This window comes from Cynara cardunculus (assembly GCF_001531365.2).
Source record: "Cynara cardunculus var. scolymus isolate 2C chromosome LG 8, CcrdV1, whole genome shotgun sequence".
Taxonomy (NCBI): Eukaryota; Viridiplantae; Streptophyta; class Magnoliopsida; order Asterales; family Asteraceae; genus Cynara; species Cynara cardunculus.
The window spans coordinates 18,746,949-18,809,059 of NC_037535.1; the positions used below are offsets into that span (position 1 = coordinate 18,746,949).

Here is a 62,111-nt window from a genome sequence, read left to right on the forward strand (position 1 = left end):
GAAGGGAAATGTAAGGATATATAAGGGTATTTTGGTCATTTAAAATTTTAAGACTTTTAGTAAATCTGCTTAATAAGGTATATATATATATACTAGAAGAGTATTCGCGCAATGCAGCGAGACACATCTCAATTTTAATGTTCTATTTTATTATTTGTATCTGTCGATGCTATGATACGATTTTATGTGTTTTTAAGAAAGCAACAATGATTTTATTTTTGAAAAAAATATAAATGTGAAGATATCATAAAAATTGAAAAAATAATATATCAATGTTAATATTAAAATCAACTATTTAAAAGTTCTATTTTTATGTAATTTTTTTAATTTATTTATTTTATTATAATTTAATTTAAGTTTAATAACGAAATAATTTATTTTTGGTTTAATAATACTAGAATGGTACTCGCACAATGCAACGCGATACATCTTGATTTTATTGTTTCATTTTATTTTTTTTGTCGCAATCGATGTTATAATATGGTTTTATGTGGTTTTGAAAAAGTGATAATGTTTTTATTTTTGAACAAGATATAAATATGAAGATATTATAAAATATTTTAAAAATTACCAAACTAACTATTTAAATTTTTTTCTTGTGTGTATTTCTGTAATGCATTTTTTTGGTTTAATAATATAATTTTCTTATATAAATATAATAATTAATTATTTTGTTAGAACTCAATAATTATCTTAATTATATTTTAGATTTTTTATATTTTAAAATGAGATGTTTATCCTCTATTTGACTATGTCTATCCGCAGTTAATTATACGAATTCAAACACTGAGCTTTAATAAGTTGTACTTATATATAATTTACTTGTAATCTTGAATTTTTAAGTAATATGCATTAATATACAGTACTTCATGTATAAAAAATGGTTTTTAAAAGTTTTTTTGTCAAATACTTTATAATATGGTATATATATATATATATATATATATATATATATATACACACATGCAATATGTCTGTGCAATGCACCAGGCGGGTGAGGGTGAGTAGGGCGAGAAGTTTTACCGCAAATGGAAATGAAAAAAAAATTACAATTCCTAGCTAGAAAAAAGATAAATATCTATGCACATTATTGTGAACCCCTTGATATCACATTGCTTTTTAGCTTTAGATATAAGTAAAAACTATTTGCTACTTGGTTCCAAGAGATTATGCATGGGGCAGAAAGTTCAATTCCCCAGCGCCCACCTTACATTCACATTTTGTTTCAGAATAACAACTATCGGACCTAAAATTTCAATAATAAAAACAACTCAAATGCAAGCAAAATACAATACATTTTGACTTTCCATAACAAATGGCATTAAAGTATTCTAACCGTGGAGCTTTAGTTCAAACGTACGAGTTTTTTTTAAACAAAAGTAGAACTCGACTGCTTCTAAACGTTTCTCTAATTCCTCTTCATCCATCTCCTTTTGTTTAGGAAAACGTGGGAAGGTTAGGAGTCTTTGCTTTGGTCTTGACATCAACATCAAGGATGAAATCATCTTTAACACTACTAGAATACTGGGTATTTCCGGCGGACAACAAAAAAATCAACCTCTGTTGACTTTCGACGGAAATCCGTCGGAAATATTATCCTGGTAATATTTTCGGCGGATTTCTTAATTAATTATTTTAGACTTGTATTTAAATCTAATTACAATAAATTACCGGCGGATTTCCGGTGGGTATTTAATTAATCTTTTAAAATAATATCCGTCGGAAATCCGCCGGAAAGTAATTAAAGATTAAAAATTATTTTTAACATTTTCCGGCGTATTACCGGCGGCATGGATTTCCGGCGGCATCCAAAGGGCCGTTGGTAATCCGTCGGTAATATTTATTCAAGATTTTATAAAAATAATCAAAGATTTTTCGGCGGATATTATTGGCTTAAAGACTTACAGGAATAAAATCAGCGCCAACGGATGGCGGAGGAAGAGCGATGGCGGGCAACGGAGGAGAGACGGCGGACGGAGGAGGAGCGACAACGGCTGGAGGAGGAGCGACAACATCTGGAGGAGGAGCGGGATAAACAACTTGAAGATATGACTGCTTTGGTTAGACAGCTCAGTCAATCTCAACATTTCTCTCCGCCATCGTATTGAATATTGTATGCTTGTTTGAAACAATTTAGTTTTTATTTGGTTGGGATAATTGTCGTCTACTTTAATGTATGATATTTAGTTACATTTCGTTTTTTTTTTAATATTTTACAGATTTACATGTTTTAAATACAGGTTTTGAAAAAATTAATTGTAAAAATAATCTAAAATTAATATTTATATATTTTTATGGTGGATTTTCAGACGGATGTATCCGCCAGTAATTTTTAAAATTTAAAAATATATTTTTTTAAAAGTTAATTTCTTTTTCCGGCGGAAACGTTACCGGCGGCTTTCCATCGGATGTGTCCGTTGGTAAATTAATTCATTGTTAAAAAAAAACTTAAACATTTTCTTAATTTAATCACGAATTTTTAAATAAACCGGCAAGAAGTTTCCGGCGGCCGGTATTCACTGGAAAATGGTAAAATCCGTCGGTGAATCCGCCAGAAAATTAATTACCGGCGCCAATCTTTTCAGGGCCTTGTCTGCCGGAATTTTTGATTTCCGGCGGATTTCTGAATTAATTAAATAACCATATTTCGAAAATTTTAACCACCATTTTTTTTCTTTTTAAAATATAATTTAATCTAACAACAATTTCTATAACTCACCACAAACTTTTTAAAACACTAAAGGGGCCGTTTACTAAACGCTTACTTGGTAAGTGCTTACCAGATAAATTTTTTCATCGGATGAATATGACAAGGGCCAAGAATCTTACCGAGTAAGAGCGATGAGAAGGATGAAAAGTCTTACCCGGTAAGTGAAAATGACAACTCTTACCCAAGTAAGCGCTTACCCGGTAAATTGTTGCATTCGATGCGTTTTGATGTACTAAAATCTCACGTATCAAAATAAATTATAGTGTTGACTCGTATCAGTAAGCACTTATTGGATAAATATTTGGGTAAACATCCCTAATTACTAAAATTGATCAGTAGTCACACATCTACTACGATCATAGTAGATATTGAAATAATCACATACGTTATAAATTAATACAACCTTCATTACATAACGTACATATTATCGTAACAAAATTACACTGATATAACTAATAATAACACACACAAAAAAGTATCGACGATTGTTAAAATATGCTCATAGAATAAAATTTTAGTATTAACCCCAACATTTGTGACACTTTATTTTTATTGGTCAATTAATTATTAAATGCGTTACATACACGTCTAATTTCTCCTCTTTTCGGACCGGTCTCAACTCCAATCCGACCCATTTTCACCATGGACTTGACGAAGTCCGCTTCAAATGATGGCCTAACCGTTTGGTTAGAAAACCTGAAATACGAATCCACTATTTGCTTGGTTGTTGGATCATCCAAGAGCTTTGCATCAGTTTGTAGCACTGCAAAGCCATTTCTAATGTTTTGTAGGATATGATCGTCAAAAGTGTTGCCACTGTCATGATCCATCGGCAACCTAACGTTTATATCTACATTCGGAGGGCAAGTTTCTATCAATTCCGGGAGAAAATTAGGGTTTATGCTCGGATCTGGACCTCCACCGGGCATGAAGTTGTAGAGCCGCTCCATGAGGAAGAAGCATGCGGTTGTACCAATAGTATGTGCACCTAAAATTTGTTACCATGAAATAAAAAAATTAAACATATATCTATACTATATTATAAAGCATTTGACAAAAACTCTTAAAAGTCATTCTTTAAGTATGAAGTATTGTGTATTAGTGCATATCACTTAAAATTTAAGATTACAAATACATTATGCGTAAATATAACTTATTAAAACTCCATTTTTGAATTCGTATAACTAACTGCAGATAACTATAATCAAATACATGATAAACATCTCATTTTTTATATAAAAAATCTAAAATATTATTAGGATAATTATTGAGTTCCAAGAGAATCATTATCTTTATAAAATTTTATTGTTAAGCCAAAAATAAATTACTCCACTAAATCGTAAAAACATTATCATTTTTTGCAAAACCACATAAATCTCATTATATCAACAAAGACAAAAAATAAAACGAAACATTAAAAATGAAGATATATCTCGCTGCATTATGCGAGTACCCTTCTAGTTATCATAAAACATAGATATATTTAAGCGTAAACTGATTAATGTCAATTTCGTTAAGGCCAGTTAATCTAGCCTCCTAATAATGCGAATGTAGCTTTCGGCTCTTAAGATCAACATGATAAAAATTCAAGAAAGAGTTTTATCAAACCAATATTTTCAACAATCCACAATATAACAATTAATAGTCGGCTTTGTTTAGCAGGGACGGACCTAAGAATGTTTGGATACGGTAGCACCATATAAAACGGTTGCACTTTCCAAGACAAAACATTTGCACCTTTCACAAACCTAATTTTTTTTACCTTACCATGAAGGAACAATACGGTGGCACATGCCATCCCAACCACCCCTCTGAGTCCGTCCCTGTTGTTTAGAAATTGCAATTTCAAAATTGTGCTTGAAATGCATCAATAAAACGATTTATAATTCTTACACCAAATTGTTGATGAAAAATGCAATTAGTATATAGCCAACTCCTCCATGTTCATACCTCTCAAAATGTCTACCAACTATACAAGACCATTAAATCTGCATGGGATATAGAGATATATGCATATACATACACAATATATAACATATATATGTATATATATATAGAGAGAGAGAGAGAGAGAGATCTAGAGAGAGAGAGAGTGGTACCACTTAGAAGCACAAGATCTTTGACATTGAGACGTTTCTCAAAGAACTTCTGCTTGAGAAGCTGAATTGAATCTCTGGAATCAGGCATTCTGTTAGCCAATGTGAGATTTGAAACAAACCCATCTCTCCTACCAGTTTCCACCTCATAAACTGGCCCAAAACTCTATCAAAACCAAACACAAGAGTATACAGAGGAATCAAATCACCCACACAAACACACACTAAAGGTGTAACACTGTGTGAGATATATAGAGAGAGAGGTACATACAAAAGCAACAGCATCTCTAGCAGCTATGGCAACAATATCAGCACAAGAAACCACACCAGGGCACACAAACTCCAACTCAGCTTTTGCATTCTCTATCACATCAAACCCCTTCACTCCTTGATGCCCAACTGCTAGCTTTTCCGAAATCGCTCCATTATCTATCAGAATCGAACCATCACAACCCTGTTAAAGAGCCATCAGATGAAACCAACCCACAAATTTATAAAGCATCTGGTTTTTAGAGAGAATTGAAGTCAAAGAACCTGAACAAAGCAGTCATGGAAGTGAAGCCTGAGCAAGAAAGCAGGAACTTGTGGGTTGAAACGAGCCGCATCCCTTACAAAATCACCAACAATGGCTTCTGCATCTGGGCATGTGTTTCTGTAGAACCCTACTTTCAGACGGCCTTCTGAAATCCCCATCACTGATATCATCATAGCAAACATTATGATAACTCCTGATAAGTTGATCTCCATTAATATGTATATATTCTTCCTACACTTTATGTTTCTTCACCTTACAAGTGTGTGTGTGTGTGTGTGTGTGTGTTTTTGAAGAAAATAAGTGATGAGATGGATGAAGGTGGTATTGCTATGGTTTATGGGGAGGTTCATATCGACATTTAAGAAGATGAAGAGAGAGTTGCATGTGTCCCAAGTTCTAAAACTATTTAGAGACAAACTTTTACCACCATTTATTATCAAAATCATACGTTTGATTCATGTGAAATTGAAGTGCTTGTTGTTAAAAGGTGACCGGTAACCATTTATATATACACACACACTTATGTTATATCGTAATCGTAACACGTTATGCCTTTCGACCGTGGATGAGATTTGGTTAAAATTATCGTCTAGTAAAGTGGTGCGTTATTTGGTTAAAATTATCGTAATCGTAACACGTTATTTGTTTTTATATGCCTTTCCATAGATTATTGACGGATTTCCTATGGAAAAATGTCCATCGAAATTTTTTTGGTTGGAATAGTTTTCCGACGAACATTTTTTATGGTCATTCGGTCGGAAAAAGCGCATAGTTGTCAGTAATCTATGGAAACCTTTTACAAATATAACAGGAATTCCATGGAAAATCGTTAGACTACCTTTCAAACGGGTTTTTGCGATGGGTTACCGAGGGATTTTATTACTGATTCTCGATGGTGGTATTTTCGACGGGTTTTCTACAGATTTGTAAAATTGATTAATATTTTTACGGAAATCCTTCAAAAACGCATTTGAAACCCATAAAAGTTTAGTGATGGCTTTGGTTTTCTCACTATAACAAAATTGAGTTTATATGACACTTTCAATTTCTAAGCGTCCCAATAGACCACTTTATAAGACTTAATTTATAGGACCAAAATATAAAGCGTCCTATCTAAAAGTGTTGTAATAAGTTTATATGATGCTTTTGGACATCTTAACATGTTTTTTAGGACATTTTTTATACAAATTGTCGCATAACAACTTTATAGGACACTTTTGAGAAAGTGTCCTATAAACCCAAATTTTTTATACGACATTTGTTTTTATATGACAGTTTTTCAAATAGTGTCCTATAAAGTTGCTAATGGGACGCTTTATATTAAAAGTGTCATACAAAACTTATTACGACGTCAAAAAACATCATATAAACTTATTACAACGCCTTTACATAGGATGTTTTATTTTTTTGGTCCTATAAACTAAGTTTTATAAAGAGGACTATTAAGACGCTTAGAAATTGAAAGTGTCCTATAAACCCGATTTTATTGTAGGATCTTTTGTATACTATTGTTGTTACATTCCAAAGATGATGGGTTAAAATGGTAATTTTACATTTGCATCTCACATTAACTAATGCCTTATTTTTGTTCATATTGATGAATTGAATCATACATTTTTTTATCCCTTCTAACTATTTTTAGTATTTTTTTCTATGATATTTTATTCAATTTAAACATCTAAAGAAGACGCAAACGACTTTTTAAGTAACGTCGGTTTAGTAATTCACAATAAATTCGAAAAAAATTGCAAAATTCCAAGATGGGATACAGGCTTTTTTTGGTTGCGTCGTCAGTATGGTCATCTTCATAACACAGATCATCAAGAAACACGTTTTTTAAAAAGTAAAAACACACGTAATGTCTTCATAAAGAACTTCCCTTTGAAAGTCATTGTGGTTTTTGTTTGTTAGCTCATTGTATACAAAAACATGCACAAGTGAATGGTTGATGACGATGGTACGAGACCATCGGGTTATATTTGATAAACCAGTTGTTAGTAAATAAGATAGTCATGTTTGATAAAAGTTTACTAACAATTTAGATGACAATGTAAAATGATCTAAAATTACATGTTGAAAAATTACCTGAACTTGCTATAAAAAACATGATCGGAACTACCGAAATATGAGTGCCTTTTGAATTATTTTGATACTTTTACGTTCGCATAGATTTATAATCTATCGGGAACATAGCAAAATAGTAAATCTTTAGTAAAATTTGATGTTCGTAACAACATCATCGAGAGATCAAGACAACAAGAAAACAACAATTGCATCGATCTAAACTCACAGTCCGCTAGAGCCAATCAACTTGGTGAGTCCAAACGTAATAGCCATCGCCATCCACCCTCCCACCAGAACTCTAACACAAGACTTCACCACAGGAGTCCTCCCAAGAAAAGCTCCAATCCACCCAAAAAGCACCAGTGCCATCGTCACGGCTGCCACCACCACCACCAACCTCACCCCATGGTTCACTATGAAAGAAGCAGCAAGTAAAGGCACGATAGCCCCAAAGACAAATGCAAGGGCCGATGCTGCAGCCGCCTGCGTGGGATTTGGCAGTGCTTCGTTTTCATTTCTTGATCCGTTTATTTTCATCCGAGATACCTCTATATCAAGCTGAGAGTAAACAGACACAAATTCACCTATTGCCATACTGCAAGCGCCTGCAACTAGACCAGCAAAGCCCGTAAGAATCATGGCTTTCACATCATGTTTAACGGCTCCCACACCCATCATCAGAGATGCAACCGAAACTAAACCATCATTGGCTCCTAGAACAGCTGCCCGAAGCCACTGTCCCCTTTGGGAGTAATCAAAATCATCATCAGATTTCTTTTCAGGAATTCGAATAATGGTGTCATTTTGTGCAGCCATTAACCACAGAAGAAACTAAAGAGAATGTTATGTAACAAATGATCTACTGAAGGAGTAGTTACTAGAAGTCAGCTTTGCTTGTAAAAAATAACCCTCTAGAAGGTGTATGTGTGTGTGTGTGTATATATATATATATATAGAGAGAGAGAGAGAGAGAGAGAGAGAGAGAGAGAGATAGCTTAATTCACTGGCATTCTAGTCACACAAATGTGCAAGAATGACTCATCAATATGAGTCTAGATTTCCTTTCTATCTTTTATTGTTTGTATCTGTGAGGGTGTAGATTGGAAAACAGTTGGGTTAAACACCTTAATCAAGGCTTAATGATGATGGTAATCAAGGCTCAATGATGATGGTAATGAAGGCATAATGTAGTCGAACAGCTACTAGAGAGATTAAAACCAGAAATCACCATGATTCAAGGATGACTTCCAAACTTTATGTTCTTGTTCATCATAAAAAGCATACAGCCAGATTCTAAGTCTAGTGATATGATCAAGTATTATAGATTGAAAGCTAAAATGATTCAAGATTATAATCTTAATAGAATCTTTATTGGAGAACATGGTGCTTCTTAGAAAACTAATTCTGTAATTTTGGCTATACTAAACCAGATAAGGAAACAGTAAATCACTAAAAAGGTGGACTGTGTAGGATAGCACTTGCATAAAAAGGAATGATGGATTTGGGGAATCTATACCATGTTTAATTGAAATGGAAGGACTGTGCACTCCACACTAAAGGTGTAAATTTTAACAATTACTATATTATTTGTATATAATCTTCATTTTTGCAAAAGATCATATTTCTAAGCAGAATGATTGTAAGTTTGTAACCCTTATCCAAAATAATCTTCTAATAACTGTATTCTTGGCTTCTGCTCGTATTATCCATAGGGAACCCGTCGATCTCTACTGGATTCATGTTCATTACGCTGTCAGGGAAAGATCTATTGGAAGGCTGCAAGTTGTGTTGCCACTACACCAAAATCGGCTTTATAGAACGCCAAATATGTTTGAATGTCCTAATAGATTGTTTTATAGAACTTGAGTTTATAGAACCAAACATTTGTTTGTCCTATTGATTATGCCACAAATACTAGCATGCTTTGCAAGACCAACAAATTTGGGTTTATAAGACACCAAAAATGTCCGAATGTTCTAATAGACAACTTTATAGGAGTACGCACTCGTATGTTCTAAAAGTGTTGTAATAAATTTAAAGATGACACTTTTGGACATTTTAACAAGCTTTTTAGGACACGTTCGATAAAATGGCTAATAGGACACTTTGTTTCAAAAGTGTCCTAAAAAGCTTAGTAAGACGTCCAAAATTGGTGTATAAACTTAATACAACACTCTTAGATATGACATACAAGTGTTTGGTCCTATAAAATAATCTATTAGGATACCTAAACACTTTTGATGTCCTATAAACTCAATTTTATTGAAGTGAGATGAGCCTACCTTCACATTATGCCACAAATATTCTCATAAGCTATTGTTTATTTAACATAATACTTGTTAGAGCAACCTTATGTTAGAGCAACCTTTTCACCATTAATATGTTATTCGTTTGAATCATCAAATCGTTACATACAACATATAAATTACATATATACAGATACGAAAGGTTTGCAACCCTTCACCCAAAGGATACAACTATCCTTAATTATAACAGTTATGTAACTGTCAACATATAATTAATAACTAACTGTTACACATTTAACGCTCAAACACCATAACTAGCTTAACCTTTAACACACCCCCCAATTCAATCTTTTTGCTACCCCATTTTGCTGAGGGGTATACCTAGTAGTTGGTTGATGATGGATCCCATTTTCATTTAGAAAATTCTAGAAATAAGTAGAATTATATTCTCCATCACCATCTGATCTAATAGTGTTGATCAGATGTCCATTTTGCCTTTCAACATAAGTCTTGAAGATCTTAGAATAATTGAAGACCTCAGATTTTTCTTTTAAAAAGTAAACCCATAATTTTCAGCTATAATCATCTATAAAAGTGAGCATGTACCTATTTCCACCAATGGAGGGATTCTTCATAGGTCCACACACATCTGTATGGACAAGCTCAAGTGGTTTAGTGGCTCTCCAAGCTCCTTCTTGAGGAAATGATTCTCTTGTTTGTTTCCCAAGCATGTAGCCTTCACATGTCTCTTCTACCTTGCTTATATTGGGCAGTCCCTTTACTCGGTTGTATCTATGCATGTAACTTAGATATCCAAAATTTGTATGACCGAATCTGTAGTGCCATAACAAAGAATTCTGCTTTGTGGATAGATTGAAAGAGAATAAAGTGTTTTCCTTATATCTGAAGGGAAACATTTTATTTTGTCATTCTAGTCTTACGAAGTGTGCTTCCATTTGAATCCTTTATTTCACACGTTTCACCTCTGAAATGCAGATCATATCCTTTCTGTAAGAGTTGTCCAAAACTAAACAAGTTGTGTTTTAATTCTGGCACATAGTAAACACTTGGTATCTTCTTTTGTCCAACTTTTGTGTTGACCAGAATCTCTCCAATTCCGTGTACACTTAATCTTTTGTCATCTCCAGTTCTTACTTCTTTCTTTTGCGTTTCATCAATTTGGGCAAAGATATCTTATTTCCAGTCATGTGATTACTGCAACCACTATTGATATACCATGTATCATCAAAGCATACTTTTTGAGTACTAAGTATCATGAACATGGTATCATCATCATTTTCATCTTCTATTTTGATAAAAGTATTATCTCTTTGGTCTGCTATTCTTTTTCTGACATATTTGGCTGTATGGCCAAACCTTTGGCAGTGATAGCACTGCACTAGTGATGATGGTTTCCCTCTGTCTCTTCCTTTCATTTCTCCTTGTTGTTCTCTGTCAAAAATTGTGTTCCTCTCATGCGTGTTTGAAGACTGTAATTGAAATGCTTGTTCATAAAGTGTGGAATCAAATTATCTCATCCTGAGTTCATGAGATAGGAGGGTTCCAAGTAGACTTTCAAGAGATAGAAAGAAAGGTCTTTTGGACTCCTCAATTGCAACCACGATGTATTCAAATTTCCTCGTTAAACTYCTGAGAATCTTTTCAACTACTCTTCTATCGTCTACATTTTCTCCATTCAACCTCAATTGATTTAGTATCAGAATCACATGATTGCAGAATTCCTCAATTGTTTCAGAATCCTTCATCTTTTAATCTATCGAATTCACATCTTAAGGTTTGTAGCATAACTGTCTTCACTCTGTCTGCTTCACGATACGTTCTGTAGAGCATATTCCATGCCTCTTTAGACGAATTCGTCAAGGAAATTCGTTCAAAACAACCTCATCTACTGCCTGATAAAGTATGTAGAAGCCTTTTTTTATTAACCTGGATATCCAACCCGCTATGCGAGCCGACTAATCCCAGAACGACCACCCGCTTCGCGGGTAGCCCGGAGTCACCGCATTTGAACCTCTATGGCCACAAGGGGATTTTTTTATTCCTCCTTGGATTCAAACCTGAGACCTCCAAACATTTTTGACCTTTGGAGCCCAAGCTCAAACCAATCAGGCACCATCCTTATGGTTTATGTAGAGGGCTTTTCTATCCTTCTTTCTTGAACCTCTGAGTTCTTTTTCTTGTTCTTGCGTTGTTTCTTCATATTGATCAAGTTCGTCAATTCCTTGTTCAGCAATGTCCCATAATTCTTGTAACTCAAATAGAAACTTCATCTGAATGCTCCAATGGTAGTAATTCTTCCCGTTTAATTTCGGTAGTTAGAGATGTAGAATGGTATTCGAATTTGAGGCCATGTATTTTGGCTCTGATACCACAATGTTAGAGCAACCTTTTCACCACTAATATGTTATTCATTTGAATCATCAAATCGTTACATACAATAGATAAGTTACATATGTGTATATATATATATATATATATATAGATAGATAGATATGAAGGGATGCAACCCTTCACCTAAACAACACAACTATCCTATTTATGACAGTTATGTAATTGTCAGCATATCTATATTATATTATAAAGCATTTGACAAAAATTCTTAAAATCACTTTTTATGCGTAAAGTACTGTTTATTAATGCATATTACTTAAAACTCAAGAATGCAAGTAGATTGTGCGTAAGTACAACTTATTAAAGCTCCATAACTGAATTCGTGTAACTAACTGCAGATAAACATAATCAATACAAGATAAATATCTCATTTTAAATATAAAAAATCTAAAATATAATTAGGATAATCATTGAATTTTAACAGAATACTTGATTATTATCTTTATAAAATGTTATATTATTAAACCAAAAATAAATTATTTCATTATTAAACTTTTATTAAATTATAATAAAAAATAAATTAAAAAATTATATAAAAAAATGAGAACTTTTAAATAGTTGATTTGATATTAGCATTGATATATTTTTTTTTTCAAATTTTTATGATATCTTCAAATTTATATTTTATTCAAAAATAAATCATTGTTTTCTTAAAAACACATAAATCGTATTATAACATCGACAGAGACGAATAATAAAATAGAACATTAAAATCGAGATGTGTCTCGCTGTATTGTACGAGTACTATTTTAGTAGTAAATAACTAACCGTTACATATTTAATGGTAAAACATCATAACTAGCTTAACCTTTAACAATACTTTTGTGTACATAATATTTGTGCAAATGAAAAATCAAACCTTCTCTAAAAAGAACTAGTTTTGGTGGGCACCTGGTACTTTGGCTGCTTGTTTCAGCCCAAATCTATCTGCAATTAGAAATAAAAGTGAGAAGAAACAATGGTAGCAGATGACATGTTGTAATGGATGATGGGGTCAACATCCTGCTCCCTGTGTGTAGAACTAGTAGGCCATGGGCCAAGATAGTGGAGGGCTGATACAGATACCATATCCATGAGAACTTATGCTTCTTATAGCTAAAAGCAAAGAGTGTGCAGTCCACAATAAAAGCTGGGAGTAATCAATCTCACAATAAAATCATAAATCATGGAATCCATACGACTGCCACAATCCGTCTGATAGAAAAATGAAATATAAAACAGATGTGGAATCCACACACATGTTTATGTATGTATATATATATATATATATATATATGTACGTATGTACGTATGTACGTATGTATGTATGTATGTATGTATGTATGTATGTATGTATGTATATGTATGTATGATGGAAAAATGATATAAAACCGGTGTGGAATCCACACACATGTTTATATATATACATATATATGTATGCATGTATGTAATGTATATATATATATGTATGTATGTATGTATATGTATATATCACTTCTCATATTCACAGATACAGAAATCACAACACTAAACTAAATACACAATTCTCTACGTGAAATCTGGACAACATAACATGTCAAGAAAAACATCCAAACTCCCAACAGACTTTGAAGCCTCAAAAATGGCCAAAAAGTCAAGTAAGCAGCATCTTTCAACTGTCGATCAGATGTAAGTATATATAACTACAAAGGGTCAAACCAAATTCAACAAAAGTAACAACAAACGCAAAAGGAGATCATGTATGACAGTATGAGTCACCAAACTATTAGATAACTGTCCCATTGACTCAACCATCATCGTCATTTAACCAGGTAATAGTCTCCCCGCAGAAATATTGACCAAGAAGGAAAGCATGCATGCTATCACACAGTCGAAATGAAAGACTACGTACCTAAAAGCAGGATTATAAGTAAATTGGGATTTCGATATGAAGTACAAGTAAAAGGTGACAGCTACTTCTAGAGAATCCTATCACAAGAAAACACTTTCATTTCATCAGCTACATCGAGTAAGACCAGTTAGTACAGTGACGTGTTCCTTAGCCACTTTAGTCGTATGTATTCTTGAACATATCCACATATCAATTGAATGAAACAGTTAAGTTGTTCATATATATATATATATATATATATATATATATAGCCACTGAAAAGAACTAGGTGAACTTCCTTGCAACAAACACAAGTTAAAAGATACATGTATTGAGAGGAGACATGAAGATAGATGTTTCTGATTTACTTGAGAAAATCCCTCGAATCAGAAAGACTACTCAGAGGGAACCGGAATACACACAAGTTCAAATCTCTACAACAATCATGTTACAGGAAAAAGGAAAATACAACATTGTGTAATGCTACAGTCCTGTAGAGCCTATCCACTTAGTAAGTCCAAAAGTAATGGCCATTGCCATCCACCCTCCAACAAGAATCCTGAAACAAGACTTCATCACCGGAGTCCTCCCTAAAATAGCTCCAATCCATCCGAAAACCACAAGGGCTGAAGTCACTGTGGCTACTACCACACCCAGCCTAACCTTGTGGTCCACTATAAAAGCAGCAGCAAGTAAGGGCATGATGGCCCCTAACATAAATGCAAGGGCTGATGCTACTGCTGCCTGAATCGGATTCGGCAATGCTTCATTTTCACTTTCCTTGTTGTTTCGGGCATCTCTCTTCATCTGAGCCACCTCTACATCTCGTTGGGAATACACTGAAACAAATTCACCTATTGCCATACTGCATGCACCAGCAACTAAGCCAGCAAAGCCTGTAAGAATCATGGCTCTGACATCTTGTTTAACAGCTCCAACACCCATCATCAGAGATGCAACAGAAACTAAACCATCAGTGGCTCCCAGAACAGMAGCACGCAGCCACTGTCCTCTTTGTGAGTAATCAAAGTCTTTCTCTATAGACACTTGGACATGTTTCTGTTCTGATTTGTCCTCAGGAACCGCAATGCGTACATCATTTTGTGCAGCCATAATGGTGAAAGAATGCAGGAAAGAGATTATTATATCACAAGGAATGATAAATGGTCCAAGAAAGAACTAGAAACTGCTTAGTTGTGCAAGATAGAGTCCCCCCTACAGGATATATATAGTATGTATGTATGTATGTATCTATGTATGTGTGTATAAATATTATATATATTTGTCGATAATGATCAATCTGTAGATCGTGCAGAAAGTAAAAGATAGTGTGTAAACCAAAAGCCCTGATAATGATATGTAAATAAAGCATTCCACCAAATGGATTTAATAGTGTCAGAAGCCACGGTAACAAGCTTACCAACGTGTGTATATTTTTCCTGATTATTATCGACTATTAAGTTCGAAGCATAAGGTACTCTGATTAGAATACACTTCGACTTCACTAAAATTTAGCACCCATAGTACGTGTAGGTTCTTATAATAGTAACTTAACCATCCTATTCTGGTTAATAAATTCAAAGAACCTCTATCATCTGCTTCACTTACGTTTTCATATTTCTTTATTCTTTATCCCTTGTGTTCTGTTTCTTCATACTAGTGTGCTTCAATAACCTTAGGGAACTTATCAATTATGCAATGTTCCCCAAAGCCATTTTCTTATTTAAATCACTAGGCTCATAATCACCATTTGATGCTAAGTTTTGGCATTCAAAGCAATCAAATTTCCATGAGTGAACTGTTCATAATGCAGTGTGAAAAGTCTAACTCTAATTGTGGTAGTCCACTTGCTTTCAAGAATTTGAGTGCCAAGTACTGAAGCTAAAAGGCATGCAAAACCTTTAAAAGCATCTACGGAAACAGCGAAAGAAGCTTATTTGCTGCATTTCACAACATCATCATAGCCAGGAAAGAAGTAACTGAAACATGTAGAAGGATAACAATTCACGGGAGAGATTTTGGAACGTTTTATCATACAAAAATAGAAACAGTCGGCAATATATACAGAACTTGGAAAGATGGGTCATTAGAAAATCATGGTTGGTGGTATCCACCCGACTGTCACCATGCCCTTGACATTTAAAAAGAATAAACATCAAAATCCTTCCGTAAATAAACAAAAAACTATCATGCAATACTAAGTAGTGGAAAGATTGGTAAAGTATATGAAAGGAGAGTCAAATCCACACAAAAGCAAACCAGATGCGTATTGATGAACCTAAATAAAAACAGTAGACAACTTGTCTGATATGTTGACTGCCTTTGCCATAAGAAATTGCACTAATACTACTTACAAGTTAAATAAAGGGGTATAATACCTTTTAATCTTTTGAAAGACAAAACTGATCCTCAATTGTGACCAAGCACTTGCTCCTGGAAAGCACATATATTTAAACTGGTATTTGACAAATCATGACACATTTAATATACGAAATCAGAAGGCCTGTGCACCACATACACAAGTTGTAGAGGTTATCACCACGAAATCCACCACCATGACCTACTCTTTCAGTAAAGCCAACACCTCTTTCCTATTTCAAGCTTCCAAAATTTGTATTGGTTCTGTGGTATCATACTTCTTACAATAATTATAAAAGCATTACATAATTATATATTTGGGCAAAAAGTTGATTACCGGCAACCCTAACCAAGTCTATGAAACTACCAACATTAGCCTGAGTACCTGACTACTATTTCTGTTACTGTTTTTGTCCCTCTCTCCACTTCCTGTTCTATCTTCCTGGGGTTTTTTGGATGTCTTAAGTATTTTACCTCAAGGGTGAATCAAATATTCATATTGATAACATATCCAAAGCAGTATCTAGATACCGAGAAAAACTAATAAAACTCAGGAAGCATATAGCTTAGGCATGTAAACTGCTGAATCTAGAACTAGAAGTGACTGTGCAACAAGTCTTGGACAGCTTTAGCAGAAACTTGTCAAAATTTACAGTTTTAAAGATACGTCTTGTACTTCCAAAAAAAAATTGTGGCAACCCATACATAACCACATAAACCCATGTATTCACATGCGTGTAGCTATAGACGGTAGAATTGAACTAGAATCCACAATAGAAGTTGGAGTAATCGATCTCACTGGAATTGTAGGGATTGTGGAATCCACACGACTGCCACAATCCATCCGAATATAAAAATGGAAACAATATCAAGATAATATAAAATTTAAATAGAGTGTGCAGTCTATAAGTGGTGGAAAGATGAGTTTAAAAAATGGAAGGAGTGTGGAATCCACACAACCCACAGCATAAGGATTAAGTGGAAAAGGACAAGGTTCTTTCTTTAATATATTGAATTATTTTCCAAACAGTTACTTTCAGCCTTTCAGGCAACACAATAAGCAGTGTCATTACATCAAAGGGTTACCTTAGTACATCATTAATCATATTCACAAATACAGACATCAAATAAAATAAGTAAACAGAGAAATTGAACATCAGAGATTGATGGCAAAACCTTTGAAAGAAACACCACATCAGGAGCGGAGGATTCATTATGTAGAATCTGGAGATGACAAGATGTAGACCAAAACTCGAACAACTATAGAATCAGAAGCAAAACATTGCCCAATACTGAAGTAAGCAGCTTCCTTATTCTGCCTTAAACAAAGTCTGCCAAAACACCGAATCTTGTTCTTCTCTCTTTTTTGGTGGTTGTAAAATTTTATTCTGGGTCGAGTATTAAGTCAATTCCCGTAACTTGAGTTGGAAGCACATTCAATAAAAAGTAACAACAAACGCAACAGCAGACTATAAATGGGTCATTAACCTGCTAGGTATAACTGTCACATTGACTCAACTATCTTCCTCGTTTAACCAAGTAATAGTCACCTAGAGAAATAATAGGACTTGATGGGCATGTATGCTATCCACAGTTGAAACGAAAGACTAGATATCTAAACTAGGACTCCAGGAAAAAATTTAGATTTTGATATGAAGTGCAAGTAAAAGATGACAGCTACTTCTGACGAATCCTATCACAAGAGAACACTTGCATTTCAACAGCTACACCAAGTATGACCAGTTATTGCACTGCTTTTAATTACACAGTGAAGTGTTCGTTAGCCAGTTTAGTTGTGTATCCTTGAACATATCTGCATATCAATAGGATAATACAGTTATCTTGTTCATATATAGCCTTACTATGAGAACCAGGTAAACACCCTTGCTACAAACAGAAGTACAAAAGATATATGTATTAGGAGACATGAAATAAATGTTCCAAATTTGATTGAGAAAGGCCCTCGAATCTTTGAAGACTACTTGGAGGGAACTAACATACACAAAAAAGTTCAAATCTCAACAACAATCACGTTATGGTAAAAAGGGGAAATACAATATGGTGCAATGCTACAGTCTTGTAGAGCCTATCCACTTGGTCAATCCAAATGTAATGGCCATTGCCATCCACCCTCCAACGAGAATCCTTAAACAAGACTTCATCACAGAAGTCCTCCCTAGAATAGCTCCAATCCACCCGAAAACCACAAGCGCCAAAGTCACTGTGGCTACTACAACACCCAGCCTAACCTTATGGTCGACTATAAATGCAGCAGAGAGTAAGGGCATGATGGCCCCCAACATAAATGCAAGGGCTGATGCTGCTGCTGCCTGAATGGGATTCGGCAATGCTTCATCCTCACTTTCCTTGTTGTTTCCGGCATCTCTCTTCATCTGAGCCACCTCTACATCTCGTTGGGAATACACTGAAACAAATTCACCTATTGCCATACTGCATGCACCAGCAACTAAGCCAGCAAAGCCTGTAAGAATCATGGCTCTGACATCTTGTTTAACAGCTCCAACACCCATCATCAGAGATGCAACAGAAACTAAACCATCAGTGGCTCCCAGAACAGMAGCACGCAGCCACTGTCCCCTTTGTGAGTAATCAAAGTCTTCCTCTACAGACACTTGGACATGTATGTGTTCTAATTTGTCCTCAGGAACCGCAATCTGTAAATCATTTTGTGCAGCCATAATGGTGAAAGAAAGCAGAGAATATTATATCACAAAGAATGATAAATGATCCCAGACAAGAACCAGAAACACCTTATTCGTGCAAGACAGACTCCCCCCCCCCCCTACAAGATATATATATGGCATGTATGAAAGTATGTGTGTGTGTGTGTATACATATATAATATTATATATCAAGTTATTTGTCTATAATGATTAATTTGTAGACCGTGCATAAAGTAAAAGATAGTTTTATAACCCTTATTTGTGCAAGATAGAGTCCCTCTATAGGATATATAAAGCATGGTATGTATGCATGTGTGTATGCATATATATATATATATATATATATATTACATATTATGTTATTTGTCCATAATGATCAATCTGTAGATCGTGCAGAAAGTAAAAGATAGTGTGTAACCCACAAGCCCTGATAAGGATATTTAAGAAAAGCAATCCAGCAAATAGATTAGAGGGTTGGATTATGGTGAGAAGGATGAGAAGGGATCTCCATCCTTGGATCAATCCTAATTGAAGATCAATAGTAATGAGATGCTCCAAGATGCATCAGATCATTTCCTGTGAGAAGTGCAATCCACAGGTTGGGGTGAGATTAAAAGTGATCAAGGGTCCAGATCCTTCTCAATCTTCTCACCTTAACTCCTATTCTCACACGATCCTTTGTCATAGATTAAATAGTGTCAGCAACCCTGGTAGCAAGCTTACCAATGTATGTAGATCTTTTTTTCCAGATTATTCTCTACTCTGTAGTTCAAAACATAAGGTACTCGCAATCTTGGATTATAGTACACTTCGACATATCTTTATTTTAGCACCCATGGCACATGCATGTTCTTATAGTGGTAACTTAACCATCCTATCCTGGTAGATAATATGAAAAGAATCTCTTTCATCTGCTTCAATTCTGTTTTTCCATTTATTTATTCTCTATCCCTTGTGTGCTGTTTCTTCATACTAGTGTTCTTCAAGAAACTTAGGGCATTTATAAACTAAGCAATGTTTATTCCCCAAATCCATTGTTCTTATTTTACTTACCAAGGTCATAATAACTATTTGAGGCTAAGTTTTGGCCTTCGAAGTGTATCATAACAGCAAGCAATAGAAGTTCTGAGAAAATTTCCATTAGTGAACTGTTCATAATGCAGTGTGTATCCTCTAATTCTAATTGTGATAGTCCACTGGCTTTCAAGATTTTAAGTGCTAAATAGTAAATCCAAAATGCATCATAACATATAAAAGCATCTATTGCAACAAATAACGCAGCTAATTTTGCTGCATTTCACAACATCATCATACCCAGGAAAGAAATAACTGAAACATGTACCCAACAAAAGGTGGATGGCTGCAAAGGATAACAATTCACAGGAGAGATTTTGGGATGTCTATTGTACAAAAATAAAAATAGGCATTGCTACATAAAAACTTGGAAAGATTGGCCACTAGACTATTCAATGTCTGTGGAATCCAAGCGACTACCACCAACACCATGCCCGACATTTAAATGAGAAAACTTCAAAAGCCCTTTGTACCCAAGGAATGGAAGATAGGTAGAATACATGAAAGGAGAGTTGAATGCACACAAAAGCAAACCATATACATATTGATTAAATTAAGTATGAACGGTGTAGACTCCTTGTCTGATATGTTGACCGCCTTGGCCATAAGAAATTGTACTAATATTTGCCATAAGAAATTGTACAAACACTACTTACAAGTTAAATAAAAGGGTATCATATGTCTTGATCTTTTGAAAGGCATTACTGATCCTCAACTGTGACCAACCACTTGCCTGGAAAGCACGTATATTTAAATTGCTATTTCTTGGATGTCTCAAAGCATATCATGCCACATTTAGTATATGAAATTAAAAGGCCTTTGCACCACAACCACAAGTTGCAGAGATTATCACCAGGAATTCCACCACCATGGCCTACTTTGTCAATAAACAATAGAAAGTGCCAAGTCCGCTTTCCTTTTTCAAGCTTCCAAACTTTGTATCGGTCCTGTGATATCATACTTCGAACAGAATTACAGAAGCATTATACAATTATGACAATTACTTCATTCTAGTAAAAGATGTATAATCAATTTGGTAGGAAATTTATTAACTTGATTAGGGGTTGTGGCACATTTATGTCAAAGTTACCACCCAAAACTCTAAGAAACTACCAGCATTAGCCTGAGTGCCTAACTATTTTTTACTACTGTTACTGGTTTTGCCCCTATCTCCACCTTCTGTTATATCTTCCTTGTTTGTTTTTTCTGATATGATATGTATTTTTACTTCAAGGTAAATCATATATTCATATTGATAACACACCTAAAGTAGCATTTGATGCCCAGAGAAAAACAATAAAGCTCACAAAGCATATAGCTTAGACATGTAACGTGCTGGATCAAGAACTTGACGTGACTGCAAAAAGTCTTGGGACAAATTTAGTAATTTGCCAAAGTTTACAGTCTAAAAGACATGGTTTGCATGTCTGGTACTTCCAAAGATTGTGGCAACCTATACGTATACGCATAACCATGTATTCACATCAGTCTATAAAGTAGAATTGAACTAGAAACAACAATGAAAGTTGGAGTAATAAATCTTACAGGAAATTCAAAGATTGTGGAGTCCACACGACTGCCACAATCCGTTGAATAGAAAAATGAAACAATACTTTTGAATAACATAAAACTGAAACTGAGTGTGCAGTATATAAGTAGTGGAAACTTTAAAAAATTGAGGGAGTGTGGAATCCACACAACCCACAGCATAAAGATGAATTGGAAAAGGAGAATGGTCCTTCTTTAATATATTGAACTATTTTCCATAACACTTACTTTCAGGCCACACCATAAGAAGTTCCATTACATCAAAGGGTATCTTATTACTTCATTAGCCATATTCACAAATATAGAAATAAAAAAAAAAAGTATACAGGGAAATTGAAATCGAGATTATGGCAAAACTAGGGAAAACCCACATCAAAAAGGAAGAATTCATGAAATCTGGAGATGACAAGATGTAGAGCAATAAATTCAAACACTAATAGAACCAAAAGCAAAGCCCACAAGCGAAGGAAGCAGCTGCCTTAAACCATGTATGCCCATTGCCAAAAAAACTGTACCTCATTCTTCTCTATTTTGGGTTGCTGTAAAATTTTTGGCTCAGGTCTAAGGCCGTTCCCATAGCTTGAGTTCAAGGCATATTCAACAAACTCGAGAGTAAACCATCTATGGGTCACTAGATATCAAAGTATAACCATCAGCATACTATCTTCCTAACATAACCAAGTAATGGTCTACTACAGAAATAATATAACTTTATAGTAGGAGTTTATAGTAGGCATGTATGCCAACACACAGTCCAAATGAAAGACTAGATATCTAAACAAGGACTCTAGGCAAATTGAGATATTGATATGAAGTGCAAGTAAAAAGTGACAGCTACTTCTAATGAATCCTATCATAAGAAAACACTTGCATTTCATCCGCTACATCAAGTATGACAAGTAAATACATGGCGTTTAATTAATAGTACACAGTGAAGTGTTCATTATCCGGCTAAATAGTGTGTATTGTTGAACATATCTACAATTCTACATATCAGTAGGATGATACAGTTATCTTCTTCATATGTACCGGTAAAATTCCCTTTCTATGAACAGAAGTGAAAAGATATATATACTGGAAGGAGGCATGAGATAAATGTTTCCAATTTACTTGAAACAAGCCCTTGGATCAGTGAAGACCACTCAAGAGGAAACTGGAATACACACAAAGTACAAATCTCAACAACAATCATGTTATAGTATAAATGGAATATACAATATGGTGTAATGCTACAGTCCCCTAGAGCCTATCCACTTAGTCAGTCCAATTGTAAAGGCCATTGCCATCCACCCTCCACCAGAATCCGGAAACAAGACTTCATCACAGGAGTGCTCCCTATAATAGCTCCAATCCACCCAAAAACCACGAGCGCCAAGGTCATTGTGGCTACGACCACACCCAGCCTAATCTTGTGGTGAACTATAAAAGTAGCAACAAGTAAGGGCATGATGGCCCCCAACATAAATGCAAGGGCTGATGCTGAAGCTGCCTGAAAGGAATTTGGTAATGCTTCCTCCCTAGAATAGCTCCAATCCACCAGAAAACCACGAGCGCCAAGGTCACTATGTACCCAGCCTTATCTTGTGGTCAACTATAAAAGTAGCAACAAGTAAGGGCATGATGGCCCCCAACATAAATGCAAGGGCTGATGCTGCAGCTTCCAGAAAGGGATTTGGTAATGCTTCCTTCCCACTTCCCTTGCTTCCCACAATTCTCGCAACTTTCTTCATTTGAGCCACCTCTACATCTCGTTGGGAGTACACTGAAACAAATTCACCTATTGCCATTACTGCATGCACCAGCAACTAAGCCAGCAAAGCCTGTAAGAATCATGGCTCTGACATCATGTCTGACTGCTCCAACACCCATCATCAAAGATGCAACAGAAACTAAACCATCAGTGGCTCCCCGAACAGCAGCACACAGCCACTGTCCCCTTTGTGAGAAATCAAAATCGTTCTCTATAGACATTGGGACATGTTCCTGTCTTGATTTGTCCTCAGGAACCGCAATGTGTAAACCATTTTGTGCAGCCATGAAGGTGAAAGAAAGCAGGAAGAGAATATTATATCACAAGGAAAATGATCCAAGACAAGATCCAGAAACAGCTTAGTTGTGCAAGATAGAGTCCCTCCTATAGGATATATATATATAGTATGTATGTGGGTATACATATTATACACTGTATATTTGTCTAGAATGATCTATGTTTAGATGGTGAAAAGCGGAAGATAGTGTGCAACCTGCAAGCCCTGAAATGATATATGTATAACGCATTCCAAGAAATATATTCGACATGTACATTTGTAGTGTTGTAGAACAGATATAGGGGGCATATCTTTAGAGGGTTTCATGTGCTTTTCCGCGGAGAACTTCTTTCATCTGCTTCACTTCCAATTTTCAAAGTCTTTATTCTCTATCAATTTGTTCCATTTCGTGATACTAGTGCCCTTCAAGGAATTTAGAGAACTTGTCATGTTTATTCCCCCAAGCCATTGTTCTTGTTCAAAATATTGGAGGGATAATCATCATTTGAAGCTACAAGCTCGGACCTTCCCATGAGCAACTAAGGAAATTTGTCAATATAGCAATGTATATTCCCTAAATCCACTGTTCTCATTCAAATCATTAGAAAAATAATCATCATTTGAAGCTACAGATTTGGACCTTCAAAACACATCATAAAAGTAAGTATTCAAATTTCCAAGGACAACATAATGAGCAGTGTTCATAATACAGTGTATACTGTCTAATTCTAGGCATATAGTTCACTAGCTTCTAAGATTTTTAACCGCGCTAAATGCTAAAGCTAAAAGGAATCATAACGCATAAAAGCATTATGGCATCAACTAAAACAGCAAACTTAGCTGCATTTCACATCATCATAGCTACGAAAGAAATAAATGAAACTTGTAGAGACCCTAATAAGGTGGATAGCTGTAATGTATAACATTAACAAGAGAGATTTTGGAATGTTTATTCTACAAATCTTTGCACAATAATATATTATGCCATCTTACAAGACTCCTACTACAAATACACTGATTCTGCTATTCTATTTGGGTACACTACCATGAGCGGCTCCTTTCATCTACTTTGCTTTTATTTTTTCATGTTTTCTTCTTTATCCCTTTTGTTGTGTTTCTTGTTTCAAGCACACAAGTTCTTATAAACCACAGAATCTTGGAGTCATCAATGCCTGTATGCTAATGCACTTGATGCCAGGTTTTCTTCCTAATATCTCAACACCAGTAACAAGTACTACTAGAGGCAAAATCATCATCATGACCTACAGGCTTGGGCCTTTAAAGTATATCACATTTGCATACTCTCTCATTGTCTGTGTGTGCACGTGTTTACTGATGATTAGAACTAAAAATGGAGATTCACCTAATCAGAAAAGAAACCAAATAACTGAAAGAATGTCTAATTCTAATTTGCACTTGTTCATTCTGCATAAAATATTGCCTACTTGTAAGTGCAATTATTCACCGGCAATTGTGGATTTTAAATAATACAAATAATAAGGCTAAAAGACATCATTATTATATAAAAGCATTTAAGCTCAAACCTAAAGCAGCTAGCCTACTGCATTTAACACACAAAATGGGACGTGAAGAACCCCTACAAAGTTGGATAACATTCTCATGAGAGATTACGGAAATTTATGTTTGTTATAAAAAAACCAAAAGAGTGCTGTAACATCCCGTTCCCAGGGGTATCATCCTTTGCCCTTAGTGCAAGTCAATGAAAGAAACTTCATATCTTAAACTTTTATTTCATTATAATAGAGTTACTACAGCAGCGGAAATTTACAACTTATAATATTCTAACATATTAGAATAGCAACACTTGAGCTGGTTCCTACTCCTTGATTCCTGAGATGCATACATGAATAAATAAGCTTTAAGCTTAGTGAGTAGTTATGGTTTCATGATAAAACATTATTTCCAAATAGTTAACATAATTCTTATAAACTTTCATGTATAAAAACATTTATTTGAGATCTCACGGTTACATATTAAGTAAACCAACTTCTCGCGGGTTCTTTAACCCCGGGTCCACATAAGGGCTGCCCAATAAGGTCCGTTTGCAATATGTAGCTTCTTTCCATATCACATTGGATATTTAAATGGTTATACTTAACATGTATAAAAACGTTCATATACCACATGTGCATCATGACAGAAAAGGTGTACTTTGCCACATAATCATAACATAACTTTTACAAGAAGATATGGCAATACTCTTTCATGCATAAAACATTTATATATTTATAGCATGTATCCCAGTAAATCTCATAACGTACTCACCTTGATTATGCCTAGCTTTTCCCTTAATTCCTATTTTCAAGCTTGATTAGGTATAAAGAGAGAGATTTCTTATTTTTGGTATGGAACTAATGATAACACTCCAATCACTATTTATAGGTAAATTCAATGTATTAGCTACTTGTTCTTCTTGCTCCCAAAATTGTACTCTTATGATAGTTAAACACCTCATTTTTTAGGATAAGAGATTCCTTTCACCTCATGCTTCTAGCTTTTATTTGTCATGCTTCTAGCTCTTGCTTGTCATCATGATTTTTGCCAACACATGCTTCTAGCCTTGACAAATCATAACTAGCTTGCTTTGTCATAAACAGTAGACTTGCTTTGTCATAAAAATTTTGTGGCTCATGTTGTTTGTTTTTAAGTAGCTTTGTAAGCTACTTGCCTTATAAATATGATAGTTAATAAATGCTACAGCTGTTGGACTCTTTTAAGAGTATTTAATTTACTTACAAAATCTTGTATTTAAGGCTTAAACTTTGAGATTTAGCAAATAAAGAAACTAGGGTGTTACAAGTGCATGCTCTATAAAGAACATTGAACAATTAAAACATTAGAAAATTTTATGATTGTGGAAACCACACGACCGCCACCAATCCCTCAATATTAAAATGGGAATCAAAAGCCCTTAATAAGAAATTGAAAGGGAGCTTGCAATCCACAAGTAGTGGGAAAATAAGTAAAATAATATGAAAAGAGATGGCTGAAAAATAAGTAAAATATAGGAAAGAAGAGTATTCATCCAAAGGCAAAGAATATCATATCAATGACCCTTGAGAAGAAGAAAAAAAGGCTCCTTATCTGATATCTAATATCTTGACCAACTTTTCCATAAGAAACAGTACCAATACTACGTATAAATTATAAAATATAATATTTTTCAGTCTTCTAAAAGGTATTTCCAATCCTCAACTATCACCAAGTACTTGCTCTGGAGCATATATATTTGTACTCTTATTTGTAGGATATCTCCCCACGGCTCCCTTCCTCAATTCTCTCCCCCAGGTTAGAACTCATGTCTACATAAATTCGCAAAATGATAATAAAATCCCCTATCGTCATGCTACATGCACACAAATAGACTAGCAAAGCCCACAAATTCATGGCTTTGACATCTTGATTAACAGCCCCAACACCCACTGTTCTTGTACTAAGCCATTGTCTGCTCAAAACCTTCCACTATAGACGCCTGGTCCTTGTTTTGGTTAGATCTCTTTTTCACGAATCAAAGCTTTTGTTCATCATGAATATACACACCTAGTCGTAACTGCACTGATCCAGTCAAATATTATAGATGTTCAAGTGAAAGCGACAAAGCTAAAACAAGTCAAATCATACAATCTTGATAAAACATTTATAACCATAGTGCTTCTTAAACAACTAATTTATATAACAGAATACCAAATTAGACAAGGAGATAGCAAACCACTGAGAAGATAGAGGGCTGTTGTAGGATAGCACTTGCATCAATGAATGATGGATGTGGGGAATCTATGTCTAATTTAAAATTTGAAAGGAGTGTGCACTCCAGACTAAAGTTGGAAGCTTCAATAATAGTATATCAAAAGGTTGTGGAACCCACACACCCCTTAACCTCCCCTCCATAATAACCCTTTAACCAGCAACAGTCACTTTTTTGCTTGCCTTCCCAGTTCGTTTTTTCCCATCATTATTGGATGGACTCAAACTTCATAAGAAAAACTCCTTTTTCCAGTAATATACTATGTGACTACTACAAATATATTTGTTCACGTATGCTGTTCTTATATTTCGATGGCATCAGACAGTCATCTTCATGCGCAGTCAGCTTGGTGTAGTATTATCATCCAAATTCCCATTTTAATAAATCCTTCTCCAAGGGGGAGTGACACATCAAAGAAGCCCACCTTTTTTAATAACGACAATTTTCAAAACCGAGAAGCTCTAGTCGTTTCTTAAGGATGCTATATAAAACTCTTGAACAAGCAACAAAAAAGCCCCAAGATTATAGGCAGTATTTCACACATACTTTACTTCCCAACAGAGACCCACAACTGCTCCAAATAAAGTTTTCCCAGAAGAGAGGTTCTCACATGGACATTGCATTTCTTAACAACCCATCAAAACGCCAACATCGAGATAGGAAAAAAAGGAGCATCAAATCATATGTTACCCCAGGAGTTTTCTTGAACTTTCTGTAAGTTCAGGGGTGGATGTAATTCAAGATCTTGCAGGTTCATTATTGGTAATGAATCGAACTCATATTCAAGTAGCCGGTAAATTAAAATTGGAACTGGCACAATTCACAGAATTAGAAGCTTTTGCACAATTTGCTTCGGATCTCGATAAAGCTACTAAGAATCAATTGGCAAGAGGTCAACGCTTACATGAATTGCTTAAACAATCCCAATCCGCCTAATTAATACAGCATTCATCATTATGTCCCATCTGCTTGAAAGATCAAACCTCACAAAATGAACTTCATGTCACAAAATAAGTCTCATAGCTAGAAGCAGGTCTATATAATACATTGCCTCTCCCAAAAATCCACAAACCTCAGATCAAGCTTAAGTAACTACATAAGCTATTTTTTGGTTACCCTCTATATATGTCCAATCCTTCCCCTGACTTTACATCATGAAAAACAATACTCCGTAGTCCCATGAAAACAGCAAAATACTTTTTTCATATTGGAATGTCCCATGCAACATTTCTTTCTTTAAAAAATGCAACATACTCTATAAAGAGAGTACTGTACAATTGCCAAATCAGTCAATTAACTCAATTCAATAAATGTTTTGAGAAACCAAAATTGACAACGATAAATGCAGAAAAAAATAACAATCACGTGGATGAAGAGTTTCGTAAAGTACCGTGAAGATTACCGTAGGGTCCACTAAAACTCCAACCTAATTCATTATGATAATTGATTGAATAAAAACATGTACTAAATATGAGATAGAGAATTCTCTTCTGTCTAACCTTCCCTGTATTTGTCCTGGCAACCCTTAAATCTTAAAAAAAATGCCCAGGTAAATTCTTAATTTTATTACATTTTAAATATTTAAAGCCTTGATTAACTAAGTTTCCCAACAGGGAAAACATAAATCAGTCACACATATATCTCCTAAGTTCCCTCATCCAGGTAATCCTAATTTATTTCTGAATGTTCATTAAACAGAATATCAATTTCTTAGTTAAAAGCTAATTGTACATAAACTCATTATGGGTCGATGTATCCAGGTTATCCTAAATTATCCAGGCTCAACTCAGAATAAAAACATAACACACTAGGAACAAATAAACAAGAACATAATATATGCTTGACAATGTCCTTAGAGAGATCCAGACTTGAGTAGCACTTCATTACATTTGATCATGACTTCACAAGGCACCCAATGATAGCCTGAATGAAGATAGAGCACAGCCATGATGAATGAAAATATGTGTGGGATGATCGACATTTGAGAGATGGAATAAAGAGTGCAGCCCTTCTTGTAATTATTTGTAATGGACAAATGGTTGGGGATGGAGAAGGCATATGTCCCCCAACTGGAGGATATGGATGTAATTTGCATGAATCCTCTCAAGCATAATTGTCCACAGCATAAGTGAGTTCCCTACTCGGGCTTAAGGTTACTAACCCTTCGTACTACCAACCACTTTCACATGAAAAGAAACAACCAACCACTTACCTGCAGCACACTCAAAGTGGCTTGATGGGAGAAGTCACATTTGCCGAGAACTACCAACACTTTCTCATGAAAAGTAGCAATGTACTTCAATATATTTGGTCCTCTGATGCAAATTCCGATTCTTGGAAGTTGGAAATGTTAGTCATAGCATCATTACCACAATGCATCTCTGTCAAACCCAGTGAATTTTCCTAGATTCCAGCTACTCAACAAGAAGATGAATCCAGGTCAACTTGTGCAATGTACACACCATGGCTTGATAGCCAAAGAGAGAAGTGTCTTGTTCCTTAACAGAGACACAATACCCTGTTGCAGATCCTATGTTGAACTGCAACCCCAGCCCGGAGACCAGGAGGCATCCTTTAGCTACCACAAGATTTGTAAAACAACATCCCTATGACTAGTATCCACTAAGGACAAGAATAGACTTGCCTATTAAGACATATCGTCAAATATACACCTATATCTCCAAACTTGGCATCCTCTGCATGGAACTTCTATATGATATCATACCAAAGCTGTAACATGACCCTCTGCAATCCCAACCTTTGCGAAAAATGCAACATCATATTTCGTTAGGTGAACCAAAAATGCTCTTAATGGATCTAGTTAGCTCAATCCCCCGATAAATACCGAAAGAGTACCCTAAGCCCCTTCAGAAGACCGAAGTCATTGGTGCTCTGCATAAGGGGTAAGAGCACCATAAAGCCAATTGGTACCTATCATAGACTTGACTCATTTTATGGGATTGAATCCCAAATATTTCATCCAAAATCTCTTCAGCTAATAATTCCTGGTGTTGCAATCCCCTTTCATTCAACGCAGTAACCATGTCATCAAGATACAACACCAAAACAAGGTGTCCGAATAAAATAAAATAAAAAGAAGTATCATAGCATATATAACCAAAGGTCTCAGGTTTATAAGAAAACTTGTGGAAACCCAATTAAGAGAGTATGCTTGTAGCTAAAGAACAATATCCTCAAAATATGGACCCTCAAAGCCTCCTTAACCACAAAACCACACAGGATCTAACAATACTTCATAGCATGAGTGTCTAAACACTTGGCACCATGGGTACGCAGGAGCTGGGAGAATGATAGGCCAAGACAAATAAAATTCATGAGTAAATTATAGATAGCCAAAATACATACAAGGGACACAACAAGAACCATAGACCTAATTTTTCTTATGTTAAATTATTGGAGGGTATATTAAATAAAGATTGTATTTGGAGGACATCCAAGTAACTTGAGCACATACATCACGCACAAGGAGGCAAACATCAAGAGCATCTCCATCTTTTATTGAAACCAAAAAGAACTACATTTATAGAGAAGTTTTATATCAAGTACATAGAAAGTTGAAAACTTACAAAAGAAATATAAACCATAAGAACAGATAGGTGTACCTTCAAATTGTAGATACAAGATACAAGAATTCAATACCACCCATCAGTAACTAACTACAAAAAAGAATACCTGAAAATTCAGAGTTCTACTTGCGATGGACCAAGACAAGCAGGATCTTTATAAGAAGGCTGAAACCTAGTATCCAATAAACTTGTGGATTCCAAGGGATAGTTTGAAGGTAATGGTGGAGAAAACTCTTTTATTTTACAACTAAACTTTGGCTTAGATCTTACAGATCTCTTGTACTTCAACAAAAAGCGGTTGGTAGTCTCGTTGCACTTTTCACAAATTTCATGACATTCGTTGCCATTTCCATAACTCACTGAAACACTCATGGCTTCGGTATTCAAATGAGCAGAATCCATACAAGAGCCACAGTCAGGATTTTTAACAAAAACTGAAGGTCTTGGTGTGCCTTTTCCAATTCTGTGGTATTTTAAGAGATAGCGATGGGGCTCCTTACTAAATCTTTCCCCGTCAGTTTCTTGGCACTCTTTGCCATTTAAACTGTTCTCTGCATATGAACCAAAATTAAAAGCCTTCAATCCAGCAGAAGATATAGAAACGTGGTTATCAATTCTTTCACTTAGCTTACAGATAAAACGTTCACATTCTCTAACATGAGAACAAGCTCTACTACTGGCACGCCTTCTAGAATAGCACACCAGCGGTGCATCGAAAGCGGAATTCCTCATGCCACCCTTTCTAGAATAGCACACTAATGGTGCATCCAGAGCTGAATTCCTCATACCACACTGTCGACGCCTTCTTGAATAGCAAATTAATGGCACATCCAAACTGCTCGAATTCATCAAGCTAGTTTTCTTCCTGCCACGCCTTCTTGAATAGCATGTGATCGATGCATTTTCCCCACTATATGAACTCATCAAGCAAGCATATCTAGATGTCCTAGGGGAGCTATTAATCGCTCTGTGCAACATAAAAGCCAACTCCGCATCATCTACAACCTTCTTCTGAGGACTCCCTGCAGCCTTCCTACTAGCAACAACACTCAACACACCTTTAGCCAATTCAACAGCATTTTTTGCAACCACAGCTTTCCTGAGAGCAGTCTGGCTCGCCCTCGCTGCAGCAGCAACCTTTTTTTCCACCACTTCACTTGATAAATGAGGCACATTAGTTTCCCGAACGGAAACCCTAGATTCAGGTAAAGTAGCAGCCCGCTCACAAGACTCCCTGTTCTTTCTTTTGCTCTTTCTCTTCCTGGCCTTAATCGAATTAGCAACCGCATCAGGAACCCAACAATCAACACAAACGGAAAACCCTAACCCCGGACCATGCTTCGCAACACAGTCCTTGTGAATACTGTGCTGGCAATCACGACACTTGAAGCAATCATTTTCACCAATCGCAGACGTAAAACAGTATGTACAGAGCTCGGAGGATTTAACTCGCTTAGTGCATTTTTTACACAACAGAACTACGCGCCACATGCTCTCCAAAGGTTGAAGCCTCTCCCTAGGGTTCGTGTAATTAATCCGGACCCCGCAACTATGGCAATCGGATAAGTTGGGCAACTCTCTAGTCTTTTTCGCGAACCGATCGGAGGATGAGTCGGAGGATACAGTCGATTCCGGCGATGCAGTGACGAAGCTTTCTTTAGGGTTTGGATCCGTCAGCAGTCGCTTCCGAGGAGGACCTTCATTTCGATCTCCTTTCGTTTCATTTTCCATCACAGCAGATTTCTAGGGATTTTTGTATGAAAATTGATGTCTCCTTTCTGGATAGACTGGATTTGATCCTGTTTTCGATTTTAGGGCTTTAGGTTACACCAGTAAAAACCGTTACAATGATTCCCACTTCCATTCGTGTTGGGATCTTTCTTTCATTCTTTTGCAAATCTACCCCCTTATCTTTTCTAGTTTTACTTTTTCGACCACAACCTTTTAATTTCTACATAATTCGTCATTCAAAAGTTCATGTCCATGCTTTTCTACGAAACTTAAAAACATTTTTTTGGGGGATTTTAGTTGGTTTCCAATGAAGTTTTCATGGGAGTTTTGCTACAACAGTATACTCATCGATGGTGATCATATATATGATAATGACGATAATGATACAGCATTCAACTCATTGGTCAAGTTTGACGTTATCAAAAGTTTAGGGACTAAATTAAGCATTTTGAATAGTAAAGGTACTATTATTGTAAGTTACTCTCTCTCATCTCCTCTTCCAAATTGACTGTTGTCGCTCAGTCAATTTGTCTATAAAAATGAAATATCGCAGATCGAATCCTTCCTTTTGGCTTCCCAAGAACCACATTCACCGAGCAGCCATCCACTTCCCGTCAGCCTCAGCTCCGCCGCCTCCATCGAAGGTGCAAATCTCTAAGATCTTACCTTCGCAACCCGTTGAATTGATCTCATTCGTGTTATTAGCTATATCAATCTCCTTTTTAGTTAATCTTTCTATTCAAATTTATCATTTCTATTTGAAAATTTTTAACGAGTTCTGTTGATCTGATTACCGTAAGCAATGAGATTTGTTTTTTAGAGTAGCAAATGGCTGGAAGTATTGACATGATGTTACGAGACCTAAACCTGGAAAAAGTTGAATCATTACCGGAGGATTTTGATCCGACCACCGTTATCAAAGATCCTTTGCCTCCTATTGCTCGTGATTCTTCAGGTTTAAACGGCGGTCATCCAGTTAATGGCCAGGAAAAACCGAGGGAAATTGTTCTTGGAAGGAATGTGCATACTACTTGCCTTGAGGTAACAGAGCCTGATGCTGATGATGAGGTTACTGGAGAAAGGGAAGCTTATATGGCTAGTGTATTGGCTAGATATAGAAAATCCTTGCTTGAAAGGACCAAACATCATTTGGGTAAACACATCTTTTGCCTCTTTTTGTTCAATCTTCTGTTTATAATCTTGTTCATTATTCAATAAACCTAAACATCTATCGATATGTGGAAGTAGATGTTGGAAAAAAGTGAAAAAGCTTATTGAAACGATACTCAAGTAGCTTTTCGAAAAACTCAGTTTTTGTTTTCAATAAACTCAAATTTTGGCTAGCTAATGGCTTCCAAACATGGTGAAATGTTATGGTTGCTGCAAATGGTGGTTATGAATGCTCACTATTTTAAAACTACGAAACTTATCATTGGATGGAATGTTTGATGTCAAGCATTTACTTTCTGAAAATTGTATTCTCTAATACAGGCTATCCATATAATCTGGATTTCGATTATGGTGCGTTGTCTCAGTTGCAACATTTCTCCATTAACAACCTTGGGGACCCATTCATCGAGAGCAATTATGGTGTCCATTCCAGGCAGTTTGAGGTTGGTGTATTGGATTGGTTCGCTCGTTTATGGGAATTGGAAAAGAACGAATACTGGGGTTACATTACAAACTGTGGAACAGAAGGCAATCTTCATGGCATACTAGTCGGGTTCGTAGCTTTTTTTACTCATTTATCAGATATCTAGTATTCTACTACTCAGATACCCTAAAGAATTGATGTAAATCTACAGGAGAGAAGTCTTTCCTGAAGGGATTTTGTATGCTTCACATGAATCACATTATTCCATTTTCAAAGCAGCAAGGATGTACCGAATGGATTGTGAAAAGGTCAACACGCTCATCTCTGGGGAGATAGATTGTAAAGATTTTAAAGCTAAACTCTCTCTTCATAAGGATAAACCAGCAATCATCAACGTGAATATAGGTTCTCTCTCTTTTATCTTATTTATGTTTATGCAAATATTTATACATAACCTTAAACTTATTTGCAGGAACCACTGTGAAAGGAGCCGTTGATGATCTTGATCTGGTTATAAAGACCCTTGAAGAAACAGGATTCACACATGACCGATTCTATATCCATTGTGATGGGGCTTTGTTTGGTCTAATGATGCCTTTTGTTAAACTCGTAAGTCATTCATGTTCATAACGCGAAATACCCTCCCAATAATTCGCCACATTTTGTATGGAAAAATGCTTTCTGAACTACTTTCATGCCATATTGGCCTATGAATTTTGGCAAATAAGTTGGAAAACATTCTATGAATCTTATTATAACTTCACATGTGGATCATAGTTTATAAGGCAATATAGTGTGATTGGGATCTTTCATAGTTCATAAGACAATATTCTTGATATTGGGATCTTTCATAGTTCATGATGTGAGATTGTAACACAAGTTTGCTTTTTTATCAGGCACCGAAAGTTTCTTTCAAGAAACCCATTGGAAGTGTGAGCGTTTCAGGTCATAAATTCGTAGGTTGTCCAATGCCATGTGGTGTTCAAATAACACGATTGGAGCATATCAACGCTCTTTCAAGAAACGTAGAATATCTTGCTTCTAGAGATGCAACGATCATGGGAAGTCGTAATGGCCATGCTCCCTTATTCCTCTGGTACACCTTGAACCGAAAAGGGTACCGAGGGTTTCGAAAAGAGGTCCAGAAATGCCTCAGAAACGCGCACTACTTAAAGGGTCGTCTCACAAGTGCTGGGATCGGAGCTATGCTTAACGAACTCAGCAGCACAGTCGTTTTTGAGCGGCCTCAGGATGAGGAGTTCACGCGCAAATGGCAGCTTGCTTGCCAGGGGAACATTGCACATGTCGTGGTAATGCCGAATATAACCATCGAAAAACTCGACGATTTCGTGAACGAACTCATCGAGAAACGTGCGATTTGGTACGAAAGCGGGAAGCTTCAGTCGCCCCCTTGTGTTGCATCCGACTTAGGTAACTCGAACTGTCTATGTGCGATACACAAAGGGACAGCTCTAGAGTCGTGAAGAATGATCATGTGGTTCTTTTAGTTATGATATGTCGAAATCGTGTTAGTTGTCGTTCTGTGTCTTTGCAGTTATTTATGTTACACGATGGGAACCGAATTCGGAGTGTTGGCATTGTTATTGATATTTAATCGTAACGTTATAGTTACTATTGGTAATGGAATCGCACCCCGGACTCTTGTCCTTTTCTGGAAAAACTAGTACGGCATCCGTACGATGTTGCGGTCTGCATCTCGATTTAAAACCGAGAACATAAAATGTCAATCATGTTTTAGTTTTCTCTTTTTTATCCATCCAAATTCTAGTTGTATACCATACAATGTAGTTGTATGTAAATTTTTTGAATAGATGTAAACAAGAAAATGGCCCACCAGACTCCACCCTAAGCGAGGACATACGGGGATAGTTTGGTTTAATTTACCGACTCCTGGACCATATGTCTCAGTCGCAACCTCAAACGAATACCAACTTTTGTTAATCCAAAAACATGAAATCCAAAATTACTGATGTTTATGGTGACTTGTACCTATAGAGACATAATTTGTACATTTCTTTAGATTTGTCAAGTTATGGTCGATATGAAAGACTTTTATAATATATACCGTTTAAAACGTTTTATAATATAATATAGATGCATACGCATCTATGATATTTTATAATATTATTAAATTCAAAAATATTCAATAATGGATTTATTTGAAATTATTGACGAGAGAACTATAATGGTATAGTTTGTAACAAAAAAAGAAATACATTTTTAATGTATTTTAGTTAATCTACGATTATGTATTTTAATATGATAAATGTGTAAAATAAAAAACGAAAACATAAGGAATACAAAACAAATTAACTCGTATGTATTCATGATATTTAATAGTGTGATTAAATCCAAAAACATTCAATACTGGGCTAATTTTGAAGGTATTGACAAGACGATTATAATGGTATAATTTGTAAAAAAAAATGTATGTTGTTAATTCATTTTAGTTCATATATGATTAATTATGTGAACATAATAAATGTGTAAAATGAAAAATGAAAAAGTAAGAAATGTAAAATAAATTAAATAACTAATTATAAGGGATAAAGTGTAATTTAAAAACTAAAAAATGATTTGATTCTTAATAAAAGGTAGACCTAGGAGGTTGTGTGTAGCTTTAAAAGTTTGTACATTTAGCATAATAAATTGTATCTCTTAAAAATTTCAAAATAACTGAAACCCCCCTTTATAATATAGTAGTAGTCAGGTACCCACGTGATGTTGCAGTGTGATCTCGTTTTAAAGTCGAGAACTTATGACGTATCATTTTTGTCTCTCTTTTTTTTCCATGACGATGCTAGTTGTATATCTGTACAATATAGTTGAGTATAAATTTTGAATAGATGTAAGCAAGAATATCTGGTACAAATAGGTTTTTACCAAGTAAAATATACATGTATCCATTTTACATTTTTTATGTACAATGTGTGAGAGAATAAAAAACAGATTAGTGTTAAGGGTTGTGATCGGTAGTTGATGTTGTTATGGGATTCTTCCTCATAGTCATCACTACTTAGATAGCTTTCTTAGAAAGAAAAAAAAAAAACAGTTGTACAACAGTTAAAGGTAAGTTTACAATAGGCATGCAAGTTTAAATGACGCTCTTGACCCAAGCCTATTCGGCCGAGTCGTATACAGATTTAAGTTTCCCTTCTTTCTCCAACCCAACCAGATAATTCAGGCTCTTGGTTTTCCGTCAAAAGAATCGAATTTTTGAGCAGTTGAGTTTCTTCACAGTACCAATAAAAAATGCTTTGTACCAGTTTTTTTTTTTCAAACAATTAAGATAAATATCAACTCTTTCTTCAAGCAGGACTTTTACAATAGATGTCAATCTCTATAAACAAAAATTTGAATATATATATATATATATATGTGTGTGTGTGTATGTATATATATATATGTGTGTGTGTGTGTGTGTGTGTGTGTGTGCAACATTTAGGTAGAGCATTTTCAATATTCAACTCCTACAATAAGATCCACTGGTCTAACCATTTCAAAAATCAAGAGACAGAGGAAAGGTCAGCATACAAATTAAATATATTGGGTTTGTTTATTTGATTTAATTTTAATAAGATACAAAATAATAATCATGAACTCCTGCATGCTCAAAATTTGTGCACTGTTTTGTATGACAATAAAAGTTAAACAATCAAAATCATCCAAAAATATAAAGGAGGCAACACCATGCATCTTTATGATTTCCGTTTCACACTCCATAGGCCTACTTGTGAACCAGATTTTAAAGAAAACTATATACATGAAGGTCTCGTAATGCAGTACTGAGAATACTGTTTGTGACCCAGTTCAATCTTTTTTTTTTCTCACACACTTTTTCGAAAGCCAAGGGTTTTAGCCCGACTCCATACCAGATCCCACCCCCGAGTGGGATATACTGGGATGGTTTGGTTTGGTGGCCTCTAGACCATATGTCTCAATCGCAACGTTAAACGAATACTTATAGAGATATAATTTGTACATTTATTTAGATTGTTAAAGTTATGCTCGGGTCTTTGTTAATATATAAACGTGTAAGGCCTTTTTATAATATCATATAGATTCATATGTTTTTATGATATTTCATATATTATTAAGTCCAAAAATATTCAATAATAAGCTTACTTTGAAAGTATTGACGAGATGATTATAATGATATAATTTGTAACAAAAAAAATGCATTTTTAATGTATTTTAGTTAATCTATAATTATATATTTTAATATGATAAATGTGTAAAATGAAAAATAAAAATGTAAGGGATATAAAACAAATTAATTTGTATGTATTCATGATATTTAATAGTATGATTAAACCCAAAAGTAGTCAATATTGTGCTCATCTTGAAGTTATTGACGAGACGATTATAATGATATATTTTATAAAAAAAAAGTTTTTTGATGCATTTTAGTTCATATATGATTATTTTTGTTAATATAATTATGGTGTAAAATGAAAAATGAAAAAAAAATAAGAGATTTAAAACAAATTAAATAAATAACTATAAAGTATAAAATTTAAGTTCTAAAATTAATTCGTTATGTATTTATTTTATTTAATAATATGATTAAATTCAAAAATATTCAATATTAAACTCATTTTGAAGATATTGACAAAACGATTATAATGACATAATCCGTAAAAAAAAAGTAAAACGTATCTTTTAATGCATTTTAGTTCATATATGATTACTTTATGTTACTATGATTATAGTATAAAATGAAAAATCAAAAAGTAAGGACATAAAGTAAATTAAATAACTAATTATAAGAGTATAAAATATAATATAAAAATAATTTGATTTTTAATATATGAAAGACTTGAGAGGTTGTATAGCTTTAAAAATTTCAAGATAAGAACGAATAATATACCGTTATTATTGACAACGGAATCTCACTCGGACTCTTATCCATTTTTGGAAAAATATCGTGTTGTCGGGTGTATAAAAAACGTGGCAAATTGTGCCTACTTATCAAGAGGTTTCTATCAATGATTTGATAGCGACTTTTTTTTTAATATATAATATTTATATATGATAAATATTTATCTATTTTTTTTTATCTTCAGTTATTTATATTTTTCTTGGTTTTTTATACTGTGTTCTCGAAACTTTTGTAACGAAGGAAAGAAGAAAGAGGGAAATTTGAGGGGGAAAAAACTCGTGTTTTTGAGTATATTTGGGTCCAAACAGTTATACATAATGCAATATAACCAATACGGTAAAAGTTTATAAGTTCGATTTAAAACCTAAGTTCATATATTGCAAATGAGGGCCATAACGTCCAAAAACATATCTTACGATCACGGGGGAGACCTGATTTACATGGGTAGTGCAGAACACAAAAGCAGACTACGATTTCATGTTATACAGTTCTTACTAAAAAATCAATATCTAATGAGTTCAACCAACCATGATTTATAGTTCAGGCCCTCGATGATTATAGTTATACCCATTTGCTAGAAATTACATCATGTGGTCAATGACTAGTATCCGGCTCCAAGAGTTCGTACCAAATTGCCCCGATAACCCAATGTTTATTTACTAGCAAAAAGGAGTAACCTCTAAATCTTCCAAAATACCGGGTAAGATTTGAGTCCACCAAAACGATATTGTATGTAATAATTTACCCGGTAAGCACTAACCATGGTAAGAGTTCTCGCCATCACTTACCGAATAAGACTCTTGGTCCTTTCTTTTGCTCTTACCGGGTAAGATTCTTGGTCTTTACCATATTCTTCCGGTAAGATAATGTGACTTGATAAGCGCTTACCCAAGTAAGCATTTGGTGTAAACGGCCCCTTGTATTTATTTACATATCAAAAGAGAAAATAATGAAAACCAAGATATCATATTTGGTAAATATATTTGGATAATCATTTTTCATGGTGTTCAAAAAACCGTTAATACCGTTCAAACTTGTCGAACCAAGTACAACCGGACCGCTTTTTACGGTTTAAGCGGTCTGGCGGTTTGATCCAGTCTGAAAAATAGCCAAACTGCTCGATCTGGTCTGATCTACGATTTGAATGTTCTTTTCAGCGGTTTGAACCGAACCGACCGTCAAAATACACATGAATCAATCATATTTTGTTTCCATTTTCTATGCTAAACTATTATGATCGAATTAGAAAAAGATGGTCCAAGACATTAAGTTTTTAGTTTTCACTATTCGATTGTCCTTGTCCCCCTACATCGGCAAAATTCCAAAATTCCAAAATTCGTCAAAAATTAAAATCTAAAATTTATAATCGTCTTTCGACTTGCTAAATGTTTGTGCGAAATTCCAACTATTATCGGTGCACTTGTTTAACTTTTTTTTTTCAATTTTCTCAATATTTTTTTAATTTTAAAGATAGATTTTTTTTTATAATTCGGTATAATATTTTTTTAATAATATTATGTTGATGGAAATTTCAACATGGAGATAGATTTTATGTTTTTTTTTGTTTAAAACCCATAATAGACAAAACCGTCTAAATAGGTTAGACCAAACCACCTTTTTATGGTCCGGCTTGACCGGTTTGGTTATTTGCTACCAAACCGTTTGGTTTGAGAAATTTTAAGATCGTCATTACGGTTTGGTTTGTGGTTTGGGGGGTTAAACCACCGAAATTGGACCGCAATCACCCTTAAGTCCCGAGTCTTGAAGATGTGGCAACGAAGAGTCGAGATGCCACTGCACCAATTCTCCAGCCACACAAATTTCGTGTATGGGTTTTAATCGGAGAAAGGGTGGAGTGGTTGGATCTTGAGCCATGTCATCGATCATGGTTATGGCCACAAGAACCAATCGTTCCCCTTCGATCACAAACCCATATGTTGCTTACAATTGCTTGAAGGAAACCTCTCAAAATCCAGATCTGTTGCATAAGATGCTTAAAGAAAAAACTATGCCAAGATGAAATCCAAGGATGGTTACCGCTACTTCTCGGTGTTTCGAGGACGGTGGAAGGGATGAGAACGGGGGGCGGGGGTTATCATAAACGAGTCTTTCGTATGTGTGTATATTTATAATAATATAGTAATATTTTTGCTTATTTTTCAACTGAAAAATGTAAAAATACCAAAAAAGACGAAAATATCCTTGAGTTAACAGACCTATTAACAGAACTTTATCTCAGGGACAAAAGCGAAACAAATGACAACCATAATGATCAAAACTCTAATTAGTTTAAAAAAAGGGACGAATATACTAGTGGTGGCAACCACAGGGACCAAAAGTGTAATTTACTCTATATTAAATGACTAATTTCATACATTTGTTCATGCATTCCTAAACACAACTACCAGGAAGGGGCTGTTTGAGAGTTGTTGAATGGTTTTGTATAGAAACATTAAGTGATCAGAATGATTAAGAGACTCTCATAATATAATGCAAAATGAAATATAATTGTTTGGTAATTGTTTACAATGAAATTATGGCTCTTAATGGTTAAAAAGAGGCCCATGATACAAAATCATTCAGAGGGTTTTATAACCATTAAGAGGCAGACTTTTTTTTTTTTCAAAAGAGATGTCTCTTAATGAAACTATTGAGAGATAAACAAACAACCCCTAAATGTCACTCAGTTGAAGTCTTGTACTTTCCTTCCTATCTCAAAACAAAACAAGACATAATCCACAATGAGCAACAAAAACAACCTTGCACCTCAAAATCAGGATAACCATTACTCTCTTCGATGGCGATCCCTTTCATCGTATCTTGCGCTGCTTTTTACACGATCTCGGTCTCGATCTTCCCCTTTACTCCTCGTATGCCCAACGTCATCTGCACGTATTTTTCTACGATACGACTCATCTCTGTCTCTGCCATCTCGTCGACCATCCTTATCACTAACTTTTCTCCCATCATTCTCATCTTCATGATGTCGTTTCCTACTGTACGACTCATCTCTACCATCTTGTCTCCTGTCATTGCTACGGCCTCTGTGTCTATCATCATTCCTACTTGTTCTATATTCCAACTCATCTCTCTTGTAATCTTTTCTTCCCCCCGATGTGTGGTGCCTATCATCTCGTCTATGCTCTTTTCGTCTGTCACTTTGTCCATCCGCCAAGTCTTTATGTCTGTAATCATCTTGCTTTGTTTCATCCGTGACTCGATGACTCAGTTTTCGTTGTTCCTGATGAGGATCCACCTCACGATGTCTTGGTGGCTTCTTTCTTTCTGGACTCACACGAGTGTCCTCGTCAAATACCATGTCATACCTATAAAATGCATTTTGTTAGAGAGCATCATGGAGACGACCACTCTAGCTTTCAGAGGTAAAGACCAAGACTTTGCATCTCACACCTCGTAACCCTCGCTATAACAAAATCAACCTTATAGAACGCCAAATATGTCTAAATGTCCTCCTAGGCTGCTTTATAGGACTTAAAGTTTGTAGGACCGAATAATTGTGCATCCTAAGTAAAAGTGTTAATAGTAAAGTTGATAAGACACTTTTGACATAAAAGCATCTTATTATCTTTTTATATGACATTATTTGAATAAATGTCTTATAAAAACAAGTGTCTTGTAATAAAATTTATTCAAAAGACATTTCTAAAAAAGTGTCCTAAAACAGTTAACAGGACACTTTTATTTCAAAAGTGTCCTAAAGAGCTTGTTAGGACGCCTAAAAGCTTTCTATCAACTTACTATAACACCTTTACATATGATGCACAATTGTTTGGTCCTATAAACTTAAGTCTCATAAAGCCGTCTATTAGGACATTTAGAAATATTTGGTGTCCTATAAAGCCAATTTTGTTGTAGTGCCTGCTTTCAAGCGGGATTTGTTAGGTTTGTTAGAGAAAGTATGGACTTTGCATCTGCACAATATATCCAGATTAACCAACCTTGAGCCATCATCTCCCCCTTTTCTTGAGAAACCATCATCCTTCAAGGTGTATTTTGGAGGTTGCTTGGCGGCATCAGGGCTCCCGGTACAGTCCTTTGCGATATGATCAAGAGAACCGCATTTGAAGCAACCTTTACCACCTACAAAAAAACAATAACGAATTCATTGAAAGAGAGCAACAAGATAGCTAAATACAACAACTAAAAGTGCTACCAACCATCTTTACCTTTTCCAGCTTGATTGCCTTTACGCCTGTATTGGTTCCATAATTTCGATACACTTTGACTGAAATCCACATGTATCCTCCGATCATCAATTAAAGCATTATCCATCTGCCATGAAAGATTGTAGGGAAGAAATTAGAGATGTAATCACCAGACGAAAATATTCATTACAAGAACCTAGTGCTAGTAGAGAAGCTAAACAATGGCAATCGTGCTACACTTCTTATACAATAGCAGTTTTATAGAATAAAATGCACTCATGCAGCCTAACTCATGGCAGTAGTTCAGTGGTTTAACAAACGACATTCCACTATCTTGTTTTCAGTCAGCGACAGCTCTGTTTGGTGTCAAATGTCTTACAGGAAAATGTTTATCGGCATTTGGGGTGCAAAAGTTTACCAAGAGATATTGGTAAAGCTTGATTTATGCTTAATCTCACTAAACTTATGCTAAACACACGTCTCAGACCCAAACATGCTCCAAAGCATTTATTCTCCATATAAATAACTCGTAAAAAGAACACAACGTGAAAAGGCTTGCGACAAAATTATGAAGGCTAATGGTAGTTGTATTTGAATTTAGATTACACAAGCGCTAAATTGTTCCCTTGTTTGGTACTTATGATAGGACAGTACTAAATCTTGTTCCACGTTTGGCAAGAGATTAAACTGGAACAGAAGAGGACCCGAGTAGGACAAAAATGAACTTTTTGTCCCACCAAAATAGGTGGAACAACGAAAGACAAGAAGATCGGTAAATTACTAAACTACCCATGTCAATTAAAACCCTAAAACATTCCACATTCCTTTCACAATCCTATGTGACTTTCCCCCATCCAGTCCGGTTCACATACCAAACCCACCCTTATGGAGGAGGCACTAGCTACCTGATCTTCGTAGAAAATAATGAAGTTTCAAAAGTACGTTGCCTTCAGAGAGCATCATATGATGTCAACATTCTCCTAGAGTCTGGTATGGATGATTCACACAGGCTTTTGGTCAATCTGGTAAATCTAGGAGGAAGGTTGTTCTAGTTGTGTGTGAAATTGTCACAAGAAGATCTAGTACTACTGTACTAGTGGCATAGCTGACCTAAAAATGCTTTCTTGTCAGAATACCTTCTCAACGTGAAGTGTATTCATCTCAAGAATATATACTTGCTTGCAAAAGAAATTATGTTGATCAATCCCTGTATGGGTTGCATGAGTGTAAACGTGTGGATTGGCCTATGATTCGAAATTGCATGTTGATGGCATAAAAGGAAAAACCTCTATCAGATCCCAATAAGTACAGAAGACTAGTATGAAAACTGAATTATATTACAATGACCAGAACAGACTTGTATGATCAGTTTCTGTAGTCGAGTTATTTAAGTGCGACTCCATGTACTGACCATTGGGATGTTGCTTCCCATATCTTGCATGATCTCCAAGATGCTCTAAAGAAAGGTATCTTATATACAGATCAAGAAAACAGCAGAATGAGAGCCTTCGCAGAGGAGGTACATAGCAAGAAATCAGGTTATCAATCAACATGTTGGGAGGTCAGTAAAACCCTGGAACTCCACAACCACCAGTTAACGTTTTGTTGTGTGCAGTTATATCTTTTCATTTGATAGTTCACACCACCAGTTACCATTTGTTGTGCGTGGTTATATCTTTTCAACAAGCAATAAACAAACTGTGGTCTCACGCCAATGTAGAGTGAGAATATCATGGCATTGCAGATGTCTCAAGTGAAATGATATGGCCATATGAATTCCATTATTTGTTCAAGGCAGTCTCATGTGATTTATATATTGTCTTCCTTCGACAATGACACACCTTTTAAGCCTAAACATTACAGCAACCATAGTCCGACCTTTTTCTAAGTACATGCCTTTGCAATGCATTACAAGTAAAACTACACACATGGCCAGTATAGTGAAGTCGTAACAAAAACCAGACATGTAAATCACCTTTCATTTGTCACCACAATAGAAACTTCCTTATTAGACACAAGACATGCAATCAAAAGAGAGGATGCAAACATGAAATAGGAAATTGCATGTGTACCTTGAAGTATGCTTGCTCACAAGATTCTTTGTCATCAAACTCTGGTATAAAATTGAGAATATCAGGTTACACCATGATAGCATTGATCACACAAACACATAACAAATTTAGAGATCAATTAGGACACAAGTACACATGTTCTTTAAACACCGATGGTGAAAATCGCTGCTAGAATCAACCATGTTGATTTAAAATCTTTGCTTTAACTTCTAATCTTATTGTTGAATCTAACCGGATTATAGTTTCTGCAAGCTTAAACTAATAACATGAGTTGGCAATTTGACATGGTATTAGAGCTTAGGTTTTGCAATAAATTATTTCGATCATCATTGTCCAAACGAAAATCATTGACGCAATATACAAGAGACATAAAATATAGATTATAAACCAAAGCATAAAGACTCACCTATAAAGGCATAGCACAGGCTGTCTCCAGTTTTGTAGTCACGTATTATTTCAGCTCTGCCAAAGTTCATAGATTATACGAGTTATTCTTCCAATAGCAACTACCAATCGAAGATGGAACTATTCAAATGAAATAGGTTCCAGGCATTTAGTAACTTACGACGAAACAGTTCCAAACCGTGAAAAGATTGTATGCAGATCCTCATCCTACGGTCAACAGAAAGGAGGGGGATTACCAAAAGAAGACGATAATAGATAGAGAATCAATAAAGAAAGCATAGCCCTATCAAGTATAGCCTTATTACACTAAATAATAAACGTAACAACTTACTTCAGTAACTGGATTTAGTTTGCATACAAAGAGCACGTTATCAGGAGGCTTTATCTCAGCGTCCGGAATGTCCCCTATCTGGAATGCAAAAGAAATCAAGTACGAATGTCTTAGCAAGCCAATAAACATGAAAATTACAACCTCCATCCCAAATTAAACGGGCTATTTCTCATTTCAATTTAGAAAGAAAAAGTCACATTTCCTTCACCAACAAGTATATTAGCAATAACCATTGAAGTCACGTATGCATACACTTTCAAGCACGACTGCTCTGGAATGTGCTTCCTTCGCACGAATAACCTCTTCAAGTTCCCCTGCACCTAACTGCTCATCCATGGGCACCCAATCATCTTCAAGGCGCACCTCATCATCAACCTAAGAGTGAACATGTCAACCCAAAAACATATCAAACTTACAACCTTTTACGGTTAAAAGAAAGGCATCAGTAGTTTTTAATGAGCAATCAGGTCATTATGAACACTCTCCACACAGCGGCACGAAATGACAACAGAAACTATATGCATAACAGTTTCAAAAATATTCAAATGATTTGCTTTTTACCCGAGTAGGAGGGTCGAGGTCCTACGAGGTGCCGACTGCTCGGAGTCCCCCACGTAAAACATGTGAAATCCCTATTCTTCCTTTAACAGGATATCATAATCATAATATTTAATTGGGTGAAGAATTGGCATGCATGAGCTAGTGTCTCTTGAAAGAATTCCCAGCTTTTAGATCAAAAACAACCAAAAAATCTGTTTTCGGTTATATACAATAAATGTTCTGGTCTTCTTTTTAGAAACTAAAATGACCATAATCTGATGCAAACTTGCAAATTGCTCTGTGGTTCATGCAAATTAGACAAATTGGAGCAACCTCTTTTGGCTAGCTCATAGTAATGCCATATCAGCATACTTCAAAAGGGATATAGCTTCTTAGTACAAGACCCAAAATGAGTATGTCCATTGTTACCTCATTCTTTGGTTTTCCTTCGGGGGAAGCATCTGGAACTAGCTCAGTTAGCTGTGCAGGATCCTCAAAAGGATCATCTAATATATAAGTGTGCTTTATGCTGTAAGAAAAACATTAGTTTTGCAAGTTAGTAGACGTACGAAATACCCGTATGAGGAGTGAAGTCCACTGAGAATATTTCATATGAGATGAAAGGGTGGAGAGAGGTCATGAACCGGATGTTTTTATATGGTCTGCTCTTCTCATCTACATAAGCTTCATTTATCCTGCTGAGAGTTTCAAGTCCTTCAGCCACCTCGCCGAAGACCTACAATAGTTAATAATATATAGCAACATAAACGATTACCATCTCAAATTAGATTGGAACCTATAAGTATATCATTACAACCTCCTATGCCAAAATATAGAAAACCATTCATTCAAAGTAACTATGGATCAAAAAGACAATGGAGCAGACTGTAGCAAAAAGCAACCAATAGTTCACAGCTAAATTAAGAGAAACATGCATGAGAAGTCAATTAATCAAGAAAATTAAAGATATATCATAAACCACAAAACTCACAGTGTGCTTCCCGTCTAGGTAGTCAAGATCATCACGTAGCGTAATATAAAACTGGAAAGACAAAAAAAAGTAACAGTGAGAATACAGATTGGTTGAGTGAAAAAAAATCCAGAGTTCACATCATATTTTCAGATTCAAAATCGAATTAATATGTTAAAGCTAGAAGGAAAAACATTACCAGATTCTTATTAAAAAAAAACCTAGAAGCAAGTTTCATACCATATGAACGTGAACTAATTTTTATAAAAAATTAAAGTTTTCTTCACAATACCAGAATAGGACTAATTGTTAAACTGATAGACTAAGTTCTTTTATTCCACCAAAAGTACAAAAAACGATGGTGAAGGTACCTGAGATGCATTGAGATTCTCTCCTGCACTAGCCATGGCAACCGTACCCATCTTCGAATGCTTTAGATCCAAACGAATCTCGTCACCAAAAAAGCGAGCTTGATCGCCATATAAGAATCTGAAAAGATGAGGCTATCAAATGCTAATTTGCAGAAGCATTGTGATTGTTTGACTAATGAAATAGTTTCCAAATATTAGCTAAAACATCAATAAGTTTTTTGTCTTCTATAAGGCTTATATTTGAGCCACTCCAAGCTTTGACTATTCGGTCTATTAAACACAATCTCAAAGGCTAACCATGGGAAAGGTGACCAAATTCCCACTCAATCTTACATTTACCCGCAAGCTTTTTCATGAGCCAAAACAGGTCGAATTCAAGCATAGCCTCATTAGTACAAATAAACATGAACAAGCTGAAAAATTCAGATTTTAGTATGTCATTATCATTAGTTTTTCTTTACGAATGTTTATATCAGATATAGATGTGTACTATCAATTGTGATGTAATTATAGAAGTACACACATCAAACATTTATCTATATTTTAAACATACATGTGTTAGCATGATTGTGTTAGAATGTTCGTATAATCATATAGCATATGGATTGTATATACATCTCAGAGTCAAGCAATGATGAGAAGATTGACTAAGGCATTTGCTTTACGAAACATACACTGATACAATCGCGATAAATTGGGTCAAGCTTTATTGAACTCAAGCAAACTAGTGATCCAATCGCCTCGTGCTTGGATGAATGATTTTGAGCTCAAATTTAAATTCTAGGCAATTAATTTTCTTTAGCTTGAGCATAGCACAGGATATCAGAACTTCGGCAAGCTCGATAATACAGCACTAGTCATATGTGTGGTAAAAAACATAACTAACCCTTGTTTTAAAAGAGTTACATCAAATTGTTTATAAAAAGATATAATTGTCATCCTATTTGTTTAACAACTTAACTCTTTTTTCCCAAGTTTAATTATACTACAAATTTACAAAGCTTGTATTTTATAACTACAGAAGTTACAGGAAATATATTTTATCCTTTTGAGTTAATGTTGTTCACATAAAGATAATTTAAATGTAACACAAAATTCAATCTCACCATAATTATATAGATTGATGCGACTTTCAATTAAATTTGTGAAAGGACAAGGAGTGTTAAGGTCTATCTTGCCACCAACATCACTGTTCATGTAAATGAATTCTTTTTACTTGATGAATCCCCTTAATATCTATAATATATATGCACCCAACCCACCTAAAAAAATATTAGAGCCTAGGGACCTGCAGGTTCATCTCATACGACCATACCTTCAAACTTTGTACTTCCTTTGTCATCAACCTTTGATATTTGTAGCAGTAGTTCTTCACATCTCTTATGTTATAGACTCAGATTCGTTATGACTTTTTTTCACTTCCATTTCTACACATTTATACAAGTTATATTTGTACATTACATGGAAACTAGTATTGTTTTAGTTTTAAACCTTTTTGACTTTCCGCTGCTCAAGAACCTCGTATAAGCACAACACATATTAACCATCAATACAACTGCATTTTGAATCTACTATGATTTCCGTAAGTTCATTTTCCTTCCTTCCAACATGCAAAACCATTATAAAGTAATTTACTATATGCATTTACTCGTCTACTACACCCGTTGGACCTCTAAGTTATTCAATAATAATCCAATTTAATGTCTCTTAATATTCACTCACGCACCCATTGCCAAATACCAAATGTTTGGTGGCAGTGCCAGCAATAAGTTTGAAAAACAAAATAAGAGGTGTATATGATTTCTTCTCTTACTTGTAGATAGAATCACCGCCGGAACCTGTTCCAGTAGGATCACCTGTCTGTGCAGTAAAATCTTTCTGAATCGTGTGAAATAGACATCCATTGTAATATTTAATCCTGCATCAACCCACGACAAAGACGTTAAGTCACAGGTTGATCTCTATTGGATTTGGGGCTTCTCGCTATGCTACTTCACTAAAAATCCTTTCTTTAGCATACATATAAATAGAAAGATAGATCCATCCATCTTTAACACCTAATACAGCTGAACACATTTATCATGATAAATTAGTTTTTATTGCCATCACGCATAACTTCTTGATGTGGGCACCTTCCAAGTGGAAGATTGTTAATGTTACTGCATAGCAAACCAAACCGAACCAAACAAGTGCAGTATATCCCATCACCAGAGGTGGAGTCTGGGGGTGGGATGTAAGTAGACCTAAGCTCTACCCGAAGTAGTAGAGCGAGTGTTCCCTTGAAGACACCAATTTATGAAAAGTGTGTGAAATAATTTCTCAAAAGAAGGCTTGAAAAAGAACTTGACACATAAAAACTGAGTTAGAAGTAAGCAACAACATACAAACAGAATAGAAACTAGAAAACACAACCAAGGTAAAGAAACACCCTAATCTAACTTAGGGTCTGGTAACCTAACAACCAGTTCAATAACCCTCCCCCCCCCCTCCTACCTCTCTAGCTCTTGTTTATGTTAACTACAATCCTCACCCCTAATTTGCTACCCGAGTTTATGTCTAACCCCTATTAAAGGTCGTGTCCTCAAAAATGCCTAAAGCCGCCATGGCTAACCTCGGATGCTCATACCATGTCCTCCTCACCCCTTGACAGCCACCCACTTTCTATCCTCCTCATCAGAGACACAAACTAGAATATGGTGTTTGTGAGAAGCCATGAAGAACTTGGGTTATCCGTCAAAAGTGAGCATTGTGCAGAAGCACTTGAAGAGAATGGCAGTTATGAACTACTATATGCACATAATATACATGTTAAGGGCCATCATTGGGTGAGTCATGAAGTAGTCTAAAGATGCACTTAATTTTACATCCAATTGGCTATGAAAAACAGAAGAAACCAACAAATGGTAGTGTAAGCAGAAAACATAACCCAGTTTCTTAAGCTGTGTTCTCAAATTTGGGAGAAAAAGAGAAGAAAGGAACTGAAGGAAAGGAAAGGAAATTTTTATTTGTGTTCTTGAAAGGGAAGGAAAGGGAAGAAAAGAGAATAATTTTTCATGTTCTTGAACAGGGTAGAAATGAAAGTAAAGATGTCATTTTTACATACAAAAACCCTTTGTTTTGTCCAACAGTTAGTAATTGATGGGTATATATGTAATTTTACTGACATTTTTAAGGGTTATCTTTCTTTCATTCCTTCCCACATTTGGGAGGAAGGTTTTGGTAGGAAACTTATCATTTATTTTCCTTCCGATTCCTTTCCTTTCTCTCCTAAAAGATTTTAAGAACACGAGTTCGTTTTATTTTCCTCCCCTTTCCCTCCCTTCCTTCCTTTCTTTCGTAAATAAGGTTTCGAGAACATAGCGTTAAGTTCTAGTTCTGTCTTCTGTGTATATGGTATTTCTATATATGTACAAGATTCATATATGCACAATTTAGAGGAGCAATCTTGGGTGTAAATATAACCTGTCAAGTATATTTTGAATTTACTTTCAGCCACACAAGATCCTTTGTGCAACTTGTGGCAAGAAATGAATAAAGGAAACCATTGGTAAGACAAAAAATAGTGGAATCAAGTAATATTGGACAAGAAAAGCGAGAGAAAAAAAAGCAACAATAATAAAGTTAAAACAAGAATAAGGGTTTTACTTGCAGAGTTTCAAGAAATTCTTGCAGGTCAGAGGGCAACGATCTGTATACAAATCAAGAACGATGTCGCCCAAACTTGTGACGATCAGAACTGACATTTCCCCTCCTTAAATTTGATTTTCTTGGTAAGCAGGCAAAGATCTGTATGCAAATACTCCTTGTTAACAAAGTAACAACTCATGCAACCTGACATCAACTGCAAACATAATGCATGTATCTTACAACATTGTTAAGGGATATATAGTTCTTATGTAATTTTGGTGCAAGTTTAAAAAAAGTCTCACAAACCATCTGACAAGGAGTGGCATTTTCATCTCTTCTTGGAACCTAACGTATGCTTGCCAAGCTAGAAAAAAAAGAGCATTTGATGTGTCTCTACAATACTTCTTATTTTGAAAGAATCCATCACCTTCTTTTATTGAGTTATTGTTTTTATTAAAAAAAACAAAGGTGAATAGATCACAGAACCCTTACTGATACAAGAAAAGATTGGGTACATGTTGTCATTTGTTTGTGGCATCATTGATTAAGGAACCAAGGAAGAAATTCACGATACTAGAAATATCTATGTTGACAGTTGAAATTTCATGTATTTATGGTTGGGAAGTAAAACCTACAGGTATGGCGAATTGGTAAGGTATAATTTGGTCTGTTCTGGGGCATATTTAAAGCCACACAATGTACTAAAAAAGTTGAATCTTATTCTTCTTCATTGTAAATGTTCTGGGACACATGCAAAACCTATTATATGGATTTATAGGTCAACCATCATGGTTGAAAAGGAACGGAAGCCTCTTAATTATGTGTGATAGCTTGTATTGGATAACAGGAAAAGCAATGTGAACTGGGAAATAGAAGGAAAAAGAAGCTAGAGCAAAGGGTGAAGAAATCTAAGCATGATAATTTTGTTATCAAGAAGCCAGAACAGCTTATCAGCAAAATACCATGATAAAGTGAACATTTACATAGCAAAGTAGTACATGTACATGTGCTTCAAATACTGATTTTCCTTCCTTTTTTATATGATTAATGGACTAACACGGTAACACTTGATAATTTCAGTTAAGTAACATTCTGTTGATGCTTTCCCTGCACCAAGTTTTCCCAGTTTTAATAAAACTAACAGAGATTTTATCCACTAGCCCGATCTCATCAAAGTGAAACATTGGGGAATGCAGCTATGAAACCAATAAAAGCATCCATGTTCCGCCAATCAAACCTACTTTTCATCTTACATATCCAGTGTCTGTCACCAATGATAATTTGTGTTCTTTGGCAATGGTTCAAGTATAATTTAAGTCCTTGTGTTTTGTTTGTAGCTGCACATATTCTCCTGTTTTCTTTCAGAAAAAGTGGCATGCATCCACAAACTCTTATACTCTTTTAAGACGGAAGAGAGTGTTCAATGGTTCTCTTGTCAAGGCAAATGACAGAATATTGGAAATTTTACAGAAAGTGGAGTCATATCTGACCCAAGGATAGTAAGGGTGCAGAGCATTTCTTAACTATTCTAACTTGATCAATTTCTTTTAAGATCATATACAATGTTTTCATTGCCTTTCAAGTTCTTGACGTTTTCACTTCCCTGAACAACTCTAACTTGATGTGCATAAATGTTAAGGAAGTCATAAAGATTCGGGTCAGATTTTCAAGTGCACGTAAAAATTAAACAACATGCAAAGTACTATCAATTCTCTTGATCTCTGCATAAATCTCCAGGCTTGATGAATAAATAAAAGAAGATGAAACTCGAACAGTACACTAACTAAACAGATAATATATGGGCATCATGAAATTAGTAAACAAGCACAAATCAGTATAATCATCGTCTCCCTTGTTCTTGTCATTTGGGCATTAGGGTTTCAAAATTTGCAATCTAATTGAAGGGCAACAGCACAGATTGAAGCTCGGAAAGATAGAAAAAACTTACCATAAGCAATCGAGAAGTTGAAGGTGAAGCCTAACGAGAAGAAGCGATGAATTGCGACAAGGGAGAGTCGGGGAGAAAGGAAGTTGGATTGAAGGTTCACAGACGGGGCAAAATCAGCCCAAATCTTCTAAAAATGGGCCCAATTTTTTAAAATTTGTTGGTGATGCTCTTTTGTGCGTTATTTTAAAGATAAAAGAAAAAGAAATTTCGGGGTTGTTTATCAAATACTTATCGGTAAAATTTAACATTATTATTTATTTACCGGAAAATATTTTAGTCAACCAAAACGACATCGTATACAACAATTTACCCGGTAAGTACTTACCGTGGTAAGAGTCGTCGCCCTCACTTACCAGGTAAGACTTTTGGTCCTTGTCTCACTCTTATCAGTTATCAGGTAAGATTCTTGGTCCTTACCATATTCATCCGGTAAGGTAATGTTACTTAGTAAGCGTTTACTCGGGTAAGTGGTTAGGTAGCGTTTGGTACGCAGACCGGATGGGACGGGACAGGACGGGACAGGACAAGGCTAATTGTCTGTCCTACGTTTGGTACGACTAGAACAAGACTGGACTAATTGTCTGTCATGCGTTTGGTAAGCTGGACAGGACGGGACAAAACTATTAAAATGACCAGATTGCCCCTAAATGTTGTTTAATGTTATTATTGATCAAATAATAAAGYTGATGCCAATAAAATCTCACATGAACATCACCATCATAATATGCAAATGCTAAAATCTACAGCAATGGTGCTTTTCTACTCACATGAACAAAACACTAATATGCAAATGCAAAATGCTAAAATCTCACATGAACATCACCATCATAATATGCAAATGCAAAATGCTAAAATCTCACATGAACATCACCATCATAATATGCAAATGCTAAAATCTCACATGAACATCACCAATCGATTCGAAAACTGATTTCGAGTTCGTGGAATCGAGTTCGTGAAATCGATTTGGTGGAAGCTGGAGTTCGTGAAATCGACAACCATGGAAAGTATGGAGAAATCGATTTGGTGGGAGCTGGAGTTCGTGAAATCGATTTGGTGGAAGCTGGAGTTCGTGAAATTGACAACCATGGAAAGTATGAAGAAATCGATTTGGTGGAAGCGGGAGTTCGTGGAATCGAGTTCGTGAAATCGATTTGGTGTAGGAAATTATGGAGAAATCGACAATCATGGAAGATAGAGAAGAAATTTTACCCGAATCTGGAATCAAGTTTGAGCTCGTGGAAATCGGAGTGTGGAATCGATTTGGAGTTCATGGAAGATGGAGGCCATAATCAAGCTGCAAGATGAAGAAAGATAGGAGGCGATGGAGTTTATAATTAGGTTTTGTACCTGATGTGATTTAATAAAGGTAAAATTGTAATCTGAAGGTTTAGTCCCATGTTGTTCCACCTTTTTTGGTGGAACAAAAAAACTCAAAAATAGTCCCATGAAAACTCATTTTTGTCCAATGTTGTCCAACCTTATTTTTGTCCCATGGCATGCCAAACATGGCACTATTTATTTTTGTCCCGTCCCGTCCCACCCAGTCTGCGTACCAAACGCACCCTTAGTAAACGGCCCCTCACTTTGCTACCATTAGCGATCGATTACTAGTGTAGAATATTGGACATATCAACTTTGAATAGGTTTTATTGTTCTCTTATATTAGTAAGGGAATCGCTTATAGACAGTGGTGCTCATTTTGAATAGCCTCACTTTGACTTTATGATCGAACTTTAAAAACCAAACTATAACATCCAGTACAGTTGCTAATGAATGGAATTCAGCCTCTTCATTTATGTTAGTCCTTTAACCACGAAATCCGACAGTATCCAATCAATTATACCAAACGGCCCATAGTCTTTGGTATCATTATTGTTCAAGTAACTTAGTTCGAGAACTGAAGTTGCACTTGAACTTGTGAAGACAACTCCATGTTATTTAGATGGCTAAACATGACTTTCATGTAATAGTTTGCAAATTTAGGGGGTGTTTGGTTCGATCAGATGAATGAAAATGACAGAGAATGAATTTTCATCCCCCCCCCCTCCCCTCCTCATTTAACCTGGAATCAAAATTTGGGCTTCTAGGGAATGAGTTCATTATATTATTTAAAATCAAACGGTTTCTTTTATTTTCATTCCTATTAATTACTGTCTAATACTTCTAACTAAACACCTCTTTAAAATTGAACCAGAAGAAAAAACAATTATTTTACATGGAATTTCGATATAAATTATACAAATTTCAAAGTTGGACGACTTATTTGGCCATTTTTACATTTTGGATTGCGTTTCTCACATGTGTTTGGGATTGTTTATAAAAACAATTTATTAACTTATAATAAGTTGACAAAGTGTTTTTATAGAAAATCATAAGTTATTTCACCGATCCCAAACACCCCATATTTTTTTTGATACACAAACAACTAATCATCATAAAATCAAAAAGAGGCTACAATGGAAATCTGAACACTTCAGTTAGATCCCATCAATAACAGCATCCCTCAGGTTTCCCCCCATCAACAACAGCAGACCGCCGTTGTGGACTCGCCCCTCTGGAACCACCACCTCCGACCCCTTCAAACCACCATTGCTACCTTCTTTCTGGTCGGAGCTTCGTTCCCCGGTAACTGATGAAAATGTCGATGACTTCATTGAAAAAGGGACCAGTACCTGAGGTGGAATCAGTTGCCGATTTCTCACCGGATTCTGTAGCCAATTGCCGGAATTCGAGACGACACTAGCACCCGACAACGAGTAATTGTCTAGTGAAGCAGAAACCGGACCCAAAACGACCCCATGGAAGAGTTGCGATCCGATTCCAAGAACACCCTTCTTGTTTCCTTCACTTTCTTGAACCATATTACCATGTGCTGCACATAAACCACCCCTTCCTCTAGCAAACTTCTTACATTTACCTTCTCCGCCCCAAATGCATCGCTTCCCGCCGCCGTGAGCCTTGCAGAAATCGGTGCTCCCTTGGGCGCTCTTGGTGCATTTATCAAATTTGCACCGTTTCCCTCCGCCGTGTTTCACACAGCAATTTGTCCGGCCACGGGCGCTCTTGGTACAACCTGCTACATCACATCTCTTTCCACCACCGTGAGCCACACAAAAGTTGGTTCCCCCATGCACGCTTTTCGGGCAAATCCCACCACCTTCATACAGGCACCGCCTTCCTCCGCCGTGGGCTTTACAAAGTGGAGTACTACCTTCAGCACCTTTACTACAACCGACAAACACACAACGTTTACCGCCACCGTGAGCTTTACAATACGTAGTGCTCCCCTGAGCTCCCTTGTCACACCCGTCGAACCTACACCGCCTACCGCCACCGTGAGATATGCACAAACCTACCTGTCTTTCCGCACTCCTGGTACATCCTTCCACCACACACCTCTTTCCACCACCATGTTTAATGCAGAGTCCCGACTTGCCCCTAGCGGCTTTGCTGCAGCCTGTGGGGTAGCTGCAGTGCCTCCCACCACCATGTGCTATGCAATGTTCCGTCTGACCGTCAGCACTTTTCATGCACCCAAGATGATGACACCGCCTCCCACCGCCATGAGCCTTGCAATAAGCAGCTCGACTTTGTGTTAAACAAACGTAAACAAACGAAAATCTTTGTGTTCGTGTTCGTTCGTTTAGAAATAAGGTGTGTTCGTGTTCGTTTATGTTCGTTCGTAAACATGCTAAACAAACGTAAACGAACGGGCTAAACGAACATAAATAAATATTATTGGAATTCAAAGTAAATAAATAAAAGATAATATATTAAACTTAATATATAAACGAACATAAACGAACGAATATAAACGAACATAAACGAACGGTATGAACAAGAGTCTTGTTCATGTTCGTTCGTTTAACTAAACGAACAAAAAAATAGTTCATTTTCGTTCATTTATTAAATAAACGAACTTCCCGCCGAACTGTTCACAAACGGTTCGCTGAACGTTCGGTTCGTTTACAGCCCTATCAGTACTATAAAAACCATATTTTTTATAATTATTTTTAGATGTATGTCATACTATATTAATTATATGGTGCGACCGTTTGCAAAATTTGGGTAATGATAAACCAATCTCAAACTTCAATCCCCACTAAAAATTCAAATGACAAGACTTCAAATTTCAAGAAAAAAGAATCAACAAAACACAGATGAAATGCGTTAATCAGTAAAACCTACGACAATTAACAGTCGAATCATATAAAAAGAACCACGTTCTTAATTCATCATCAGTAATGAAAAAAAAAGCCATGAATTTACATTTAAACACGAACAGGCTGAAGAATACCTCAAAAGGAAAAAATCCGACGAGTTATTTAGAAGATGAAGTCATAATCGAACGAATAACATCAAAGAAAAAGATGCAGAAATTTGAAGAAAATGAGTTTCAGGGAAGATGAAGTTCGTACAAGTGGAGTCATAAATAGGTACCCAAGGCCCATGGGAAGAATCTTTCCAGAAAATATTTCCTTGTGACCCCTATACTTTAATATACTATTCATTTAGTACCATGAAAAAGTATGCATTTGTTTGCCTATTATGTTTTCAGCTTACATGACATTGGTTGATTTTAATGTGACATTTTTCTACGTAAATCAAGAATTACAGTATGAATTGACAACTTTACATACATATCATTAATAGTTAGAAGATCTACTGGTTACTAGGTAAAATGGGTGCAAAATAGAAGCGAAAAAACAAATTAATCATTACACTAAATAAAAACTAAGGGGTCGTTTACTAAACACTTACCCGGTAAGTATTGATCATGTAACTTTTCTCACCTGATGCACATGGCAAGAGCCGAAAATCATACCCTGTAAGAGCGATGATAATGATAAAGAGTTTTATTTGATAAGTGATGGTAATAACTCTTACTTGGATAAGCGTTTACTGGATAAGTATTTGGGTAAAGGCTCCTAAGACAAACTCCATTGCATTTTAATATATTAGGCCCGTTTTTTATGTGATATTTAAATACCTATAATGTCTGTTAATAAAGACAGAAAGAAAGAATATAATAAATTCAAGTTAAAAAAAAAACCAAATTATTTATGACGATTGCAATAGGGATTATGTAATTTCAACTTGCAATCTCTTTTAATAAAAAAAAAATGGTAATCTTAACAGGACTTTTCGATGATATGGAGGGAAACACGTTAAGAGCTTAAATCATGTGAAAATGCAAAAGTAAAGGGCTAAATTGATCATTTTCAAATACTTAGGGGGCCAAAATTAGTACTTCCATTTCTCGATCAGATTCCTTGTAGGGTTGGGTGCATAACACACTAGGCTCAATGCATGGCTAAAATACCGAAAATGCCCATGACTTACAAATATCTCCAAGGAAATCTTGGACCATTATATGGTATTCAAGATTTTTGTCGATTGGATGCAATTTTCAAGGTGCATCAAAGTCTGTAAAATCGTCTGAAGTTTTTTTTTCCAAGGAATTTTTACGTTTTTTTTGTTAATTTTGAGAGAGATTAAAAGGGTGTTTGGGATTGCTTATTTGAAATAACTTATGTTTTTTTATAACAGTCTTTATCAACTTATTATAAGTTAGAATGATTTAACTTTTTTAAAAACTTTTTATTATCAGTTTGACATCGGTATAAACTGGTTATCCAAACACTTAAAAATGTTTATTACGGATGTCATGAGTATTTGTATTTGAGTTCTTTTATATGGTTTTCGACAAGAATAAAAAACGAGAATAAGATGAAATAGAAAGGGTGAAAGGAGAAGAATCACTATGCTTGCTTTTTAATGACAACGACGTTGCTTATTGTATGAAGCATTAAAAACATCCTGTGAAGGGGTAAAATGGTCTTTTAGTTAATTGATGGTGGCATGGTGGGTGATCCAGTGGAGTAGATGAATGGATGATGTGGCCACTTGGCTCCTCCCATGCGCTCCTTCACGCACGGTATGCGGCTACTCGGCTACGCAACAACCTCTTGCCTCCCTCCATGGGCCTTTCACATTAAAATAAAATTATTATATTTATTATTTATTTAACATTTTTTTGTATTTAATATTAATATATTGTCATCATAAAAAATTATAAAATAAAACTTGACTTAAATAAACAACAGATTGTATAAAGATGACGTAATTTTTTAATTCAAGTTTTATTTCGAAATATATATTTTAAAATGTGTATATAATAATTTATAGCTTGAAAAATACCTAATTTGATAGAAACCTTCTCTTGGAATTTTACTATTGAAATTGTTTATTTGTTTGGTAAATATATTATATGTTTGTATATCTATTATTAATTTGTGTGATTCTGTAACTAAAGTTTAAGGATCGTTTGGTTCGTAGAATTCGAAAGAATTGAAATGACAAATTATTTTGATCAAATTTCAATCTTTTTTTGTTCATTTCTTGAAATGGATAGAATCATTTAAATTTCATTGAATTCCACAAATAGATGGATTCATCATTCTTTGGCATAATGGAATGAATTGAATTTTATCACTATCCACTACGACCATGCTACTATTGTTTGTCATGCCCCACCCCTAACCCCCCACCACTATTGTCGCCACCACCCACCTATCCAACCACTAACCACCATGCCACTATTGTTGTTATCACACCCACCTCCCCCCGGTCACTCACTGCACATCCTTACTATGACCATGCTACTACCGTTATTGTCAGGTTCGTAACCTAAGCCCCACCGCCACACCATTATTGTGGATGTTACAACTGCCACTCACCCATCCCAACCTACTACTAACCACCATGCCACCACTGTCGTCGTCATACCCACCCACTCCCAGCCACCCGACCACTATACCACCACTGTCGTCGTCACAGCTAACATCCCATCCCCACCGCCTCGCCTCGCTGCTACACCCCGTCCCTAACCTAACCCCCACCCCTACACCACTATTGTCGTCTTCACAACCGCCACTCACCTGCACCCCACCCTACCCCAACCTACCACTAAACACAATTCTACTATTGTTGTTTTCATACCCAGTCATCGGACCACTATCCCACCACTACCATCGTCACAACTACCACCCTACCCAGCTCCATCGGGCACCCACCTCCGCCCCACCTTACCCTTCTCCAACCCACCGTTAACTATCATCCTACCACAGTAGTTGTTACAGCTACCACTCTGCCATCCACTGCCCCACTCTACCCCCCCCCCCCTCAACAACCTCTACCCATGGAGCAGGGGTGGGAAATGAGTGGTGGAGGCGGGGTCGGGGTGGTGGGGCAGGGTGATAACTGTGACGACGACAATAGTGACATGGTGGTTGGTAGGATGTGGGCAGGGTGATGGGTGCAATAGTCCAAACAAAGACGATTGTTCCAATTCTTTTGTGAGATTTCATTCCAATTCCTATCAACCAAACCCGTGGTCAAATTCCATTCCAATTCATTCAAAGTCAAATTCCTTTGATGGATTCCAATTCCACTTCTTTAGAGATTCACACCTAATAAATATTGACATAACATATTTTACCGACACTCTTTTTGTGCAAAACACAAGTCTAGCCAACAAAAAATTATCATAAGTAAGAGGTTTACTAACACATATGAACCAAGAGCCTTTTTGTTCTCGATGATGGCAAACTTTGACAATTGTTTCAAAGGAAATTAACAAACTACATGAACGATTACAAAACTTCATCGATACTGGCTTTTGGTAAAATATTCCTTGATAATTCTCATAAAAGTTCAAGTAGAGTCAATAATAAAATTTGCATTCCCTATATATCAGAACAGATCATTAATTAGTAATGAGATTTTGTTTCCAAGACAATCTGATTAAGATTGATTTAACAAACTACACATGAATTATGCATATTGATATTCTTTCACGATCTTCACTTTTTTAAAGAATCAAGAAAAAGCCAACAAAAATGAATGAGCTGAAATATGCTCGAGATAATCGATTCTATATCAATCGTAGTTGTCCATTAATAAGTGCACTAAATTCAATTAATGGGAATATCTGCTTTTGGAGGAAAACGATCAAAAGTTTACCAAATACTTAAACGGAAAAAATGAATTGTCTTATATCCGAATCATAATTATGTATGAATAAGAATACTTATAGGCGTGATTGTACTTTCAAATAACATATTTTATTCGAGATAAGCACGGAAAACATGTAATAACCTATTCTTATCGACATGTACTCTTGATTAATAAAGTATTTTCTAATAACCAGAATACGAATCGCTGGTGGCTGATAAACTTTTAGCTGATAAACAAATTATGTTTGGCAAAAACTAGCTTATAAATATGTAAAATGACCAAAAATTGCATCTTGAAAAAGTAATCAATTACAATATTTCGTAATATAGTTAAAACAAATCTCTAAAAGTATAATATGTTAATTAATACCAAAAAGATGATAATAAATAAATAATATAATATATCAATTAAAATAATTTCAAATTAATTATTATAACATATATATATACATATATTCAAAATTTTGGATTTGTTA

The 62,111-nt window shown here is 35.5% G+C and overlaps 7 protein-coding genes and 1 pseudogene across 8 annotated transcripts; 1 reads left to right on the plus strand and 7 right to left on the minus strand.

Moving 5' to 3' along the window:
• Nucleotides 1–3,270: 3,270 nt before the first annotated feature.
• On the minus strand, nt 3,271–5,553 carry LOC112516263 (peroxidase 43-like). Its single transcript, XM_025123279.1, has 4 exons — nt 5,341–5,553; nt 5,078–5,260; nt 4,810–4,972; nt 3,271–3,698 (listed from the first exon to the last, which is right to left on the minus strand). The coding sequence occupies exons 1-4, from the start codon at nt 5,551–5,553 to the stop codon at nt 3,271–3,273; spliced, it is 987 nt and encodes a 328-aa protein (XP_024979047.1).
• A 2,023-nt stretch (nt 5,554–7,576) lies between these two features.
• Nucleotides 7,577–8,221, minus strand: LOC112517261 (vacuolar iron transporter homolog 4-like). Its single transcript, XM_025124637.1, has one exon. The coding sequence runs from the start codon at nt 8,219–8,221 to the stop codon at nt 7,628–7,630; it is 594 nt and encodes a 197-aa protein (XP_024980405.1). The 3' UTR covers nt 7,577–7,627.
• A 6,002-nt stretch (nt 8,222–14,223) lies between these two features.
• On the minus strand, nt 14,224–15,121 carry LOC112516719 (vacuolar iron transporter homolog 4-like). Its single transcript, XM_025123923.1, has one exon. It carries the CDS (start codon nt 15,023–15,025, stop codon nt 14,396–14,398), a length of 630 nt encoding a protein of 209 aa, XP_024979691.1. The 5' UTR covers nt 15,026–15,121; the 3' UTR covers nt 14,224–14,395.
• A 3,062-nt stretch (nt 15,122–18,183) lies between these two features.
• On the minus strand, nt 18,184–19,060 carry LOC112516706 (vacuolar iron transporter homolog 4-like). Its single transcript, XM_025123907.1, has one exon. The coding sequence runs from the start codon at nt 18,967–18,969 to the stop codon at nt 18,340–18,342; it is 630 nt and encodes a 209-aa protein (XP_024979675.1). The 5' UTR covers nt 18,970–19,060; the 3' UTR covers nt 18,184–18,339.
• Nucleotides 19,061–22,805: 3,745 nt separating this feature from the next.
• LOC112517330 lies at nt 22,806–23,613 on the minus strand (annotated as a pseudogene).
• Nucleotides 23,614–33,257: 9,644 nt separating this feature from the next.
• LOC112516725 (serine decarboxylase) lies at nt 33,258–35,956 on the plus strand. The gene is made up of 6 exons (XM_025123929.1): nt 33,258–33,331; nt 33,508–33,840; nt 34,179–34,410; nt 34,493–34,686; nt 34,754–34,890; nt 35,178–35,956. The coding sequence occupies exons 2-6, from the start codon at nt 33,516–33,518 to the stop codon at nt 35,763–35,765; spliced, it is 1,476 nt and encodes a 491-aa protein (XP_024979697.1). The 5' UTR covers nt 33,258–33,331; nt 33,508–33,515; the 3' UTR covers nt 35,766–35,956.
• Nucleotides 35,957–41,854: 5,898 nt separating this feature from the next.
• Nucleotides 41,855–53,675, minus strand: LOC112516938 (peptidyl-prolyl cis-trans isomerase CYP59). Of its 2 annotated transcripts, XM_025124196.1 has the most exons (15): nt 53,615–53,675; nt 51,685–51,825; nt 49,853–49,957; nt 48,040–48,157; nt 47,690–47,740; nt 47,343–47,434; nt 47,128–47,227; nt 46,411–46,533; nt 46,159–46,236; nt 45,988–46,034; nt 45,829–45,884; nt 45,423–45,463; nt 43,372–43,477; nt 43,144–43,285; nt 41,855–42,510 (listed from the first exon to the last, which is right to left on the minus strand). In XM_025124196.1, the coding sequence occupies exons 2-15, from the start codon at nt 51,780–51,782 to the stop codon at nt 41,970–41,972; spliced, it is 1,698 nt and encodes a 565-aa protein (XP_024979964.1). In that variant the 5' UTR covers nt 51,783–51,825; nt 53,615–53,675; the 3' UTR covers nt 41,855–41,969. The 2 variants fall into 2 exon arrangements, with proteins under 2 accessions (XP_024979964.1, XP_024979966.1); XM_025124198.1 differs by lacking the exons at nt 51,685–51,825; nt 53,615–53,675 and having other exon boundaries at nt 48,040–48,171; nt 49,853–50,313.
• A 2,366-nt stretch (nt 53,676–56,041) lies between these two features.
• Nucleotides 56,042–60,682, minus strand: LOC112516264 (probable WRKY transcription factor 19). The gene is made up of 3 exons (XM_025123280.1): nt 60,650–60,682; nt 60,308–60,558; nt 56,042–57,205 (listed from the first exon to the last, which is right to left on the minus strand). Exons 1-3 carry the CDS (start codon nt 60,680–60,682, stop codon nt 56,095–56,097), a joined length of 1,395 nt encoding a protein of 464 aa, XP_024979048.1. The 3' UTR covers nt 56,042–56,094.
• Between the last annotated feature and the right edge of the window lie 1,429 nt (nt 60,683–62,111).

Bases quoted from the DNA above. Each gene is read 5' to 3' on its own strand.
- LOC112516263 (XM_025123279.1), bottom strand. From the start codon at position 5,553: ATGGAGATCAACTTATCAGGAGTTATCATAATGTTTGCTATGATGATA. The intron at 5,261-5,340 runs GTTCTTTGACTT...GCTCTTTAACAG, and splicing joins TCCATGACTGCTTTGTTCAG to GGTTGTGATGGTTCGATTCT. The intron at 4,973-5,077 runs GTATGTACCTCT...TGGTTTTGATAG, and splicing joins CTAGAGATGCTGTTGCTTTT to AGTTTTGGGCCAGTTTATGA.
- LOC112517261 (XM_025124637.1), bottom strand. From the start codon at position 8,221: ATGGCTGCACAAAATGACACCATTATTCGAATTCCTGAAAAGAAATCT.
- LOC112516725 (XM_025123929.1), top strand. From the start codon at position 33,516: ATGGCTGGAAGTATTGACATGATGTTACGAGACCTAAACCTGGAAAAA. The intron at 33,841-34,178 runs GTAAACACATCT...TCTCTAATACAG, and splicing joins AAGGACCAAACATCATTTGG to GCTATCCATATAATCTGGAT. The intron at 34,411-34,492 runs GTTCGTAGCTTT...GTAAATCTACAG, and splicing joins CTTCATGGCATACTAGTCGG to GAGAGAAGTCTTTCCTGAAG.
- LOC112516938 (XM_025124196.1), bottom strand. From the start codon at position 51,782: ATGTCAGTTCTGATCGTCACAAGTTTGGGCGACATCGTTCTTGATTTG. The intron at 46,237-46,410 runs GTATGCATACGT...TTTGCATTCCAG, and splicing joins GAGCAGTCGTGCTTGAAAGT to ATAGGGGACATTCCGGACGC. The intron at 46,035-46,158 runs GTAAGTTGTTAC...TGTTGACCGTAG, and splicing joins AACTAAATCCAGTTACTGAA to GATGAGGATCTGCATACAAT.
- LOC112516264 (XM_025123280.1), bottom strand. From the start codon at position 60,682: ATGGAGCTGGGTAGGGTGGTAGTTGTGACGATG. The intron at 60,559-60,649 runs GTAGTGGTGGGA...GGTGGGGTGCAG, and splicing joins GGGTGGTAGTTGTGACGATG to GTGAGTGGCGGTTGTGAAGA. The intron at 57,206-60,307 runs GTTACGAACCTG...TTTAACACAAAG, and splicing joins GGTGTGGCGGTGGGGCTTAG to TCGAGCTGCTTATTGCAAGG.